Source organism: Anarhichas minor, unplaced genomic scaffold (genome assembly GCF_050575085.1).
Source record: "Anarhichas minor isolate MPS153535 unplaced genomic scaffold, ASM5057508v1 ptg000051l, whole genome shotgun sequence".
Classification (NCBI taxonomy): Eukaryota; Metazoa; Chordata; class Actinopteri; order Perciformes; family Anarhichadidae; genus Anarhichas; species Anarhichas minor.
Window position 1 is genome coordinate 627,533 of NW_027466497.1, and position 70,030 is coordinate 697,562.

The 70,030-nt window shown below is 43.4% G+C and overlaps 7 protein-coding genes across 8 annotated transcripts in view; 4 read left to right on the forward strand and 3 right to left on the reverse strand.

The window, feature by feature from the left end:
- The window catches only part of jazf1a (JAZF zinc finger 1a), a 10,358-nt gene extending 8,249 nt beyond the window's left edge, over positions 1-2,109 (reverse strand). The window contains exon 1 of the mRNA XM_076075366.1: positions 1,973-2,109. Coding sequence (XP_075931481.1) covers positions 1,973-2,087 — 115 coding nt within the window. The 5' untranslated portion in view covers positions 2,088-2,109. The remainder of the gene's footprint in view (positions 1-1,972) is intronic.
- A 5,607-nt stretch (positions 2,110-7,716) lies between these two features.
- Positions 7,717-22,094, forward strand: LOC142972125 (cyclic AMP-responsive element-binding protein 5-like). Its single transcript, XM_076112952.1, has 11 exons — positions 7,717-7,739; positions 9,859-9,925; positions 10,421-10,514; positions 12,396-12,505; positions 12,850-13,106; positions 16,115-16,241; positions 16,527-16,598; positions 19,985-20,305; positions 20,423-20,689; positions 20,769-20,877; positions 21,958-22,094. Exons 1-11 carry the CDS (start codon positions 7,717-7,719, stop codon positions 22,092-22,094), a joined length of 1,584 nt encoding a protein of 527 aa, XP_075969067.1.
- Positions 22,095-24,341: 2,247 nt separating this feature from the next.
- tril (TLR4 interactor with leucine-rich repeats) lies at positions 24,342-26,876 on the reverse strand. Its single transcript, XM_076112951.1, has one exon. It carries the CDS (start codon positions 26,847-26,849, stop codon positions 24,342-24,344), a length of 2,508 nt encoding a protein of 835 aa, XP_075969066.1. The 5' UTR covers positions 26,850-26,876.
- A 9,428-nt stretch (positions 26,877-36,304) lies between these two features.
- On the forward strand, positions 36,305-54,180 carry LOC142931444 (oxysterol-binding protein-related protein 3-like). The gene is made up of 22 exons (XM_076075354.1): positions 36,305-36,381; positions 41,685-41,877; positions 42,254-42,370; positions 43,252-43,305; positions 43,382-43,495; positions 43,655-43,801; positions 43,914-44,004; positions 44,183-44,286; positions 44,873-44,962; positions 45,083-45,242; positions 45,384-45,508; positions 45,596-45,727; positions 46,258-46,351; positions 46,796-47,031; positions 47,721-47,858; positions 49,117-49,180; positions 49,569-49,647; positions 49,836-49,980; positions 50,328-50,472; positions 50,570-50,696; positions 51,548-51,670; positions 52,356-54,180. The coding sequence occupies exons 2-22, from the start codon at positions 41,815-41,817 to the stop codon at positions 52,450-52,452; spliced, it is 2,445 nt and encodes an 814-aa protein (XP_075931469.1). The 5' UTR covers positions 36,305-36,381; positions 41,685-41,814; the 3' UTR covers positions 52,453-54,180.
- A 435-nt stretch (positions 54,181-54,615) lies between these two features.
- LOC142931445 (TOG array regulator of axonemal microtubules protein 1-like) lies at positions 54,616-56,942 on the reverse strand. Its single transcript, XM_076075355.1, has 6 exons — positions 56,297-56,942; positions 55,810-56,176; positions 55,616-55,721; positions 55,266-55,504; positions 54,988-55,146; positions 54,616-54,846 (listed from the first exon to the last, which is right to left on the reverse strand). Exons 1-6 carry the CDS (start codon positions 56,490-56,492, stop codon positions 54,741-54,743), a joined length of 1,173 nt encoding a protein of 390 aa, XP_075931470.1. The 5' UTR covers positions 56,493-56,942; the 3' UTR covers positions 54,616-54,740.
- Positions 56,943-59,225: 2,283 nt separating this feature from the next.
- On the forward strand, positions 59,226-66,302 carry LOC142972076 (gasdermin-E-like). 2 transcript variants are annotated; one of them, XM_076112870.1, is made up of 10 exons: positions 59,227-59,497; positions 60,942-61,170; positions 61,290-61,482; positions 61,794-61,971; positions 62,360-62,474; positions 62,887-63,033; positions 63,949-64,070; positions 64,330-64,477; positions 64,604-64,674; positions 64,865-66,302. In XM_076112870.1, exons 2-10 carry the CDS (start codon positions 60,960-60,962, stop codon positions 65,096-65,098), a joined length of 1,419 nt encoding a protein of 472 aa, XP_075968985.1. In that variant the 5' UTR covers positions 59,227-59,497; positions 60,942-60,959; the 3' UTR covers positions 65,099-66,302. The 2 variants fall into 2 exon arrangements, with proteins under 2 accessions (XP_075968986.1, XP_075968985.1); XM_076112871.1 differs by lacking the exon at positions 62,887-63,033 and having other exon boundaries at positions 59,226-59,497.
- Positions 66,303-67,343: 1,041 nt separating this feature from the next.
- Positions 67,344-70,030, forward strand: part of nup42 (nucleoporin 42) — a 3,216-nt gene continuing 529 nt past the window's right edge. The window contains exons 1-8 of the mRNA XM_076112698.1: positions 67,344-67,669; positions 68,029-68,267; positions 68,364-68,551; positions 68,650-68,738; positions 68,828-68,904; positions 68,998-69,084; positions 69,186-69,282; positions 69,570-70,030. The exon at positions 69,570-70,030 is cut by the window's right edge and continues 529 nt beyond it. Coding sequence (XP_075968813.1) covers positions 67,450-67,669; positions 68,029-68,267; positions 68,364-68,551; positions 68,650-68,738; positions 68,828-68,904; positions 68,998-69,084; positions 69,186-69,282; positions 69,570-70,030 — 1,458 coding nt within the window. The 5' untranslated portion in view covers positions 67,344-67,449. The remainder of the gene's footprint in view (positions 67,670-68,028; positions 68,268-68,363; positions 68,552-68,649; positions 68,739-68,827; positions 68,905-68,997; positions 69,085-69,185; positions 69,283-69,569) is intronic.

Here is a 70,030-nt window from a genome sequence, read left to right on the forward strand (position 1 = left end):
TTACCTCAATCCCTTCCATTTGTCACACTTATCCATGTGGTAACTGATCTGCGAGGAGTATTGATTAGACCGTGTGTGTGATCTCGGTGCCGCGGGACGAGTCGGCAGAGGGGGAACTCATTAATCCGAGCTATCTAACCGGTAAACTGACATCCTGCTCGGTTGAAGGCTGGGGTCAAATGTCAAGCTAAGAGCCAGATGGGGCGTATATCAGTGTAGGCCACGGCTCTGTGACTGAAAGCACCATATCTGTTCTTGCATTTATGTCACAATATCCTTTAATTTGTTTTTCTGATTGGTTTGGAGTCTTTGTCAGAAGATATATACTGTTAAAAATAAAACGGTCATTCACAGCGTTTGTTTATCCCCTCTATTTGGATAATTTGCAAGTGATCCACGGAGCATATGTTGGGATGAAGACCAGCATCACCCACGCTCACTCTCTCCTCACGCACACAAAACTTGACCCCTTTATTTAAACATCAACACATCAGTCCTGTGACAACATCACACGTCGGGTGTCCTCGCTACAGCTAGCTGCTCGGTAGCGCTCTTTGTTGGCGAGACAGCAGGTGTGCAATAACTCAGCCAATATACTGCCCTCAACCAACCCCTTTGGAGACGGCCAGTTGCCATGGAGACTGGCTCAATGAAGCATCCATTCTACCCTCCCCCCCCCCCCCTCACCCCCGCCACCTCACACCCGCTTCAAACAGCCTCCCGAGGATGGATACCCACCACAAATAATGATTAGAGCACGTCAACTTTGTTACAGATTAGCGTGTGGTTGTTTTTCACCAAATCCTTCCACGCTGTAATTTGCTTTTGGTGGATTAAAGGTGAATCTATTCGTGTTAAAACAGAAGCAAGCATTAGAACTGTGCTGCAAAATGTGTTAAAATACTGAACAATAATTACATTGCATGGTACTAATTAGGCTACATTTTAATGATTTAGATAAGGTGAACAGCAAAGGGAGAACTCACTCGTTAAAAAAAAACTATTAATATTGTATTTGCAACTGCATCTAAGAGAGGAACAGCAATTATTTAACAATTAAAATATGTCTATTCTGTTTTCTTTGATAGGCCACATTTGTCACATGCATTTGAAGGGGAAAAATAAAAGGTAATAAATGTATCACCAATACAGACAATTGTTTTATACTAAAGCACTACCTGCGTCCTTATTACCTAGTAATAACTTAAATAACTTGCATGAATGTCATACTAGTCCACACTGAGGTGTTTACACAGTAACTGTCTATGTGTCAACGTGTGGGTAAACTGAGTGTGGGTCTATACATGCAGTTATCAGAGTGATTACCGTTAGATGGAAATCTAATACGCGGTGCAACAAGTTGACGCTTGTGCATGTGCAAGAAAATATATGCAATTTCCTTGCATGTCTTTCCGCAATACGGGGTCAATGGTAATTAAGTGACACAAACATGATCGGATAGCAATGCAAAAAAAAGGTGACGTCTCGATGCGTAAAGACACCTGAGGCGACAGAAAAGCGACGCGGGCAAGCTCAACACACAAGCGGTGTGAGACTGCACCGCATCAGGCCTGGGAAACGTAAACACACACACACACAGAGACTTCTCAGCGACGTTAGCTGTGAAAACCGCTGCCTGGTCGGAATGCTAGTTACACCTATGAGACCTTACGCGGCCCTCGACGTCGAGTCACCGCTGCGAGAGGTACCTATCGTGGCGAAAGCACAAATACAAATCGAGCCGGTCACGTATTTCACAGAGTAGCAGTGTTGTCTTTCAAAATGAATTAAAGTCTCGTGTTGCTGAATAACTCGCTCGCCGACGAGCGTCGACCGAGAGCGAGCAGCAGGAATAGCGGAATGCACGCCTATTTGCAGTCAGCTAACTAGCTATGGATGCTAGCGGCAGCTAGCTGCCTAGCTCCGTCTCTCTCTCTCTCTCCCCGCCCCCCCTTCCTCTGGCCTGACTCACCGATGTGATTGTCCTCGATGTGGACGATGAGCTCGGCGAGAGTCTCGAACTGCAGACCGCAGCCCCCGAACCTGCAGGAATTGGAGAAGAAAGAAGCGGCGGCGATGCCCGTCATGTTTATCGGCGCTGGTGCATTCACCGGGTTGGGAAGGGGACCGGGGAGGGGAGGACCGGGGAGCCGGGGGAGGTGAGCTACGAGGAAGGTTGAGATTTTGGGATTCGGGGTGGGAGCGCCGCAGAGCGCGGAGCAGCAGACACCGGGTCGGCCAGACAGGACAGCGGCGAACGCAACTGGGAGGGCAGGCGGGACGGTGCCAAGGTGGGGGTGGGGATGGGGGGGGTGGAGGGGAGGAGGGGGAGGCTGGCCTACGTCACGACCTGCCTACCTGTTGGGATCTGTGCCCCCGAAGCCTCCGTGTCATTATTATTATTAGGGCTATTGATGACACACTGAAATAAATCAAAGTTAAATCTTTTACATGCGTTATAAAGACACCAAACACGTCTAACACATATAGCTATGCATATATGTTGGCCTTTCTTTTTTACATAATCTAATTAATCAGTTTATTTCATATTTTGCCTTTTGTTTTATGAACACCCGTGTTGGTATATGTTTTGGTTATATCTCACATTTAAAATGATTGTAAATGCCCCGATAATGTAAATGTAAGGAATAGATATCAGTGAATGCTATATATATATATATATATATATATATATATATATATATATATATATATATATATATATAAACAATATTTGATAGAAACGGCTTAGCTACTGATTAACAATAGAGGGTAATATACTATATATTTGTAATATATAGTATATTACCCTCGTACAGGGTAATATACACATCGTACAGGGTAATTAAAGAAGTACAGTGTAATTTACACTGTACGTTTTTTAGACATATTGACATATTGCCTTTCACAATGCTACAGACTTTAAAAACATGATCAAATTGGCCTGGATTTGAGTCCCTGATGGAACGCTGTACACAGAGAAAGTAGTCATCCAAAAAATGTATGAAAGAGTAAACTTGATACAATATCAATTTATTTGATATATTATATTCATTGTAGATGGAGTAATGAAATATATAAGTATAAGGAATCAGTATAAATGTCTGTAAAATCTTCTTTGACTGTAAACCACCTGTTTGAGCGCCAGCGTGTAATAAAACATTAAAATAAGACTCCCATGGATCTTATCGAGCCCGCCAATGAAAAGGCCTGAGCAGTCATCCCGATACTGTGTGGATATGATCCGGGGGAGGAACCATGAACTGCTGACCAGAGTCACCTCGTGGCAACATCATAGTCCCAGAATAACAACTTGTAATCTGGACATGCGCTGACAATCTAAATTCTTGTCTTTATAGTCATCATGGTGAATAGCTGGCCTGCATTTCTTTCCCCCAAACATTCATTTGCAGTGTGTTCAGAAAAAAAGGTCTTCTGCTGAAATTCCTTGTCAATGTCTTTCAATCACTTTGAATTGCTTACGAAATGTGCAATACAAATACTTTCTTGTATGGTTTTGTTGTTTTAATAATTACCATGAAATGGGCTGGAGTGAGTATTTTACATGTTTATAAAACAAATTAGCTTTAACTTCAAAACTGACAGAAATGTAATTTGGGCGCAAAAAAATCAATCATTGTTATCATTTTAAATGATTGTTGTATATTTTTTCATCCGGCGATAACTCTGTGTGTTAAAGCATATAGCTGCACACGTTGGTGTGTGTCAATATTTAAGATATAGCAGTTGCATAACCCATTGACAACAGCATCCATCACATCCATAAAGTTTCAGGATTAATGTTGCCCCGTAATGGCTCAGCGGTGAGGAGAGGACTTTGCAATGTGTGTGTGACTCCCAGAGAGAGGAGAATGTCCTTAAATCACTGGGGTTGGCTAACAGGGGCCGGCTGGCCTGTGTTGGACCTGTTAATGGAGCGTTAACATGGCCTGTCATAAACCACTGGCCAGTGACTTCAGCAAACAACCTGAAGACCTGCGAGCACACTCACGATTTTATTTCTGACTGCCCTCTATACCCAAACCCTTTTTGAAACACATATGCATACATATAAAAATGAAATAAACTCACAGCTGCAAAGGAGTGCTAACCACTACAAACACAAACATTCACAGAAAAACAACATGACATCACCTGGCGTCCACAGATGTACAGATGTCCACAGATGTTCTCTCTTACACACATGTAGACAAACACTCAACATAAACACACTCATTGCACACACGTGGTGTATCAGAGCTGTGACAGTGAAGCAGCTCCCAACACCATTACGGAAATGAGAAGTGCTAGCATGTGTTGTGAAATGCAAGAGAGAAAGGGAGAGACTCGAGGCGAGTTTACGGTGCATGACATCATCTGATCTGAGGCCTGTGGGTGGCGCACAATGCAACAGTACGGGACAGATTTCAAACAAACTAGCATGTAGTTTCTGTTCGTCAGCTTCTTTTTCTCTGAATATCAAACCGTCCGACTAGTGTGATGGACAACACACAGCTCGCAGTGTACATGTGCAGTGCGGGCCACACTAAATCTTAACACACACACACACAAGTAGTCTGCTCTTGAGTGGATCTGCATGTGAGGGCAGAGGTGGATGTAAATTTAACACCAACCAACGCATTACAAAATCAGATGACTGCAACTCACTTGGATGTATCTGTTTCCAGTTACTTTTTTAAGTCCCACATTAGTCTTCACTGCACTTCACTGATAAAAATAGTCAGAAACCACCATGTGTCCAATCAAAACAGCTTGACAGCTGATGGCTGACTAGCAGATGTGTGATGTAGCTACAGTGAGGGTAATACTACATGGGGTTTGAGGTAAGTAAGTTTGTTTGACCTGTGACCTGAAAGGCTATATTCTTGCAGACAGGGTGACACCAGGCTCTGAGCCAGCAGCTCTCTAAAGCTCCCAGTCTGGCTGTTAAGAGCCACGCGGAGGTGAATAGGATGCCAGATGATAATGGCTGGTTCAGCCACTGAGTTATGGAGATAGTTGCAAATCTCAGCGGCGTTGTCTGCTCCAGGGCACCAGCCAGAGACTTCCTGGCTGCCGTCATACACTTTTTAGTGTGACTGCGCACCCTTCACGGGCACGCACACGTGCCGTAAAAACATCCCATATCTTCACTGAAAACAAAGCTCAGTGATTCACATCCACACATGGGGGAAGAGCTTAAAACACAGAGTGACATCATCACAACTTCCTGTTTCTTCTTGTTGCCGTGGCTGCCAGCATTTGCACACTTTATGCGATTGGTGGATGATGAGTCAGTAGGGTTTGGTCCCATTTTGCTCTTCAACCAACCACAACAAAACCATATCCCTCTGTTCAGCTCAAGCTCGGCCATAGCACCGGAAAGCCTGACCAAACATGGCAGAGATATTACTCCATGGCTCAGCTCAGTGGAGAGGTGAATGACCAAAGTCCCTCCTGTTATTTTGTATGACCGGTGGTATTTCATGGCATCATATGAATGATTTTGATCAAATTACAAAACAGTGAGCATTTATTTATTTTTGTAAACACAATTGAAATCAGTGTAACTTAAGTGAAAACCATTAAAAAGGCTGCATATGCCTGAATACTTCAAATCTCATGTCTCTTTCATCTCTATTAAAACTGCCAAACCACCAAAGGTCTTCCTTTAGTGAAAAAACACACTAGTAGCAGCTTGTTTTACCGTCCTTCTTTGTCACTTCTTGCAGGATGTAAAGGCTTCTGACTCTTTTAGTGACTAAAACCCACTAAAAGGAGTCAACCAAAAATTATCCAAAATCAGGACAGACTAATGGAGCTTTCATCTTAATAGGACAAAAACACACAGCAAAGCACAGTTTGCAACATGACCAATTACCTTAATTCTGTATGGTAAACATTTTAAAGGGCATAACACATATTACTTTTGCAATAAAAAATAAAACTATAAACAATATAACATGGCTCTTACACAGTAAATAACAATCTTTTGTTCCTGTATAAAATATGTGTCCCCTATACACAAACTTGTCTCAGAACTGGTGTGAGTCTTTGCCCTGTTCATGCCTTATGACATCATATTGAACACACAATGGCTACCAGTGTGTAGTGACTGTGTATGTATTGATGGTGACAACTAACGCAGTCTATCAGAATGTGTTACATTTTATCAATAACATTGTAATACTATATATATATATATATATATATATATATATATATATATATATATATATATATATATATATATATATATATATATATATATATATATATGTGTGTGTGTGTGTGTGTGTTTATTATATTAATTTGGGTTGTCACTTGATTGTTGGTTGTCTGACTTTAGATTTGTTTTACACATTCATGTCTGATTATAAATGTTTTATGATTATTATTATTATTATTATTATTATTATTATTATTATTATCAGACTTGAAAAATAGATGTTGATCTCATTGTGACTACCTCATTAGATAAATATTTAGGGGTAAAGAGGCAATACAACTTTTTGGGTCATCAGAGATTAAAACAGGATGTGTTGGTAATGGACCAACCAAGTAATATACATTTAGAATTATAATATCAATAATAAGATTCTTATTATATTAGTATTATTATTCTGCAAGCATTAGTTGTATAGCCTATGTTAGTAGCCTATTAGCACTGTCATAGGCTAATATACTAATCATATGGTTATCATGCTCTCCGTGTTGTTTATAGGAATCAGTGCGGGACAAAGCACTCGATAATTTCTCCTCACATGAAGACCATGGTATGTTTCATAATAATAATTTGGTTCTCTAAAATAAATAGAAGCCATAACCATCGGAAAAGTAAAAAAAAAAAACCGCATAAACTCGATGTAGACGCTGGGACATCCCATTTCAGAAAGACTGAAAGTGGGGTGAGAAAAAAAAACTGGGTCTCATCCGCCCACCCAGTCTGCCCCGTGTCCCGTCACGTTGCCGGTGGTGCGTGAGACTCGGGTTTGTCCGTCGGTCCAGGTCCACCATGCATGCTGTCCCGTCCGTCCCCCTACCGACCGGTGTCTTAACCCCGCCCCCCACCCGCTCTACCCCTCTCTTCGTACGGGACCGCAATGATTTAGAAGTTCAGGAATCCCACGTGACGTCACCGGGAGAATGATGTAATGCTTCTGTAAATAGAATGTATTGTAATCTCGCTCCAGTCCAACGTGGTTCCTCTCTGGAGCGCCGCTTGTCCCTCTCGACTTGTAGGTAAGCCTCCGCAATTTACTTTCATTCACAAAACTTTAAACTCCACAGGAAGCGCTCGCCTGACGCCGACACACAATGCTGAATTTATCTTTAATCGTGAATTTTATTTTCTGCTTTAAAAAAAAAAAAAAAAAATGTTACGCTGTAGCTACTGGAAAGTTCAGAGGGAAGTTTTTGGCTAGCGGTCCCGGTGAAGTCTCATCACCAAGCGGACGAGGTTGAGCGCGAGTGTCTATTTGGGGGGTGTGACAGCACTCTCTTTACAGCTGTGCCGGGCTTGTTTATGAGGCGAGCAGGTTGCGCACACGGAGCGGTACGAAAGGAAACACAACCGGCATGTTCTTGAGACACATACAGGCACTGACCGCCCGGCTGCCGGACGGTTCGCTGGTCAGAACCGCCGCCTAATTTGAGCGGAATGAGCTCCAAGCCGGGGGCGAGCGGTTCGATGTTATTGACGTTCGTCCACCAAACATGGCAACTTTAAGAAGTAGTAAGTAAAGTTGGCTCATTTTTAAAGCTGGATGTTGTAGATGAATCAAAAGCAGGTGGTTTTAAAAGTTGTGACTGCATTATGTCATCCATCACGTGTGTAACAAGAGGAGGAAGCGCGGAAAAAGTCTTATGATTCAGTTGCCCCAAAGTTAAGCAAAGTAAAAAAGAAAAAGAAAAATCAACACAGAAACATTAATCCGTTTAAATTGGCAACATGCTGTCCGATCTGTTGTGGGATTTGGGGTTATTAAGGATGACGTCATTCTGCGTTGATGTAATCGCTCTGACAGAAGGTTTTGCTGTAAATGTGCTGAGTCTGCTCATCTTGTACTAAGTGCTGCTGAAAGGAGGACAAAGAAGTAAAAAAAAAGATGTTGAAGATAATTGTGAATATCATTGTCTAGGCTATCTGTGTATGTATCTCTAAAATATCACATTATGGAGCCTAAGCATTGCACAAAAGACACGTTTAAAGTGCACTTACATAAAACCTGCAAAACTGTGAAAGCTTCTATCTTTTTCAAGTGATTTTTCAAAATTATCTATCTATCTATCAACAGTTGTGGTGTTGTGGACACCTTGTTTGTTCATTCCATATTGTAATACACACACAAACACTCACACACAAACACTCACACACAAACACACACACTCACACACACACACCCATGAAGTCATCTCTACTCGCGGGGGTTGGAAAATGGGGGCTGAGGCAGGTTCAAACCTGTCAGGAGTATAGGCCTACAGTGCAGCTCTCCCTCTGCCTCCTCCCACCCTCATTCCTTCTCTCTTCCATTCATTGTGTCCTCCTCCTTCTCTCTCTCTCTCTCTCTCTCTCTCTCTCTCTCTCACTCTCTCTCTCTCACTGCCATTTGCCCTTTCCATTCCTCTCTCCATCACCCTAATGTCACTCTCCAAACCCCCCCCCCCCCCCCTCCCGACACACACACTTTCCATTTCTTATGGAAGCATGTACTTTTGCCCTCTTTCTCTTCTCTCACTCTTTCCCATAACATCAGGTCCCACTTTACCGTCTCCTCCGCGCTTTCTGCTCACGCGAACCCAAAGGTTGCTTGAGGGGAAAGCATGTGTGTACCTGTGAATTAGTGTCCCACGCACGTCTCATCGCCGCCATCGGCACCTTTAACATTTCTCGATCCCTTCTCCCCCCCACCAGCAGTTATTAGTAAACATAGGGGGATGAAACGTCTAGCGAGGGTCACCCTGTTGACCTCTCTACAAAGTGTATGGATCTTGTTTGGTGACACACAGCCCAGAGCGATGCCTGAGGGCCAGGGAGATGAACACTTCTTCCTTTGCTCTCAGTGGAAAATGAGGGGTCAGCAGCAGTCGCACTTCAAATAAGTCATAATTACCTCCCGTCACTGGCTTAATATCTCCACTGAAGACCTGAGTGGGTCAAGCCTGGGTTAGCGCTGCATGTGGGTTCATCATTGTGCTCTATTCAGTGTTTGCGTTGATGTTTTTAACCTACGATGACTTTATTTTTATGTTATGCATGGCAAGCATCCTGTCATCACACTCGTATTATTAACTGAAGCCCAGATGAAAGCTTACTTGCACTACACTATAATAACCATGAAAAGTAAAGATCATGGCTCTGATCTTTACTTTAAGGCTCTGATTCCCTTCTGGTGCGTACGTGTTATTAGTCATGAGTAATGAATAGTTAGGAAAAGCACAATCAGATTGTATTTATTACAGTACTTGTCCTAATAAGAATGACTACCTGCAGTATACAGCAATGCTGCTGCTCTCTCCGCCGGCACCAAAGCGATCATTTCCCCCCCCCCCCCGAGACAATGTTGTGTCTCTGAGTGAAGCATCCGTCATCTGTGGCATCTACCTCATTACACAACACTTCCACAATGAAGACGTGATAATGGGAGGAGAACTGTTTCATACAAGCTCAGTGTGTGATTTATCTAAGGCCACTCTCTCTCTCTCTGTAATTCAAAATACAGCACCACAAGCTGCCTGCTAAATCAAATCATCATACAGCAACTGTGATCCGAGAGGGATACAGCAGCGCCCTACATACTGTACAGTAATGATGAGAATGCAGGTTAAATTGTTGTTCTTGCTTCTTCTGTTTTGTAGGCTTGTGTATGACATGAATGACAAACAGGACAGGACTTATGTGTGCGGCGCCCCGGGCTGCTCTCAGGTCAGTTGGATACGGAGCGTGTGTGTTACACCTGCCTGCAGCTGTAATGACTCTTAGTTTTGCAGGAAATATATATGATTATTATTATCACATTATATTATTAATTCTGGCAAAGTAAAGTCATTTATTGGAGGTGAAATAAAATGCTTTAATATTGCAGAACGTCATGTGATTTTTCATTGTGGACACAATGTATTTCCAGGTTGATAATAATAGGATTGCAATGTGGCATACACTCAAGCCTGTGCTAAAAAGGCCAGTGTGCAATAAAGACCTATAATAAGAGTAAAAATAAATAAATAAACATTACAAATACATTTTTCATTTGTTTTATCATGTGGAGTGATACATATTCCCAGATAGTCAACTGACTTCCGACCATTACAACTGATTACTCAGCTACAAGAGGCGTTGGCTGATTTAACGGAGGGTCCCATGTGTCACGTCAGCACGCATCTCTTCATATCTTTCTCACTCTGTCGGTGTGTGCTGCAGCGCTTCCAGTTAGAGGAGCATCTGGTCAGCCACAGACGCAAGCACGAGATGTCCCTCAAGTTCTCCTCCATCAAGGCGGACACGGCTTTCACAGGTGAGAGAGCACAAAAGAAACCGTGCACGTAAAAAGAAAAGAAAACATTTGGCCTGTCCTCTCTCCCACATCCACCAAGAGCTGATATCTGAGTTTGTGTATCCCCTTATCTCCCCATAACCATAAATAATCTTCCTCATTTCTTCCCGATGCTGTATGTCACTCAGTTCAGCAGTTGTCTGTCTGCATGTGTGTGTGTTTGGTGACCTCTTTTCAGGATCAGTGCTTGATGAAAAAATGATGACGCTAGTTATACAGTATGAAAGCAGATAAGCTCGATACAGGCTTCTTTCCCTCAGATAGTCTGTGTTGTGAAACAGAGCGTCTCATGTTGCAACATGCACAGTATACTCCATCAGATTAGACCGAACATGCTGATAACGCCATGAGTGAAAACCAACTTTGATTGTGGAGGTGTAGAGGGGTTAGCACAAACCTTCTTAAAGATCCTACTCTTTTATGTTTCATATATTTTACTCTTTTATATATATTTATATATATTTATATATATATATATATTGGGTAAAGTAAAGGGGACAGGAGATAATCTTAAAATTGGGATGTGAGCAAATGCTTGTGGATACCTCAGTTTTTTAATGTGTGAACCTGGGTTTGCCAATAACACTAGTTTGCTGAGAAATTGCACAAATATCAGATGGACCGATTTTTTAAACCAAGTTTAATTTATGACCACAGCAGTGGCTTACGTACAGTAAATATACCACAGTGGAGCATATTATTTTTCTTAATTAATCACACTATTGTTTTGTCAGTTAAATGTCACAAAATAGCAAAAGTAGTAAAAAGTAGTAAAAAGTAGTAAAAAGTAAATCACAAATGTCCAGAGCCAAAGGTGACGTCTTCAAATAGCTTTTTTTTAACATTCCAAAACCCAAAGATACTAAGTTCACTGTCCTAAAATACAGAAAAGGCAGCAAATACTCCCATTTGAAGAGCTGGAACCAGAAAAAAAAAAATCAAATAATAATGATTTTTATTAATAATTCTTATTTTGTAAATTCTTCATCTTCTTCCTCTTCTAATTCTAAAAGCGATCATTCAGTTTCTAATGAGCTGCTTATTGAATTATCATGGGGTTTAATGGGGAGAGGTTTTGCCCTATGATAGTCTAAATGCTGTTTTAGACGCTTTTTTAAAATTGCAAATTCTCCAGAACCACAGTGAAACTATATGTGTGCGCCGCACGCTGCAACAAATTATTATTGCTGTGCTTTTTACTCCACTGAGACATTAAATGAAACAGATATTTAAAGGCAAAAAATACACGTTTTTTGTTCAATCTACCGCTCCTGTTGTAAGTCACAGCTTTAGAAGCTCCTACAATGCAGTGCATGACGAGTAGCTTCACTCGGCAAACATTTTTTCTACTGCACCACCGCGGTCCAGACTCATGATCATAACACTGTCACGTGACAATGTCTGTAGCCATAGAAACAGCTGTCCATCTGGAAATAAACATGAGCTTGGCATCTAACCTCTGCAGACCCTCCCTCTGCAGCTCTCTCTCTCTCTCTCTCTCTCTCTCTCTCTCTCTCTCTCTCTCTCTCTCTCTCTCTCTCTCTCTCTGTCCTGCAGCCTGTCACGCCTCCTGCAGGAAATCTCATGTCAAAACAAAGAGCCCAGCTGACCTGTGACCCCTGCATGTTTAGACGGCTCAAAGAGACAGACACAGACTGATGTTATCACAGAGAGACACAGAGAGCACGGCTGAGAGGAGACTTGGTTCTCCTCTCAGCTTGGACGACAGTCGATGTTAGAAAGCAAATAAGCTAAAACAGAGCAGACTCAGCGATATATAGACGTCTACACATTTTTTTAAACCTGTCCTTTTGTTTATGTGTTTGTCTGTCATGCTTCCAGACCAGACTCCGACGCCAACCCGATTTTTGCAGAACTGTGAAGAGGTCGGTCTGTTCAAGGAGATAGAGGAAGAGTTTCTTCAAGCACAAGAAGAAGAGAAGAGCAAACAGGTACATAAAAAAAATAAAAATACAAACCAAAATTAAGCAGAATTTTAAATATTTTGGCTATTTCTGGCTCAGTTCAGCGTTTTGAGTGACACTTGAGCGTGAGGGAGATAAAAGCAGTCGGACCCAATTAGGCGACTGCAGATATCTGACCTGCTGCGAGGAAAGACACACCAGGCGATCACATTCTCCCCTGTAAATTAAACAGCCAGACATCAAACCCACAACGAACACGCAGACGCACACATCAACATCACTTCAGATCACAAAACACACACTAACTCAAAGTAGATACCGCAAGCTCAAAAAAGGTCCCAGCTGACTGTCGCTCCCACTTCTCCCCACAGAGGCTTTCTCATAATGGGCCGCCCTGTATGAACCAGCAGCAGCTCAAACCCCAGCTTCAGCTCCAGCACCCACCCCAACCTCAGCACTCACAGCCGCAGCCACCGCTGCACCATCCTCAGACCCATCCCCTGCAGCACCCTCACTCTCATGGCCCCATGATGGGCCCCAGCTGCAGCCTGGCAGCCCAGCAAGCTCTGTCCTCCTCGCAGTCTGGATCAGTCATCACCCAGGCTTCTTCCACCCTCACACACTCAGGGTGAGTACGGCTGCACACATACACACGCATACAGTAGAGATTTCACTGTGCATCCATGCAGCTACACTCAGTCCTTCATCACATACACATATTTCCTTTTAATATTGCCTTTTCGCACTCTTTCTTCCTCTCCTGTACCCTGTCTCGCCCATCCTGTTTTGGACGTATTATAACTCATTCTGTCTGGCACAGACTGGCATTTCTCCCTGGATAATTTATCACTGCACTAATGAACTGAGAGAACAAAAAAAATCAAACATCAATTTACTGAGAGAACAAAGTCCTAGCAAAAGAGATGGAGAACCGCTGCACACCACCCACTCAAACCCACTGACACCATCCACCCTGCCACCCAAATACTGCCTCTGTTATGTCTGTTAAGACTCAGAACCAGACTGGAGTCTCTCAGCGCCTGAGCAGCTTCCATGGCTCCCTGGTTATCAGCCCGTCCAACAGACAGATTAGAGGAGTTCCTGTCTTTCATCTGACCAGCTCCCACCAACTGCTTTCCCTCCTCCTGACATTTCAACTTTGGATTTTGGATTTATTGTCATACATAGACTGTTGCTTTGATGAAAAATGTCACACCAGTTTTAATTGGAGCGTTCTGTTTGATGTGAAAAATAGTAGCGTAATGTGTTAGGTGGGTCAAATTTAAACTTATTCAATTATTCACAGATTTAAATGACTTCAGGCAATAAAAATGGTAACATTGTAGTTGATGATACAAGCAGCTCTTTGATGAAGACAACATAATATGTAACATTTATACATTCTAGTTTTACACTAACGTGAACATTTTGTAACAGGTAACATTTTTAGTAAGAGTATGAATGACAACATGTCTGTCTGCATTCAATTAATCTAATTATAGTATGTATAAGTTATGCTTATTTAAAAAACAAAAACAAAACACAAACAGAAAAAAACTTTTATTGCTTAAGCCTCAACTTTAACTTCCCTCAGCACCTCCATTTCCACTGCCACATTTATTCGCTAAAAGTCATTCTATATAGTTAGTTTTGTTATTGCTTTGTCTACTAGTCATAGTTATCAACTAATGAATTAAAAGGGGCAGTTTCATTATTGCATTTGTGACACTTTAGCAAATGTTTGTTGGACATTTAACGTCTTTTTCGTAGAGTAGACAGGACAGGACTGGGCAGTGAGCTGTTGATTATGGTACATAATCGGTGCCAGCTGAATCCAGACAGCATGTTAGTCAGTGAAACCAGCTAAGTGTTGCTATATGAAACATGGATCGAGTGTCTGACTGTTTCCCCTCGTGTTTACGACCCGTTTCCATACCGACCTGGTCTCTGAGAGTCTGGCTGTTGGCCCGGTAGAGCTGTTGTGGTTACGTTAGGAAATGCTGTTTTGGTTCGTCCGTACTTTGTTGTATGTTAAACGGGCCGCTTACCCCGGATTCAGTGATGACATCATTGCCGATGACCTCAGCACGGCCACGGAGGCCCACGCTGTCCGATTGGCTGAGAGCCAGACCGGTTAGGTCAGCACATGGCACCCCGGGTCTCTACATCTCCCGCTGTGATACCTGAGCGTCTCCTCCCTCTCAAGCTGTCACCTTTTTTTTTTTTTTTTTCATATTTCTGTTTTCTTTCATGTTTTTCACCTCATAATAGTTTCCATTGACGTTGCCTCACCTCAAACCTCTGCTTACGCCTTTTTGCTCGCATACAATAACATTTAGATTTTTTCTTTCCTTCAGCGGATGCTTTTGTCCAGATTTTAAGTGTTGGTTCACCCAAATTACGAAACAGCATATCTTCTCATTTACTCCTAGTGGTCTGTAGCTATGTAGATAGTTCAGGTTTTCAGTGCCCACATTTCCACCCCTGAGATTTCTTCCTCCACTCGGTGTTGCCAGATTTGACTGACACCAAATTGCCCAATAAGAAACCAGAACCCACCTTTCTTCCCTTTCTCGTCTATTTTCTCAAATGGGGTGTGATGACATTTTGTTAAAATAACACAGACAAAGACAGACAAAGGTTGCAAATGTACCTGCAACTCTAGACAACATTAAACACTTAACTTCAGACCATCCCCGTTAAATTCTGTGGCAGAGTGTAAGAAGAAAAATGAAGCAGTCATACGACATACCTCATAAGATATATGTTGTTCTAATAGTATAAGTTTAGGCACACTCAAAACCACCAGTTACAATAATGAGAAAAGATATGCTTTATATCTTTTGTTACAATAAACAGATATAACAGACATGAACAGATGAAAATGATTTTACAAGCACTTTATCACATGTGGTATGAAGGAATAATTATTTGTACAACAAAAAGAAAACTGCCCACATGATACAAAAAGTAATCCCCACATTTTCTCAAAATGCTCAAAACCAAATAAAATAAAAAGTAGCTCATTTGGGCCAAATTAAGCATTTCAGTACAGTGGAGGTGAATAGAATTAAGAGTGTGGTGCTCACAGTGAAAACGGAAACAACCCTTTCCAGTCACAGATGTCCCTATTATTCTGGATAATCCACAGAACAATAGTTTTCACAGGGACTCATTTTTCAGCAGGAAGTAGTTCCAATGAAAAATGTCCACAGTGACGTCTGTGGATTATTTAGAATAACTGCAACATTGTTTCTGAAAAGACACACAGCAAAAAAAAATTATTTCTCAATTTTTTGAGCACCACAAGTAGAATTCCAGTCACCTCCATTGTGTTGGGGTGGAGGCAGAAAAGATATTAAATAGATATTTCAATGGATACCTCATACGGTAAGTCAGCTCAAATCTGTGACAGATCAAGTCCTTTCATATTAGATTTGATCATAATTCCTCTTCTATGACCATCTATGTCAGTCTCACCTCCATCTGCCATTAAAGCTATAAATGTTTCAACTCGAAGCCTCTCTCTGAACTTGATTAGTGAAACTTTAGCTGTGGATAGCTCTCTGGCTTGACTCGCCCCTCTCTCTCTCTCTCTCTCTCTCTCTCTCTCTCTCTTTCTGTGGCTGACCACAGGCCAGTTCCCGGGTCACTGTCGTCCCTCCTCCACATGCGGAACAGACAAAGACAACCGCTGCCAGCCTCCTTACCTGGCACCCTGCCAGACCCCGCCATGCAAGGAGCATCTGCTCAGCACATGCCTGTAAGTATACGGGAGACTGGTTACTCACACATTTGCATTCAGACGTGCGTGCATTATGATTTATAGATGCAGGGATAGTGGCCAAAGTGGTCAAGATCCCCGAGTTAGAAATATTCATGGCTGACAGAAAAAGTCACTTCACTCTTGTGAATTAAACAAGTGTCAAACTCCAAATGGATATGGACCTTGTGGGGAACGCTTTATACTTGAGGTTATGTATGTGCTATAGCTTTTCCTTGTCACAGTTGAAAGGTTATTTTTGTGTCAATTTCTTTCCTTCTTCAGATAGAGAAGCAGATGTCGTGTATAATGGGTATACCAGGCCCAGGACACAACCCCTCCTGTTCCTCGCCCCAGGTACTGACCACATTCTTACTCTATGCCATTGTTTATTGAGTATTAAAGGAATAGTTTGACATTTTGGGAAACACAATTATTCACTTTCTGAAAGAGATGTGGATGAAGATGTCATATTTGTATGGTAAGTATGAAGCTACCACCAGCAGCTGGTTAGCTTAGCTTAGCATAAAGACTGGAAACAGCTAGCATGGCTCTGTCCAACAGCAACAAAGCCCCCCTACTAGCACCTCTAAATCTCACTAGTTTCACTAACTGAAGTGTAAAAATTACAATTTGCCATTATAGGGGCCAGGCTATTTCTTGGTTGGGAGCAGTCATTTCCTGCAATCTCCGCTGATTGCCTGGCAACTGCTCAGAGCCAATAAATAGTAAAACATGAAATTGACGTTTTCACTCTTTTGTCCAGATTACACATGCTAATTAGAGTTCTTCAGAGGTGCTGGTAGGTCATTTTTGTTACCTTTGAACAGAACCAGACTAGCCGTTTCCTTCTGTTTCCAGTCTTTATGCTAAACTAAGATTACCGTCTGCTGGCTTTAGCTTCATATTTTCCTCATATTGAACAGACGAGAGTGGTAGCAATCAACGAGCTATACCTTTAAGTTGTTAATGATTTCACTATTCTCATCTCTACTCTAGAATTAAAGCCATAAAACACACTCATATTCTGCCTTTGGCTTATTTTTTCCTAATCAGTATAGACAGGAAACAGTATAATTCTACACTTTAACAGACTCACACACACGCACACACACACAGGTCCGCACCACAGGAAGTCACAATCTACATGCTCTCCCCGGATTTCTTGGTTGTTTTATTTCCCTTGTGTCAACATGCTCTCAATCCCTCCTCTTGTCAATTTTACATTTCCTCTTTCTAGGTGCATGTAGTATGAATTATTAAATATGTGTGCTATCAAAAGCAACTTCAAAAGGAAAACTGTGAAATCGCCCTGCATCCATACACACACACACACACACACACACACACACACACACACAGGTTATGACTTCATGTGCAGAGCTTGTATATAGAGTGGCAAACTAAAAGTGGTTTTAGGTTTCAGAGCTGCTCAGGTCGCAGGTTCATATCTGAAAATCTCTTCTTTGAGCACACACACTTCTTCTCCAGAACAATTCAATTTAATTCTATTGTGATTTAGTCTTGCCAGGTGTTGTGTTTTGCATTCCGAGGGTGTGAAACAGCACTCCTTTGTAAAACCACAGAGGGTGTATCAATATGCCTCCGTTGTACAGTAACTCCACACTCAGCTGAAGTGGAAAAGTAAACGTTTAACAAGTGGATCAGTGTTTCATGTACAGTTCTGTGTCTTCATTCACTGATCCCTCCAGACAGAAATATCAACGTGGTGTGTCATCCAGGCCAAGGAGACCCATGATGTAACCACAGGCCCCAGTGTCAGGGTGTTTCTATGTAGTAAACAGAGCTGAACCACTCGTGTCCCGTCCTGTTCAGTGTGTGTGGCTGTGCGTGTGTGTTTGACTGGCAGCCTGGCAAAGCTGGCACAGACAGCTCGGTGACCTCATCCTTGGCACCCGCTAAATGTGCTCCCTTTTTTCGTTGTTGAATGGTTGAAGAGGGGGGAAAAAAAATCAGCTTCTTCTCTTAAAGAATTATTGTGTAACAGGGAACAGATAGCAATTTGGCCAGGGAGGGGAGGGTGGGGGGGGGGGGGGGGGGGGGGTGATGTCATGCTCTAAACATGACCTCTCCCTCTCTGCGTCTCCTCTGCTTAGTGTAGGAGAAAGGTGAGATGAGGTTTAATTTAGCTCTTACAGTGTGTTTAGTCAGTTGATACGTGGGAATGATAAAGTGTGAAGGTATCAAGCTGCAGACTGCAGCATTTATTGGAACACATTATCCCTCTTATCTACAGTTGTTTTCACGGTTGTGGATAATTAGGAGAAAAGGCGATGATGGGCTAAGTGGGAGTTGGTGGCTAACAGCAGTTGTAGTTTTTATTTTGAGACATTTTGCTCCGTAGAGTAAGGATACTGTGGCCTGCAATGTAGGTTACGTGGCTTATCTGCTGTTACCAATTTAGCCGGTGTTGGGGGTCAAACAAACCACACCCAGTATGAGAGAGACGGAAAATGTTTATGTATATCGTCAAGCTCTTCATATACAGTGTTTAGTTTCACACATATCAACTCAAAGGTGGTTTAATATCCCTGGGTACAAAGTGTTCAGACATACTGTATGTGGAAATATACGTTCATGGTTCTCAATTGACTCTCTTTAAAGTATTTGAAAGTTACTAATGTGATGAATTTTATAACCTATACTTTTTGTGAAATAATAAAGCTGGCTTAAATATGGCATATATTTCCAGGGGAGTTGTAAAATGGCTGATTGTCCAGAAGTTTTTAACTAACACAGAGCCAATTGATGTAAGGAGGTCTCCAGTTGCCCGGGCTTCAGGTGTAATGTTGAAGAGTGTGAGTATAGAGTAGGGTATGGGCCATGAGGAGTGGAGGTTTGTAATGAAAACGCATCTTGATCCAGGCTTAAGATGTTGCCAAATCTTCTCAGTGCTTCAAAAAGATAAGTCCATTCTATACGTTTGTTGGCCTTTTTGGGGTTTTCGATTACGTAATGGCCACGTCAGAGGCCCTTTCATGCTCAGAATGCAAATAGTCATAATACGACACACATAAGACAATGATTCAACCGGGAGATAGAACTGTAGTTAGCAGGATCTGTGGCATCTTTGCCCTTCTTTAATAACTTTGTATATCTTTGTACATAGATTCCTCAATTATTTTCAGTAGGATTGGTGTAAAAATCTCACATGTCCAATAGAACTCAACCTCAAATCCATCTTGGCCCAAGTGAACTTAATTTCATTGGTACTCAAAAGGCTTCCACTAATGTTTAGCAACTAAATTCCCCTTGCCTTAAATAGTAGTTAAGAAATGACTTGCAATAACCAGCTCCTACCCAGTGTCACTGGGGCTTGGCCCTACAAGTCCCAGCGTGCAATTAGTTCACCAGCCTGGTTAGAAAGCGGTTGTGAGTAACGTTCCGAGAGGCCATAATAAACTCAGAATGAATCTGAGAGGATGTGAAAATACACAAGTTCTAATGAGGATGTCAATTACTGAGGCTCCACTGTGTATATCTTCTTCTCTGTCTGTCGGAACTGAACGTGTACATTGGTTTAGGAGATTACCCTGATGGATGCACATGTGGTGATCAAATCTGTCAACAAACAGCACTGTACATCGACTGGACAGTCTACATAAAGGCTGTCACTGTGGTTGTTTCTTTCTAGTATTTCATGTTTTATGCAACTTGAAATGCTTTGTACAGTGCATCACATGTACACTAATATTACATCTCATCTTTTAATCTCCTCTCAGAGATCCAAACAGGCTCTGGGCCACAATTTCCAACAGCACCACCCAGCAATGGTCGCCGTCAACAACCCCGTGACATCCATGGGTCACATGATGGAGATGATGTCACAGCGTCATCAGGCACCTCCACTACAACACCACCACCATCATTCTCATCATCCACAGCTTCAAGCTCCACCCCTCACCTTCCAGCAGCGATGCCATGCTTCACCTCCGGAGCACATGGGAAGCAGCCACAGCCACCATGCTCAGGCTCACCAAGCCCCGCCTCCACATCTGCACCAGGGCTCGCCTCCTGCACCTCCCCTGTCTGTTCCAGCACAGGTACATTTGCTTTATGTTTATCGATCAGCTCAGTGACGATACACCTATGACTTCATACTTTTTGCATTCAGGCACAGTGAGGTGACTTTCAAGATGTTTTTTTTTTTTTGCTTGTAGTTATCACCAGTTGCACAGCAGATGCAGTCCTCCCATCCACCCCACTCCCAGCATGCAGTGCAGGGAGGTGGTAGCTGCAGCGGTGAAGGAGGCGGCGGCAGCAACCGTCGCAGGAGGACGTCGGAGCAAGACCCTGACGAGCGCAGGCAGAAGTTTCTGCAGCGGAACCGGGCTGCAGCCACCCGCTGCCGACAGAAGAGGAAAGTGTGGGTGTCGTCGCTGGAGAAGAAAGCTGAAGAGTTGACGCACACAAACCTGCAGCTACAGGTGGGACACGCTCTGAACACACACAAGCGCACACAATCTTAACTTCAAGGATACTTAGTATTTCTCTGCCTGTTCCCAGAACGAGGTGACGTCATTGAGGTCAGAGGTGGGTCAACTGAAGCAGATTCTGCTCACCCACAAGGACTGTCCCGTCACCGCCCGGCAGAGAGAGGCACAGGGGTACCCCAGTGAGTAAAACCCCCTACCCTGCACTTCCTCTCTAGAACTCTCACCAGCTTTTCCAGACGCCTGACACCAATCATCTCCATCCACCACAGAGGGTATAATTCAGATACCTTATGCCTTGTATGTGCACATAAGGGGATACTCCACGGTTACATTTTGTCGTGTTATGGTGCTCCACCCCTGGGCAGACATAGGGACCTTGAACTGTATCTCACAGAGTGCAACTAAACAGCACTTAAGACTCTGCTTTTCACCCCATTCTCCAAAAATTGGTACATGCACTTTTATTCCTATATGGAGAGGCAATCAGGGGAAAGCACTGCACTCTTAACTCTCCATTTAAAGGAATGCATTTTTCATTTCCATTTTCATACTCATTCAATGAACCATGACGGTATTTGAAATACTCTAGAGCAGTGGTTCTCAACCTGGGGGTCGGGACGCATCGAGTCGTAAGATCATTTCCCGGGGTTCCCAGACATTGTTTTTATTACATACTAAATATAAAGATTAAATTAAAAAAAATGTTAAACTGGGGAATGTTTTTTACACTACATCGCCTGTACCAGTGATATCATTTTCCTCACAATAGATTTTATTGAGTGTGGGGCGACTCGGAAACATTGAGAACCGCTGCTCTAGAGTGCAATGCAATATTCTGTCATTTTGCCTTGCATGAAGTTGCTTGGAACACAATGCAGACGATGCCCATCTTGCACTCAAGGCAGGCTAAAGTTAATGTTCAACAATAATTGAACCTGTATACGACCTTAAAGGAAAGAAACAAATACTGCACCTTGTGGCTTAAATGAAAGCAGCCATTGTGTTCTCAGTGTTGAGCTTCAGAGAACAAAAGTGGATGCAATATTGGCATGTGTTACTTTCGTATATATTTCTATTGTTGTCTTTTTACCTGTATGTACAGTATTCATTTGTTGAAAATAAAAAGAGATATTTTCCTTTAATCTGAGCTGTAGTGAGTTTTTCATTCATTTGCATGCACATGCTCACAAACCCCGCACACAGAACAGACAATCCACACAGGATCTGTGACTTTGATTGACAGCTGTCTTTGTGTCCAGCTGCAGGGGTGAGCCCAGGCGGAAGTCCCACCCCTGTAGGTCCTGGGTCTCATCTGCAGGCCATCCAACACAACAGCATCTCCACGTCCTCGACGGCTGGAGGCGACACTGGGCACGACCCCAGGCCTGGACGTTAGCCCTCACCACACAGAGGAGGGGATGGGACTGGATGGCTGCCAGACTGAATTATCTTTCTGTCAAAACTACACTAAAGTCTCACTCAGCTGCGGATCCGTGTGTCTTTACATTGTAGATGAAATACTGAACTGGATAGGTGAATTTAGAAATCCATGTGAACACTGAGGTATTTTTCTTTTCTGGTTGGAGAGAAGACCAGAACCACATACGGATACATTTCCATAACCGGTGCAAAAATGACCTTTTCTGAAAGCCTTGTTAAAACCTGTGATGGTTACATGGCAACTGGATCCTGTGTTTATTCAGAAAGTGTTTCCGTTCACAGCAATCTAACCATTGCCTGCTACCCACTGACTATGCACAGACACAACCATACACATCGTTTCAGTATGTTTTCCTCTTATACCTTGCACTTTAGTTTTATATTTCAAACAGAGCATCTGCGAGCGCACACCTTCTGCCTTGTCTTATCAAAACTATGTATTTTTCATGCTAAGGCAAAAAAATAAATATTTTAAATTTTAGAATCAAACCCACAGCTGTTTTGGAAAGCCATTTAGAACAGGATTGTACAGTATTTCCTTTCACACACTTTTATAAACTGCCCAAAGACACGAAATAACTACAAACTGCACCCTAATTCCCAATCCCTGTCAGTCAATAATAAAAACTCTTATTCTGGTATTTCCTTGTGTTTTTTTATATCCTTTTCCTATGATATAAAATCTGTCGCATTTCTTTTACACTATAAACCTGTGGTTTTGAGCAATGAGATTATAGTTATCAATTTGTTTCATACAGTATGGTCTAGTCTGCCATCTAGTGACTGCTTTTGTCAGTGATAGTTGACCGTAATAACTGGAATGGTCAGCAAAGCAGATCACAGCCTATTTTATGTTTGACCAATACAAAGATATAAGTGTGTCTGAAACACAAAGAAAGTTAAAATAGCCATTTGTCTTTTATTTAAACAATGAATTTGTCTGGCAGCAAATGAAAGTGTCCCAAACTTAAGGACTTGATTTTGGTACCAGCTGCAGACTCTTCAGTTTGGTTAATTACAATATTTTTTGTGTTTTTTGTCAAAAGCTTTCCGTTCTGACATCTTGAGCGTCCGCCTGGTGATATGAATATAATTTGCATGCGTGCAATTGTGCATCCATATGTGTGTGTACATATGTGCTTGATTTGGACAAAGTGTGGGAGGCACTCCACCCTGTCTACTCCAACAAAGGGACTGCTTAACTATTGCCAGACCTCAACTTGATGCACATGGATGCATGTGCTCACACACACACACACACACACACACACACACACACACACACACACACACACACACACACACACACACACTCTTCGGGTCTGCCTCTTAAGCACTAAATATCAGTTGCAGATGAAAGAATCATTAATTGCTTCATATTTGAAAACACAAGAAATGTATTAATATACTGCTAAAATTACCAGTGACACATTTTGACTTTTAAAAACAGCATCCTAAAACTATAGTATCATTTTGAGCAGTCTGAAAATAATCTGGCATGCATTTTTCTGAATGTATATATGAAATACTCTTCATAACCCCCCCTAGAAATATAATCCCTTTGTTCTTTACATAATCAGTGATTTACATAATAGATATTTGAAAGCGACAGATATAGTAACATCTGTTATAAAGGTAAATCATGCATAAAGACTCAAATGACAAATCAATCACATTGTTGGGGATTTTACTGCTTCATGTAATGCAGGTTTATATATAAAAGTACAAAACACGATAGATGTGATACAAAACAAGTGTTGTTTTCCCTGCCAACCAGCAGCCATCATTCCATACTGTACAAATATGAGACAACAGGATGTCTACGAACTCAACAATAGCACCATAGTTGAAATCAGTGAGCAATCATTCGTGCGTATACACACAACGAGTCGCACATTTAGGAACACTTGCAGGTGCAAGGAAATGAAAGAGGAAAGGCACAAAGCAGGAAGAGGAAGTCAGAGGGATTGGACTTCCTCTGGTGTCTGAAAAGGTACTGATGAGCTCAGCTGTTCTATTGTCACTTTAAAAGCTTTCTTTTGGTCAAATGAGAAACCAAGACACAAAATGGCGGGACTGATGCCTTGGTTTGTTCACAGCCACAAACATTCATGTTTTTAATATGATACCGAGGTCTGGGGACAAGACCAAAGATTGCACCAAAAGCCAATTCACATGTCTCTCTGTTGGAAGTGTTATGGCTCTAGTCAGAGAATCTCTGCATGTCGCCGTCTCTGCGAACACTGTTGCTGTCCAGAAAGCGGTCACAAGGGAACTCAATGAGGTCCCCTTCCTCTAGTGGTGAAAGACGTGCTGGACGGCTGCTTTGGTAGCTGGTGAAGTCAGCGGACACAGAGGCGTTCGTCACGGCGGGACGATACGGTCGCCGGGTGGAGTACATGTGCCGCACGTGCACCGCCGTCTTCCTCCTCTGCAGCCTCCTCTTCAGGCTCCGCCCCAGCCAGACCCCGCCAATGACAAGCAGCAGCACGGCGTTCCCGGCCAGTGTGGCCACCGTCACCAGCTGGAGGTCAGAGGTCAGCATGCCTCCATGGCTGAAACCCTCAGGGAGAGTGACCAGCCCTGCACAGTGGTCACGGGGTGCAACTTGACACACAGACCCTCCGACTACTCCTTCCACACAGACCATGTAGGTCACATCAGAGCCGAGTTCTCGAAGGGTTACGGAGCGAGCTGTGCCACGGGCGTAGACATAGCGGGGGAAACGGTCCTGAGTGCCAAAGCGGTCAAACAGAATCCGGTATTGGACTTCATCTAGGCCTGGCCCAAGTGCTGCTGTGTAGCGGTGATGATCCCTGGTGGTCCAGTAGATGGTGACAGTACTAGATGTCACTTGATCCACTGAAACATTAGTGATGAAATGGCGGTTGAACACACAAGGATCTGTGATTACAGGCTGAGCCTCCTCCTGATCGGACCTCAGAAGGTCAAACTTTTCTCCTGGCTGGACCGGAGAAGTGGTGGTGAGCCCTGTGTTTGGATCAGTGGAGTTTCTATCTTGGTTTCCAGCATGACTTGGTGTAGAAATAGCTGGTGGATCGGTTCTGGAAATGGTATTTGACCTTCGTCTACCTTTGGCACGTTTCCCAGCAGCCTCTGCAGCAGGTCGTGACCTCGGGCTGAGTGGCTCTTTCTTTAATTTCTTTCTTTCCAGTGAAGAGGAGGGTTCTGCCTCTGCTAGACCCCCTTGGTCTCCCTGGATTCCCAGGACACCCTCCTCCTGTCCTTCTTTCTTCCTTTTCTCTCGCTCTTTCCTCATTATAACTCCGTCCGTATACCCCTGTCTCAAAGCAACACCTTCTGTCTCCTCTGCCAGGATTTCTTCACCTCTCCCCTCCTGCTTCATTGTATCCACCATCCCTACCTCTTTTCCCTCCACCTTTACCAACACACCCCCTCCCTGGCTCTCCTCAGGCTCATCTTGGCTCCTACACAAGTGGGTCCAGTTCCCGAGGGGCTGCAGCTGGGAGCTGTTCAAATAGTCCAGATATTTCCCCCTCAGTGTTGCTGGGTGGTGACATTGCACAAAAACAGTCAATAATTTGCCCTGAGAATGCGCAACAGTCATCCATCTTTTCAGCTCCTCCAGCCGACAGTCGCACGTCCAGTTGTTGCCATGGAGGTCCAGGTTGTAAAGCACGTTGTTGAGGGCAAAAATGTCCCCGGACAGGCTGGAGAGCATGTTGTTCTTCAGCTTCAGCACTCTCAGGTGTTTAAGTTGTGAAAAAGCCAAAGAGTCCACGCTGGAAATCCGGTTGCGACTGAAGTCCAGCTCCTCGATGCGCTCCAGAGAGTCCAGGAGACCGGCGGGGATTTCCTCCAGCTCGTTGCCGTCAATCAGAAGCTCTCTGAGGCTCGACAGCCCCTTCAGAGCCCCGCTGTCCAGGCGAGAGATTCTGTTGTTGCTGAGGGACAGTTTGGACAGCTTTTTTAGGTTTTGGAAGACGTGGTTTGCGACGTACTGGATTTCATTTTCAGACAGCAGCAGAGTGGTCAGAGCTGTGAGTTGGGAGAAAGTGAGTGCATTGCGCACGGCTGACTGCTTGTTGTGGGCCAGGTTTAGAAAGCGCAGGTTGGTGAGTTTAGAGAAAGCGTTTCTGTGAATATGCTGCAGTTTGTTGGATTCCAGGTGGAGATAATGTAGGCTGGTCAAACTTTTAAAAACAGAGTCTTGCAGAACGTCTATTGAGTTGCCATCCAGACGCAATTTAACAAGATGATCCAAATCGGTAAAGAGCTCCGGTGTGATTTTCTTAATGTCATTATTATTTCCACAAAGAATAGTTAATTGCTTCAGGGATTGTAAAGTCCCAGCGGGTATATTTGATAAACGATTATGTCCCAAGTACAGCTCCTCCAACTTGGAGAGTTTCTCGAATGCTTTTGGGTGAATAGTTTGTATCTGATTGTACTGTAAATTCAACCGTACGAGGTTACTGTACCGTGTGAAGTCGAAGGCAGAGATGTTACTAATGAAGTTACCACCAAGGCTGTAGATTAGCACTTCTTCGGGCACCCGTGCGGTAGGTTTGGGCACAGTGCGCAACCCTCGATTGGTGCACATGAGATGCTGCGGGTGCTGACAGTCACAGCTGTCGGGACAAAAGCTCGTCGCCTGGGAGGAAAAGATGAACCCGTTGAGCGACAGCAGGAAAAAGCAAGACCTCACCAGGAAATAGCCGGTGTCCATTCCCACTGTGCGGCTGGCACAGCCAGAAACTGATGCGGCATTCGCTTTACGTTGTTCAGGTGCAGTCGCCCCTCTGCTCGCTCACGCGCAAAATCGAGTCGTCCATAATGCACTTGTTGCTCTTAAAACGTGGAGAGAACAGCGCTGCGCACATCAAGCACGTGGCTCTATCACTTTTCAGCATCTTCTATAGACCAAATTAATTTGTGCAGTGTGCTCTGATGCTATCTGAGGGAGCGCTCACCACCCCAATAAAGCCTCCATCCCCCCAAGTGGTCATCTGCTGCGAATTACAGAGTTCATGCGCAAAGCGTGCTCACACACAGACACACACACACACACAGAGGGAAATGGTCCCTCCCCCGCAACTCTGCGACCCTGGCAAAACCAGATGTGCACAAGTCTTGACACACGAGATCCAGAGTTTTGCGCGTGCACGCAGGTAATTAAGCACACACAAACTTGCCTGCACAGTGAGAGAGGGAGGGAGAGAGAGAGAGACATTGAGAAACCCTTTGACCGAGTTTTCCCCCGCAGCCACCGGGGGTCTGAGATCTGGATCGGATCCCTGATATGGACAAAGCAGACGAGAAGATTTCCTTCCCACGGAATCCCAAGAGGAACCCAAAGTCTTAGATTCCCCTGCAGATAGAGCAAACTCACTCATGAAACAAGTTTAACAAAACGCTTGAATTCATGTTATCATGTTTTTGATAAGCTATGAAAAATGATAATTCATAAAACAGCTGTATAGCCGAATGAACAGCTATGTGGTGTATTCTGCTAGCTGAGCTGTCTGAGGACAGACATTGCATACAGTGAGCTACAATCAACACATCAACAGCCCAGTCTGCACTCTGTAGCCTACGGTAAGAACGCCATCATCATGCAGCTGAACTGTAATTTACCATTCTCTCATTAACGCGCCTTGTATTGCTGGGGCCACAAGGAGCACAGATGGTTCACATTTGCGGATGAGGAATTCAGGACGTTAAGTGTGTGTTAAGACTGAGGAGGAGAGGTGCCAAATCTGAGTGAAAGATCTTCCAACTTGAAAGTATAGGGGAATAAATGCAAGGCGTGTGGAGCATGTGCAGATTTTGCTCAGAATTTTTTGCAGATTGAGGAACGATTCTCAGTGTAGCCGAGCCTACATGAAGGTTTATGTTCCAGTCCTGTCTGAAAAACATGCGATGTTACTGCCAAGACATCTGCACATTTATTGCACATGAGGTAAAGCGCTTACTACGGTACAAATAGATCAGTGTTTCCCGGCCTTTCCTGTCCGATACACAGCCCTGTTGGATGAGCTCAAGCTCTTCTCTATCTACACCACATCCCATCATTTCTAACTGGATGATATTTGAACGATTATATATAAAATTGGATATTGTTACATTATATGTTCATGCTTAAATCATCTATATTAGAGTTGATTTGGTCACGTTTGCATTCACAGCCTACTACTTGGAGAGGCAAGTGGTTTCAACCGTTTATTCTTTTAGAAAACTATTTAAACTTTATACTTTACTTTTAGCAAACTGCTTTAACTTCTGTGCTGACATGCTGATACGTTTTCACACACTCTCAATAGCAACATGTGAGGTAAAGGTCTGTGAACAGAGAATAAGCAGTCCTAACTTACATACTCATGCACACAGAGTCACACATTTACGTGCACACACATGCAACTTCCCCCGAGAAGCAAGTGATGCAATGGTTTCCAGAGCCGAGCTAATGGATGACTGTTGTATAGCTCCATGCATTTCCAGCACGCATGCAGAAGCCTCAAAGACACCCTGATTGGCCTTTTCGTTCTCATGCATATCTGTTGGTAGACATCATAGACATTATAGCTGTGTGTGTGTGTGTGTGAGAGACAGAAAGAAACACAACCCTTGGGGAAGCCCTCTCTGTGGGAGGTCATTTCCTGTCTGGCCATTTCTCCATAGTATTTCTGCATCCCTGCAGCCCCCCCTATCCCTTTCTGTCTCTCTGAGGAACACACACATTGAGAAAACACTCAGAGATTTGGCCTCAGACACAGTGGGACCAGTCCAGTTAGTTTTATGGCTGTCGCCTGGTCTCTATCAGAGTTGAAAGGAATACAACAAAAGATTTCATCAGCATGGATTGGCTTACACCGTAGCATCAAAAACAATTTGATCTTAACTTTAATGTAGTAACATTTGGAGGAGGATAAGGGTGAAGGATCATTCCCAAGAGAGCTCAGTGTGTAAAGGAGATGGACAGATAGCATGAAAGATGGAAACAGGTGAAGAACAAAATAAAAACAATCTGAGGAAGTAAATGAGAGCATGGGATCGGGGGAGGAGTGGGTGCAATGTAAGACTGATGTAGACAGAGATTGTTGTGAGGGAAAAAGTGTTCTAGTTGACCCAGATTCATGAAGACTCTGGCACAATAGGCAGCATTGAGGACCCGTACAGAGCTGTCTGCCACTGTGCCTGCACACAATGGCGGCTGCAGACCGGTTTTACCATCCCCTCCTTTCATGACCTCCCTCTCCTCCCTCCGGGCCTCTCACAGTCCAATCAACCGACCATATGACATTTGAGTCTCTCAGCAGAGAGAGAGAGAGAGAGAGTGCGTATGTGGAAGAGAAACCTAATTCCATCAGGGGGAGAAAGACAGAGAGAAGGGCTTGTATATCCGTCTGTACCTGAGCGTGCCTGTTTCACGGCACTGACTAATTCTGTGTTTTTGCCAAAGTATGTCTGCATGTAACAAAGAATATCCAGGTCATTGCAGGTAAGCTTGTGTGTGCATGTCAATGAGCTGATGCTGCAGCGTATGTAGGTCACTCAGGAGTGTTACATCTCTCCAGCACAGTCTTTAGGTGTTCAAACAGCTTTTCTGTGAATGAGGGAAAGGGACAGAGAAGAAGTGTGTGTTTGGAGGTGAGGAATAAAGTCAGTTTGTCAGTCTGCATGATGTGTGATTATACCTGGTTTTATTATATGTATCCTCTGAGGTGGAAGTAACTAAATAGAGTATTCATATTTTGTGACTTCTCATATTTTTACTCCACTATTTTTTTAAATGAGATGTTGTGCTTTCTATTCTTCTGAATAAGCTCTTTTTACAGCAGACATTTCCACTTGTCATAATAAGAAATGCACAGGTGTTATTAATGATGTTAACGAGGGCTCCATTATGTTCAAATGGCCCAGCATGTACAATGCCGGGGCTACATTCAAAATCACTACCTATTTACGACATAGTGAGCACCACATTTACAGCCCGCCATTTCATTTGAGTGTCAGAAATTAGAGTTAAAGTAGTGCCCTTCCACACCGAAACGAAAAGAGTGTTCATGGTGTGTTCACTGCTTTCTGCTAACAATCCCACAATACAATGCTCAACCTTTTATAAAGTTGTAATATTACATTTGCTCGACCCAACACCTGTCAGTCATGACGCAAAAATAAACTACTGACTTTCCATTGTGGTGAATGAGCGAACAAGGGAGCGATTTCAAACACAGCCCTGGACCCTGAAACTAAATCAGTTATGGGATTCAGTCATCATTATTTCTATCATTTCCACCTGTGCTTTTCTGTGTGAAAATGTCTGAAAACTTTATGAGTCAGTGGACCTTGAAGGGAAACTGTTTTGTCAACTGACATTTAAGACATTTCAACTGACATTTAAGGTCGAGAATAAAGTTTGAAGTTCAACCTTTGAGTCAGCGTGAAGATGATGTCCTAAAAGTGCTTAGGATAGTGGAAAGTTTTAACGCCACGGCTCAATGTTCAATTTGACTTCAAACTAACACGAAGCAGTTCAAAAATATACAACCGTACAGTGTTAAAATTCAGCTTAGATTGGTGCATTAATAATTAAATACTCCAAAGAGAACACTTCTCTAGAATGAAACCCTTTTTCATCACAGACTTTTCCTTTTTCAATTTTTTTTAATTCAAGACATTAACTTTACTACACATTTTGTACAAAGGTATTGCCTTTAAAAGGAATTTTCCAAAATGTTAAGAAAAACAATTTCTTGACAAGAGTTAGAAGACAATATTGATACCACGTAGTAAATATAAAGACTGGAATCGGGCAAACAGTCTGGCTCTGTCAAAAGGTCACAAAATCTGCCCTCACAACCGCTAAAGCTTTTTAATTAACACTTTATCTTCAGGCCAGGCTAACTGTTGGCCTCTGTTTGTTGTCTTTATGCTAAGCTAAGCTAACCATCTCCTGGTTGTTATTTCATATTCACTACATGAGAGTGGTATCCATCTTCTCACCTAACTCCCAAATATTTAATGAATTAAGTACATTTAAAAGTCCCACACATTGCAGCAAGGCTAAAATGTCCAAAGAGGTCAAATGCTGTATCTTACCATGCTGTGACAGAGAATGCACACAAGTAGAGATGTAGTACTAAAACACATATACACGCAAGACTATACAAATCACATTAAACACTGTTAGTGATACTCTTGAAGTGATCGTTTATCATGTAAAACATTCCCAGAGACATGCCAAAATGTGCACCAATGACGGACAATGTAAGGGACTAATGAGCCTCACACAAAGCCACAAACTTGCGGGAAGTTGTGCTAATGGAAACATGAGAGTCCTATTGTGTGTCAGAATGCAGGGATCTCGGCGGCTCACTCTCCCCTGAGGGCCCAACAGAGATAATCCGTATGGGACACGTCCTGGTAACATAACACTGCATGAAACTAGCACATGGGGCTTATCATAGTAATCAGTGTAAAGGATGCGGCCGCAGTAAAGATGAACCACATGCTTTGTTCCCCAGATAAGCCCTCCAACGTGGCGCCATAGAAAACTGTCCAAACAAATAACAAATGGTCCCTCTGTATGGCAGAGTTGAAAATCAAGTGTAGGTCCATTTGTGCGTGAATGTGTGTGTGCACTTTTGTTTATGAGCATGTTTTTGTGTGATGTCTATGTTTGAAGAGTTCCTTAGTTTCTGGAAATAATCAATCTGCAAGGATAAAGAAGGCAGAGCGAAGCAGAGGGAAGGAAAAGAGGTGACGAGGAAGTGGGATTGTGTGTGTGTGTGTGTGTCTTTATGTGTGTGAGGAGAGTTTACACGAGCAGCAGCTGCTGGGATCGTTAAGTGCTTTAGCTAGAGCAGGGAATCAGATCTAGTCCATGCTCACACGCATTAACGGTGTGTGTGTGTGTGTGTGTGTGTCTGTATGTTTGGATGAGTGTGTTTATACACTTAGAGGGAGATGGTGAAAGAGAGTCCATCCTCTCCGTGCAACATGTGTCTGCGACTCCACTCACACGTCGCTGTGAGCAGAGATTGAAGACGCTGTATGTTATACAGAATGCAGACACATTTTAGGTGCACCTACATGAATATAAATGATAGAAGAAGAGTGGAGGGAACACCTGGACCCCATGCCCCTAACATTCACACTGCTCCCCTGCACAACTACCCCAGTTGGTTCCCATCACAGGAAGTAGAAAAAGGAGGGGGGGAAAATGGAGGAGACAGAGAGTCTAGTTCCAGTAACTTGAAGAAACTTCTGTAGTGCGCAGAAAATACCAACAATCTAATCGAAAAATCAGAGCTTTTCACAAACAGCTGGCGCTGAAAATGTGCCGTGGACCGAACGGCTGATTGCAATGTGGGAAACGCGTTTGCCTTAGCATTCCTTTCTGCTTTGGGAGAGCGCCATGCCTCTCCTGCTTGACCTCCTAGGGTCATGTTTTGTCGTTGAGCGCAACATGTTGAACGAGCCGGGGTAGGGGAGAGAGAAAGAGGGGAGGAGGAGAAGAGAGAGGGAGCGAGGGAGGGAGGGCAAAAATTTCCAGGTTTCAGTCAACCCTGTGAGACTTAAAAATGGAGGGAATAGAGGAGGGAAAGGGAGGAAGGGAGGTACTTTACATCTGGAAAAAATTAAAGAGCATGCTATTGCCCTGTCGAAGAGAGAGGAAGGGGAGGTAGAGGAATAAGGAGGGCAGTGTAAAGGATAGACTGTGTGTGTGTGTGTACTGGGAGGGCAACCCTTTGATCTACCGAGTTTGATAGGAACTGTCTGCATGCACATAATGAGCCTCAATCACATAATAACACGGAGACAACGTAATGCCTTAGAATCTTTAGATCACTGAGCTGTACAGAAGATAACTCTCAGGCACTCAAGCCCCCTGATAGGCTGCAGAAGGCCGCATGAGCACACCGAAACAGGAAAGCGAGCACACAAACGCTCATATATGCACATAAAGACTGGATGAGCATCACTCAAGCAAACACAATGCAAAACAAGTCACAAACTAGAGTGCAAGAAACGTGGGCTTTACGAGTCACTAAAACAAAGTCGTCAGTCAGTAATTCAGAGAGCTGAGACATCTGATCTGCAGCTGTTGATTCTCTCTGTGGAGTCCCCACAGTGGGTGCTTCTGTGCAACATCGCCCTCTGCAGACATGGAACATTATAGCACGAGGAGGGGCCGGTACGGCGATATCATTGAGTGCTGATCCCTTCTGAGAAACTTTATTTGTGCCTTATTCCAAATAAGGAGACTCCAGGCTGATCTTGTCACAATCGGTTTTATTTAATTAATTGCAGATGTGTTTTTTAATACGTACGCAGCACTACATCACAATATAAATGTCTCATGTCTGTATGGAAAAGCTAAGATAACAAAAGCCACATAGCGGCACCTCTAAAAGCTCACCAAGTTATATTTAGTTTGTTTAAACCATACAAAAACTGATCCCTGGTCAAGAAATAGTACAGCACATAACCCCGACATACAACTGTAACATTTTAACACTTTGTTTTTTGTAGGGATTAGACAAACAAGGCATAATGTGTTAATAAGAGTTGCCGGTAGTTTGTATTTTACATTGAAATATCTGGATTTAACAGCTGTTTCCTGTCTTTGTACTGAACTAACCGCTGATGGATGTAGCTTCATGTTTACAGTACAAATGTGTATTATATCAATATTGTGCTTTCATGTTGCATTTTACGAAGTAGAAATGTGTTTAATCAAGTTAAATGAGTTACACTAACATCACTGTCTAAGTGTCCTTGAATCCCAAGCTGCTCCTAAAAAGCTTAGGGTTGGTTAAATGCAGAGTAATGGCTGTTTATGTCTGTGACAATCATTTTTTTGTTTTATGTTTTTTTATAAACAATAAACAGAGTGGGAGAAAGAGGGGGTTAATAGGGCCCACATCTCCGGCCCCCTCGTGGGTTAATAGGATCACAGGTCATGTTCAGATATAGAACAGGGACCCTGTCAGTGTCCTGCTCAAGAGCACTTAAACTTCTAAGACAGAGGCTCTCTAGTTGAAGGGTGTTGTGTCTCTTCATTTACCCGCCTTTAGACTTCAGGTCAAATTGCACAGGGCACGGAGCTCAGTAAATGACAGACCTTCTTGTGCAGTTAAAACAGCATTAGGGACCTCCCTTTGAACCCTCTTTGTTAACATGAGCCCGCTGACGACCAGCAGCACTCAGTGCAGCAAAGGCGTCTCAATGCATGAATGCAAGCAGCTCTCTGTGCAGTAACCATATCTGACCTATAGATGCCACTGTCATAAATAATCTGCTCGTGTAATACTGTACTGTCTGTGTTCGTACTGTAAGTGACAGCGATGTGATAATATTAGCTTACAAGTATCATGTATCAGCCTCATTCTTATTTATGAGGGTCTCGCTGTCATTGTTCCCTTAGATATGTAAATTGTGCTATTAGTGGAAAATGTTTGAACATCATTATTAATGGATGTCTGGTACATTTTCAGGTTTTCTACGTCACCGTATGTGTGTGTGTGTGTGTGTTTGTGTGTGTAGGCAGGTGTGGCTCAGAGTCTGTCTCTTGACAGGTATGCCATGGGGCATTTGTGGCAGCAACTGTGCACCGCTTAAAGCACGAGGGAATCCAGCTGGGTTGTTCAATGGAAAGATCTGATAACACTGATAACCGTTTCTTTCCTCATGTTCCACTTCCAACATCACACTACTGCACTACCAACATTCCTTTAAACTCCCGAAAACAACATTAGTTTTGTCAGTTTCTAAGTTTCTGGGCACACCCAGCTCTAACTCCCCCTTTCAAAGAAGTCTGCCCCCCCCCCCCCCCCCCCCCCCTTTATGTTTTCCCAGCCCTCTGTTGCCATAGAAATAAGCCCAGACAGGAAGTGACAGCCTCATGCCCATGCAAAGGAGGACATTCGTTTTGTATAGTAAACAAATCCAATGCATGAAGGTTCAGGGAGCTATAAAGACAAAAAGAGGACGACTGAAGGCTCTCAGAAGAAGACATAAGGAGCAGAACTTGAGACGGACATTAAACAGAGACACACAAACACATGCTCATTCACACACACACACACACACTCATTCCGTCTGGGTGCAATCACACAACTTCTCTCACTTACTCATCGTTTCAGCAAACAGTCAGCACTTGTGGGTAAAGCCATCTTTTCCAACCAGAATGTCTGAAGAAAAGCACCAAACAATCTGTCATTGGACTGTTTACTGTGATATGAAGCAATGACACCAGACAGATTATTATTAACACATATCTCACCACACCCTCTGGCTCTTATTCATGGACTAACTGCGTGCTACAATCCACAACAGGTAATAATATTAAAGGAACTAAGTTGATTAACAGTAAAATGATCGAGTAATCTCTTGAGTCATTTCCCAAGCAAAGATACCAAACATTCCCTTGTTCCAGCTAACAATTACTTACTGTATTTACTGATAATAAACTGAATATATTTAGATGTTGGAGAGATATTCAGACAAGATGAGCAATTCAATGACATAACTTGTGCTTTTAATGGGCCATTTTCACTTCACTTTTTGACAATTAATCAATAAAACAATTGGCACATTACTAAACAGTTTATTTGCTGTTATGGGATGGAGTATGACTTCATCTGACATCTGAAGCTGCTTATTTTGCTCTTGAAACATTGTTCCTGGTAATGTACTACACAACTAGTGTCATGGTCTGAGATTAAGCAGAGAAAAAGCCTTGTTTTTTAAGCATAATAATACACATTTTAAATCAATCAGCATATGTTAGCTTTGACTACAAGGCAGAAACAAACTGATGTGATTGATGTGAACATGGCTGAAACCAAATATGGGAGTTGGGGTTTCAAACAGAAACCATGACCCATTATCACACAAAGGTCAGATTAACCACGTGCGATTAACATAACTTCACCTGCAGCTATTACCTCTCACTCCATTGTCTGACGCGAATCGTTCACCTTTGGTTGCATTTTCCCGTCTTTCAAGTTGTCTTAGCGTCACTCTATGGCGCGTTCAAAAAAAGGTGTCCGCCCAGCCCTTGTTCCCGCCCATCGGGGTTATCCTCCACTGTGATTGGCTCGAGCAGCGCGTCAGTCACTCCCGGGCTCACTGAGCAGACCCCGCCTCCTCCACATAGCTCCGGCGTTGTAACGAGCAGCAGGAGCCCTGAAGCCAGGTACCGAATGTCTCTACCTTCGGGATAGGATGCTGTAGCTTTCGCCACAGAACACGTAAGCATTCATCATTTATCCTCATAACTCGTGTGATAAGTATGTCGGCGTCTCTGCTGTTATTGCCTCGCTTCCGTTTGAACTAAGCGGCGGAGTTGATCGCGCGCCCTGACGTGGCTTCAGCTGAATATCGCTTTCGATAGAATTATTAATGGGCTTCCTCGTGACATTTGGTGCTGAATTTGGTGCCTCCGCGTGCCAGTTGGATGTGGTGTTTTTAACATATTTGTATTGTTTGTATCGAGGCTGTGTGCGCGCAGGGTTTCACGAGCACATGGGGGTATATTGGACATTTTGTCTGCGCTGACAACTTTGAATTGCTGTGTTGGCAGCAGGAACTGAGCTGTGGATTACGCACGGGACACCTGTGGTTCGTCCCCGTGGAGTTTGTCCCCAATAATGGTTGCCGTGCTGACATCATCCCCCGAGCACGAGCAACACACATTATTCTTTTACATTTTATTCAACGTGTTCATTGTAGATATTGGGATCATAGATTTATTCATTGTGTGAAGTTACAGCATGGCAGTGTTTTCTATTTTAGATGGGACAGTATGTTTCTCACGGCCTGTGTTACAGGACTATGCTTTTCAAAGAGGCCATTAGAGCTGACATGATTAATCAATCAACAGAAATTTAATTGGCAGTAATTCTGATGATCAACTTATAGTTTAAGTAATTTCTCAAATATGCCACACAAATAAGTCTGTTTCCAGCTTCTCAAATGCTGTTTGCTAGTTTTCCTGTTTAATTCAGTTTATTTAGTATAACCCAAAATCAGAAATTTACAATCTGTGCACATCCTCTGTCCCGGGACCCTCACATCGGTACAGGACTATTTGTTGAACAATACATTATTTAAAGATGTCACTTCAGAGGTTTCCACTATTTTCAGAACGGAACAGATTTTTTTGAGTTGCATCCCTACGCACCATTAAATGGCCGCGCGCCATTCAGCACTTTCACATCAGGCGTTTCGCTGGAGTGACTTTGTGTTTGTAATCATACCGTTAATCAACACAGACTGGATCATTTCAGGCACGAGTGTTGATGGCATCACTGTCACTGACGCCAGCCAAGTAGCCTACCTAAGATAACTGTAGTTTATTGTTAAAATATCTAAACTGAAGCTGTTTCACAAAACTGTAAGCATGTTGTAGAATATGTGTAGATTTGTACTTAATAGAAAATAAAGGAGAAGGATGCAAAATGGGTTCAGTTACAACACCTAAACCTAAAAGCTCTTCTCTTTATAATCTGGCATCTGAAACAAAAATGAACCTGCAACTATTTTGATTATCGATTAATCATGGAAGTAATTTGTTAAGTAAGAATGCCAGAAAATCTCTCTCTCTCTCTCTCTCTCTCTCGCTCTATATAGTATTATTGCCTTTAGATTTCGGATTGTTGGCCAGTCAACATAAAACTTAACTGCCAGATTAATTGGCAATGCAGATAATCATTAGTTGCAACCCTAGGACGAGTATAAGTAGTGAGAGGCTGCCCTGCCACCCATGTGTTGGCCTGTTGAAGAGCCCTTGAGCAATCAACGCAGTCCACCAGTCAGCCGATTACAGTCCGGGGCCCCAAGTGTTTTATTCTTGCTGCAACGTTTCTGGGCGTAAACATCCAGCGTGGCCGACGTGACTCACCGAGTTCTATCTCTGTGTCACTCTCCCTCCTTTTTACACAACACCCACTTAAAAGCTGGTAAACACGGAGCATCGCTGCCTTCGCTGATGCACCGAGTGGCCGCCGTGAGAGAAGCCTGTGATCTCTGCTGGTTTCATAAGGTGATAGAATGTCGTGTCCTACTTCAGCCGACGGTCACGTGAAATCATGTCTGCTGGTAAACGGCACGGGGGCTATAAATAGCTCCGTGTTTTATGCCCTCAGATGTCTTCTATAAAGAACAAACACACTGGATATAGTCTTTGCTTTTTGCCATAGCAACCCGTGATTGAGCAGTAACACAAAGTGTCTCTTGTCTCAGCAGGAAAGAGAGAGAGAGAGAGAGAGAGACAGAGACAGACAGACACACACAGACAGAGAGAGAGAGACATCTTTTGTGATGCGGCTTTTCATAAAAGACGTCGGTCAATAATCTACGGGCATGCCGGCTCTCATGATTGTTCTCTTTCTGTCTCTCATGGCCGCTGAATGGCATATTGAAGCTGCTTTCTTTACCTCTTTGATCTCTCGGTTTCCTCTGCACTGCATTACATTCACATTGAACAACACTGTTTAAAAAACAATCGGTCATCATGAAATAAAGCAATGAATAGCTCACACGCTGCGGCGCTCCAATGTCGACTTATTCATCACAACATGCTCTTCATCGAGACTCCGATAAACGCACTCGCTCGGACGTGGTGTCACAGGTCAGACGAGCTGAGTGCTGCTGCCACGCTGCCACACATCCGTGTCCCTACTTTGGTGTAAACATTTTGGGTGTCGATGTGTGAAGTAGCCGGCTGATATCGCCAGATGCGAGTCTATTTAAAGCCGGCTCTCACTTCTTAATAATCGGCGGATCATGCACAGCTTAAACTCAGTGAACCTGTGAAGAAGCTTTATATGATGACTCTTTATCAGAGGTATAGAGTCACAGATGGGCCATCTGTGAGGACCTTTTTTTTTTCTTTCGCAGTCCCAATAACTGTCGGGTTGATGGCATTCCTGCTGTTACAAGAATGTGTACGGGCAGAAAGCGGATGGATCGGCTGCTCAGTCGATTCCTCAGGATTCTATGCCTGCAGCTATGGCGCACATAATGACTTGTTGAGGAATTGTTAGAGTCTGAGTTGAACAATGCCTTCTCAAAAAGCGGCATTCCTGAAGTGCGTTTCTTCCCGGTGCACAAGGTTCGCCACGAAGAAGGCTTTCAAGGAGCACCAGTTGGTCAGCATGGTGGTGACCATTTTAGGAGGCCGGAGATCGGACGAGTAGAAAGGGGGAAAAAAAAGTTCCGCTCTTGTATTTGCATCTCTGCTGTTGTCTCCTGGCGTTCAGCAGTGCTCACCCTTTTAGACACGAGGACCACACGGCACATACAGAACGTTACCTTACGGTGTCCCGTGCAAGACCCACTGCTACCACACGTCCACCTACCTCGTGTTAAAAAGAGAGAGAGAAACGCACACAACCTTCCATCACCTTTAAACCTTTTATTCCCTCGTTTGGGCCTTGTGACTCTGTGGCCCTCGCCGTGAGAATGACCCTCTTTTCCATCTTAACGGATCCTTTACAAGGTGTTTGTGCCATTAATGATTTACTCCCATTACGTAAGAACTCAGGCAAAAAACGCCCCAGCACTTCTAGTCTTCCAGTGCAGGAGGCTCGGTGGCGTACAACACTCCAGTAATCACTCAGTGGAGGTAAGTAGGGCACTCGGAGGGATGTTCATGTCCCGGCTTCATTTACAGATTTCACAGTTCATCTGTGGCGGTTCGTATTCTCCACTAATACACAGCTTTCTGCACAAGCCTTTAAGCTTTTAAAGTGAGGAAAAGCATCTGACACTTCAGACTAAATCTGTGAACAGATGCAGTGGCACATTTTCTGTTTTTTTATTTGCTGATGTTTTGCTCAAAGGAAGTGTTTTTGTTGCAAACTTTGCAGCTGAGTTGTGTGAACGTGGGGAAAAGGGATGAGGCCGAGTGTGTTATGCAAAGAGGTGCTCGATGCTGCGGCCCCTTACTCGCCACTTCTAGTGTTTACACTCGTGATTGTATTACATAATGCTTTACGGTGGTTGAACGCACCTTTTTCTTGCCGTTGAAAGTCTAGACTCCAGGTGTAGATGTGCAGAAGTTGTGTGTGTGAATTGCTGAACCTCAGTAAACATTCGTAAAAGCTTCAGACGCGGCCGAAAGACGCCCGACACGTCGCAGCCTGATAAGTGCGAAAACACGAAAGGACTCGATGAGCTAATTGGAGCTCATTTTGAAGCCGACTCAAATCCGCTGTCTGTCCTTTTTAGTCTGCGCTCCAGAAGCCGTGAAAGCAAGTGGGCCGCCCGTGTGTTTCAGGCTGCTTTTAGCCCAGTGTTGACTGTAGCTAGCTGTGTGTCGGGGGGTATCGAAGCACTGAGCACATTCTTTCCTGTCGATGACTCACGTACTGACTGTAAGAGAGGCCTCGGGGGAACTACAGCACACACGCACACACGCACTCTATGGTTTTTACAGAGGATGCAGCACACTTCAAATCCAAAGAGTTTTAAATTTGCATGTGAGCACATCTCACCGTGTTAATCCACCAGACGGGGATGTGCCCAGCTCGTATGTACACTGCACAGGTCCACGTCAACACGCCTGAGGTACAAAGGGAGTGGCACACATGGAGGTATAGCACACACAGCCAGATCGGGGCATGCCATTGAGGAATGAATGCGACACGTCGGTGAGAATAGCGGCGTTCCCTTACTCGCCCCCGTGCCACCACTTTGTAATAATGTAGAGAACCAACGCAAAACTCTTCAACCGAAACAAGACGGCAGAATTTTGCAAAAATGATAACGGCAAATTGTAGAACAGAGCAGAGCAGGTCTGACTTGGACCGTCGGTGACCTCACAAGCAAGCCTTCTGTCAAAAAAGCTTCAGATACACGGCATTAGATCAACGCGTGAAGGAAGCGTTCACGTTCGTATTTAACATGCTGGAGGAGGAGGAGGAGGAGGAGGAGGAAGAAGGTACATGAAACCAGCCCGTGGTGAAGCAGCAACGGCCCAGTTCTCAGTTTTGCAGCATGCAGATGGAGCGAGCTCTGGGTGTAGTTTCACATTAACATGGTAACAGAAGTTAGTCTCTGGAGTCATAACTTTAATTTATTCTCTTTTTAATGATGGTCTTTGTGTGTACGATGCTCTGCACACTCCATCGGGATTCCTTTTGTTGTTTTCCTGTCTTCCTCACATGCTTGTTTACAAGTGGACCCTTTTTAAATCTTCATAAAACTTGGGTGGTACCACATATACTGACTTTTAACATTGGTTTTGTGTACTTGGCTGTAGAAGTATCAAAGTCCACACAAAGCCAGACTTGCATCTGAAAACACAAGTTGAACCCTGAACTGTGAGAGCTCACGATAAAGACTTATTCGCCTCTCGTGTGTTGTTTTTCCTGGATATCCGTGTCCAGCTTCCTTAATAAAACAAAGACACTTTGGACTTTTTCATCAACAGTTAGTCAGACCCAGAGTGACTCAGTGATTCCTCTCTGTTTTTATCCGTCTGGTCCCACAAAAATAACCTTTTGTGCTGCTCTGACATCAGCTCGTTGTTTGAAACTTTTCTCCACAGCTCTGACTGTTGTGCCGTGGCCTTCAAAGGTCAGAGCGATGCTCCCGGCGGCTCCGCTGTGATCTCTGTCGCGGCGGTTTCCACACAAACGAGACGACGGTGGGGCAGAAAGCGCTCGAGTCGCAGAACGATGACGACGACGTCGCCCACTCACAGCGACAGCAGCGGCTCCTCTAAGCACGACAGTAACCAGGTGTGTGTGTGTGTGTGTGTGTGTGTGTGTGTGTGCTGCTTTAATGTACAGCGTGAGACAAAAAGAGCTCATAGCCACTGTTAGCATTCAGCATTATGCTTCTTTTCCTATCGAAGTAGCATCATATCAAACTTGTTGAAACTCAATTATGAAGCGTCGCTCTCTCTGACTGAACATTAAAGTGTTCCTAGAAATGCATGAAGCACAACCGTGCTGTTTTTACAACAAGCGCTGTTGCTGTCACAACAGTGTTGCACTTAAATGGTGTCTGCGATGAGTCTATGTTTACTGTTAACATGTTTGAGATCGTGCTATTTCAAGTCACATGTCTGTCTAAACTCGTATGCGGTTGTCGCGCCCGTGTCTCCCTCTCCAGGACAGCTGGGAGATCGTGGAGGGGCTCAAGGGGGCTCCTGCCAGCATGCAGGAGCCTGACAGACAGGAGGGCTTCCTGCTCAAGAGGAGGAAGTGGCCCATGAAGGGCTGGCATAAGGTGAGCGCCTCACAAAGCCACCCTCTTTCTAAAGCCCCAAAAACAGCAACAGCATCGCAGCACTTCTTAATTATAGAACACCGCTGCTGCCTTTTGTTCAACCAAAGAGCTATTTTCACCCTGAACTTGAGGGTGTCGGATAGTGAGCCATAATGGTTTTGCTTTTTAAACATTCTGCACTGTATTCATCACATGTAGTTCTTTTAAAAGCACAGATGGTGTTGTCAAACAAGGCCCCATATCCATTTTGGTGAAGAAATAAAGCAATAATGCGTTCTAAGTGCATACTGTACATGGGTGTAGGTGTGATTTCTCTCCTGATGATGCCATGTTTGAACCAGCAGTCCTCCCTAAATGTCCAACTAAAAGCTCTGACCTGGTGTCTTTTAATACCTCGGAGCTATTTCCACGTTTCCTCCTCTTCACCATTATAGTTCTCCTGTATTTCCTTCTTTCCATTGTTTTTATTCACAGCCGATTGCACTGTAACCCTGACTCATCTTCCTCCCCCTCTTCCGTGTGCTCATGCATACCTGGAAAGTTCTGCCTTGCAACGTGATTTGAATAGCCACTTAAATAGACAATATTTTGACCAACAAGGAGGTGTTTTATTTTACTGTAAAACTAAAAAGAGCAAAGTATGCTTGTAAGCTGTTGCTATGTCGATACATGGTCACTTATTTTACTGCTGCCGTTGTGAAACTTGAAATGCAGGGTCATGGGAATGAGGTGTTATTGGTTCACAACGGTACAATGTCTGCCCACCTTTTTGTTTATTGGTGTTTTTACTATTGTGTGAACTAAGAGTGCAAAACTAAATGTAAAAAACGGACTAATGTTGTGAATAAATATTGATTTGAGTTTGATTTCGTCCCACTTAGAGGTTCTTTGTGTTGGAGAAAGGCATCCTGAAGTATGCAAAGCGTGGATCTGATGTAGGTATTACCCCGAGCGTCATTCTTGCACTTCAACACATCCGAAATGCACGCTGACAAAGTGTTACGTTCACAGCTGCAGAAGGGAAAGCTTCACGGCTGCATTGATGTCGGCCTCTCCGTCATGTCGATCAAGAAGAAAGCCATGTGCGTCGACCTGGACACGGAGGATAACATCTATCACTTGAAGGTAACCCCTGAATATGAATGTTTTGCATTACGGGTTTGTGTGCAAATGCATCAACGCCTCTATGCTGCGTCTCTCGTTTCCTTCTTTCTGTTTCATACAAAGACGCTCCCAGCGGCCGTGTCCCAGTTACTGCCCCTAATTTGACTTTATGGCACCCAGGTTAAGTCTCCGGAGCTGTTTGACGAGTGGGTGTCAAAGCTGCGGCGTCACCGCGTGTTTCGGCAGAACGAGATTGCCATGTATCCCCACGAGAGGCACCTCTTCAACCCCCACGCCTCGCCCGCCCTCAACGACTCCCTGAGAAAAGTGAGTTGTTTCCTTTCAGGTTTGACACAGTAGGGATGTAGTTATGTGAGGGGATGTGAGGGGATGTAGTTATGTGAGGTATGCCTGACGCTCCCTCTTTCTCTTAAAACAGAGGGCGACTCTTACGAAGCAGGCGTCGGTCCACAAAGCAAAGGTCAGCTCTTGGCTCCATTCTTCAGAGGACATGGACAAGTGCTGCAAAGGTTGGTTGTCGTTTTGTCTTATTTCTCTTTTGCGTACTTGCCTCACTAATTGTCTCTCCTGGCTTGCTCGTCTCCCTTGTCCTCGTTAACGGTTCCCTTTCAAATGTGTCTCACTGCAGTTCATTCCATCACTGCGTGCACCCAAACTTCCATCTCATAATAAATGTCTTTCTCTCAGACTTGGAGGAATGTGAATCGTACCTGCTGGAACTCAACCTGCTGCTGAAGAGCATGGAGGTCCTCCACCGCACGTACTCGGCCCCGGCCATTAGTGCACTACAAGTAAGCACGGGACCACGGATTAAGTTAGCCATGATGATTCTTTGTCTTCATTTAAGCAATGTGCAATATATCTAATACAAATGCATTAGTTAGCTCTGTGGGTCTAACAGAGAAGTTCTCAAGGAGTAATGGCCGATCCCCACTGGAAGCATTTTAGAAGTGTTTTTGACGCCCGTCACTCGTAACAGACGCTCTTCCATTGTATTCCATCAACACTGACTCTGTGAGATGCGCGTCTGACGGAGACCCCTGCCTTTTTTTTTTTTTACACTTCAAGTCTATTTTTGTTGCGTTCTGTGAAGCTACATAAGCAGCCGACACAAGTATCTCACTGTGTATGTGTTTTGATCTTATTAACCGTATCTACATTGATCGATCAAGGCTCCCAGTCTGTCTGTTGGTTAGCTGGTCTGTTTCACTAGAGGCAGATTCCCCTCACTGGTTACGCTGGGCGGGGAAATGCATTCAATGAATCAATACAAACATTGATTTCTTCCTATTAAGCCGACGGGAAAACTATTTTGGTTCAGTGAAAAAAAGTATTTTTGTTTGCTATCCTTTTTAAAGTCTTCTTGTGGCACCACAGGCGTCTAATTATGACATGCCCAAAAAAGAGAAGAGGCCGAGGAGATGGCTATCCAAAAACAATGGCAAAGAAACCAAAGCCACACTACAGGTAAATGCGCAGCTTTTCTTTTGATAATTATTTAGAAACGCACTTCATTCAGCGGTGTGAATGACGGGGAAATAATGGCTTATCCTTTCTCTGTTTTTTTTTTTTTTTTTTGTCCACCAGGTCCCAAGCTGCCTCTCCTCTCAATCCCCTCGTCTCCACGCCTCCAACCCCAACCTCTCCACCACGGACTCAAACGCCCAGGAGGTCTGTCCCGAATCCCCAGACTCGCCTACAGACGGGTCCCGTCTGCAGGAGGACTTCTGCACGCTGGCCAACAACAGTGAGTCCCTGCTGGTGGGGGGGCGTCTGCTGGTTAGCTCGGGAGACGCATTCACTTTAGATTGAAAAAGAAAATATGCTCGTTTATATGGTAAGATAGTTTCCATGACAACTCTCTTGTCTTGCATTTGCTTCTCTCCAGTCCACACCACGCTGAAATCGGCCTTTAGTTCCCTCGTAGCGGAGAGAGACCGACTGAGGCACACCATCGACAGGCAGGCCCCCCAGCCAGCGCAGGTCATTGGCTTGAAGACCGCCTATGCCTCAGTGAGTGGGACTCAAAAGATCACAATATGTCCACCGACTGTCGCCTCAGGTCCAGTTTCCCTCAACCTGACTTCTTCTTATCATCAGGAATGTACCAGAGGGTCTCACTCCTTGGTCCACCAGGTGTCCAATGAGAGCAAAGCATCAATCCCAGAGTCCATATCGGAGTTCTTTGATGCTCAGGAGTACCTCCTCTCCTCTTCCTCTTCTGAGAATGAGGTGAGACACCGTCTACTACCTCACTCTCGGTGTTTGAAGCCAAATGTTTCGGCCTATTAATCGACTAATTGTTTTGTCTGCAAACTGTCAGAAATTGGTAAAAAGGTCCTTAACAATTCACATTCAGGTCGCATGTTGAAAACGTCTTGTTTTGAAATAATGTAAAGCAGAGAAAAGTGGCAGATGTTAACATTTGAGAAGCTGGAACCGTGAAATTCTTTGCTTTATAAATGACATTTACAATCTGTTCTCAAGATTGTTGACTATAATTTACTACGTGTTTCAGCACGACAGTGGTCAAACAAATCAAGTTCAAGTCTTATAAAGGGTTAGTTGTGCAGTAAAAGTAGTGAGTCTTGTTACTCCTACTGTCCCAACACGGCCACGTTTAAGTTTAACACAACTAATACTTCACAACAACCTCTCTGTACACTGGGTTTCTGTTCTGATGATGGAAGACTTTTGGTTTGTTTGTTATTGTCCTTTTGATTATGTGTTCTGACCTTTCAGCATTGACTTTCTGTCTCCAGGTCTCTGACGATGACTCGTACATCAGTGATGTCAGTGACAGCATCTCCGTGGACACCTACAGCAACGAGGGAGGCAGTGAGAGACACAACTCTGGTACATGATACAGTAACACTGTGTGTGTGTGTGTGTGTGTGTGTGTGTGTGTGTGTGTGTGTGTGTGTGTGTGTGTGTGTGTGTGTGAAAGAAAGACGGAGCAACCGGATCTTATTCTGTCAAAAAGAGGCGGAGCTTGTCTGTCCTAGTGCACTTGAGTGACTGACTAAGCCTCTGTGTGAGAGAGAATGTGTTGAATATGACAACTGCCAACTTCCAGAAGTGTTTACAAACTCCGTACGATGTTTCCTCACACAGTATGTGAACAAGCGTTAAACAGGTCTGCTGCAGCTTGTTCACATTTGGCTAAAACAAGTTTTGATGCTGGCTTTAAGAGCCACCTCTGAAACTACAACATCCTCGTCACACGCTGTGCACATTCAATGTGCACCGCCTCTTGTCACCATACTAGTCTTATTCTAATCTCCCACTATTCCCCTCTAGTTAGCAGCGTGGTGACCCGGGCCCGTCGGCGCGCCGCGCTGCCCTCTCCCAGCCCCACCAGCACCGTGAGCCTGTGGAACATCCTGAAGAACAACATCGGTAAGGACCTGTCCAAGGTGGCCATGCCGGTACAGCTCAACGAGCCGCTCAACACCCTGCAGAGGCTGTGTGAGGAGCTGGAGTACAGCGAGCTGCTGGACACCGCCAACCGCACCCAAGACCCTTACCAGCGCATGGTGAGAGGAAGGAAAACACACACGTTAGCATGCACAACTTCTAACGTAACAGTTGAGAGAGGATCTCATGTCTACACAGTTAATCAAAGACATGCACAACTAAAGCACACGAACGGATGAACAGATGGAAACAAGATCATCTCAGTAGGCGTAGCAAAATGTTGACAGGGAATGTGTATCGAGCTCAGTGCTCTTCCTCAGGACGATTTTTTTTTAAAGCTACACTGATGTTCGTCTTTTGCTCTGTGTACAATTTTTACAAGCAAGAAGCTTTCAATTGTCTTTTTCTTCCTGGGTCTGTTTGGAAGACTTTTTATCTGAGTTTTACGCACATTTTTAGTCAAATAAACACAGAGTAGTTACAAAGTGCCATGTGGTAAGTCTCACACCTATGCATACTGTAGAACATACATCATCCAGTATTAACATGTAGTTATAAATAATACATGCTTTACCTCTACCTAATGTGACGTTCCAATACCACTACTACCATAGGCCATCAAAATGTCCCAATTGAAAGCATATCAAATGCAGCTACGTCCGTGCAATAGTCTCATGTAAACAAAGTTGGTGGTGTCCCACACGTACATGTACACACAGTCATGTTGACAACATCATGTAGACAAACCAATACTTTGAATACACGCATGTAACACATGTCATTCACCCCCGTCTGATTTTCTGTGCAGGTGTATGTCGCTACATTTGCAATATCTGCATACGCATCCACCTACCATCGAGCAGGAAGTAAACCCTTCAACCCGGTCCTTGGAGAGACGTACGAGTGTGACAGACCCGATAAAAGCTTCAGGTTTATAGCTGAACAGGTAGAGGTCACACTGATTACAACACACACACACACACACACACACACACACACACACACACACACACACACACACACACAGGCGCATGATTCAATACATGGGATATACACTCGTAGGATAGGCTACTTTTCAGTTTACTTCACAACTTGAAACACAAAAAATACACAACATTTTGAATCTAATCTGTAAAGGAACTGAAATTAAATGTGATGCAAAGTTTATATCTCTGTAATTACAACACAAAATGACCATTTGTGTAACAATTACTCACTGGGTGTTGCCTTAAATTCTGGAAGAAAACAGTTTTTCTCGCATGACTCCACAGTGAACAAAGAGTCCAAAGACGGAGACAATTCTTGATGAACTTAAGTAAATGGGGACCACGTTTAACAACAGCAAAACTATATCAAAACATCTGTTGAAAAAACTCTCACACAACTCGTGCCTCATTTATCCAGTCGTATGCTGACTACTGCCAAACACGTGCGTCTTAGCTAAAGCCTTACTGTTTAAAACACTTCTGATGGATACAGCGTACCAAGCTCGAGGCTGTTTATGCGGATGTGTTTTGCACCGTACGGTTTTAGTGTAGATGCATGTATTTAGGAAGTGGTGAGCATACGACTGGACAAGCGAGACTTGGATTGAACTGCACAAGTTGTTTGGGAAAGGATTTTTGATGAGGTTTTGCCGTTGTTGAATGCGGCCCCCGTTCACTTCAATTCATCGAGGTGTTTCGTGATTCTTCGTTCATCGTGGAGGCACGCGAGGAAAACCCCGTTTTCCTCAAGAATTCAAGGTAACATGCGAGTCATCGACATGCAAATGGTCATTTTGTGGGTGAAGTCTGCCTTTTAAGGTAAATGTCCTTCGCTTTGTGTTTTATGTATCGATATGTAATTGTCAAATGAATTGTCGCCGTGGTCAGGTTGTCTCATGTCAGAGGTATCAGTGAAGGTAGAACAGCACCCACTTCCTGTTTCACTCTGTAAAGCAAATTACAATCTAATCTAGTAGCAAACGATGTAAAGCAGAGAAGTCGTGCACTGACCTGCCGTTGATGTCTGTGGCGGTCTAGTTTGTTTAAAGCAATTATACTAATCTCTAAAAATAAATGTCATGGTTTAAAGCAGGCATAAAAGGCTCTAGGTCCTTTTTGTTTTCACTGATTCATTGCAGAGCGACAGCGTCCACTGTGTAAAGCTCTTGATAGAGTTTCTTTTATTTCATCGTGTATCTCTTCTCTCCGGTTTCCCAGGTGAGTCATCACCCACCTGTGTCTGCATGTCACTCTGATTCAAGGAACTTCGCCTTTTGGCAAGGTGAGCAGGAGAGGACATGTTTGTAGTAGTTGAGTGTTTCACATACAGGCTGTAGGTTTCTATTTAAGGTGGAAATTGGTGTTGTGGAAGATTAAGTGACCTCATTTTCACCCTGTACCTTTCCATTGAATGAGTGTTTGACACTTTATGTACATACTCTAACAGATTAATGTGCAGATTATACTAACGTGACATCATTTTAAAACTCTGGTATGTTGTTCAAGAACAAAGACGCTGCTGCCTCTGTTTGCATTTCCCTCTGTGCATAAGAATAGAGAATTTGATTTATGAAGAGACGCTGCTGTTTTCTGAAGAGACCAGATGAAGCCTTGAAGATTTAAATTAAGAACAAGCACTCACCTGTTATTTTGCAATCTCTTTCTTTTAGATGTTCGATGGAAAAATAAATTCTGGGGCAAATCCATGGAAATTGTTCCTATGGGAACCACACATGTCACACTACCTGCGTAAGCCCTTGACTCCTTAACTCATTGTGTGTGTGTGTGTGTGTGTGTGTGTGCGCGCATTAGTGTTCGCACTCTTGCATGTTTGATGCGAGTGTCCACGTCATCGTGAACATGATAGAATGTAAATGTGAGTGTTAGGAATGAAACAACATGCATATTGAGGACAGTACGTGTGTGTTTCTCTCCAGGTTCGGGGACCACTACGAATGGAACAAAGTGACGTCGTGCATCCACAACATCCTGAGCGGTCAGCGCTGGATCGAGCACTACGGAGAGATGTCCATCAAAAATATAAACAGTGACGCCTGCCAGTGTAAAGTCACATTTGTCAAGGTTGGTCAACGCTGATATTTAATTACCCGGTTTGTTGTGAATGACAGAAACTGATCTTTATTCTACAGTTGATTTTTAGGGGAAAGACGTTTGGTAAAACATGTTTTTCTTGGCTCAACAAAGCCGAAAGAATTATACACTCCCTGTGTGAAGTCGCTTGCTCCTCCAGCGGATATCAAGGCAAACGGCACCATCTCCTGGACAGAGATAGGAACTGAATATTCAACCCATGAGCATGGAAAATTGAATTAAATGTGATACTTGGGATGTCTGCTCTGTTTGTCTAAGATATATTTCTTCCATCTCACACATACAAACTATTCCCTCTTTTATTTATTTTTTTGCAGGCGAGATCATGGAGCTCCACAGTGAACGAGATAGAGGGCGTGGTGACCGATTCAAATGGAAAAGTTGTCCACTCCATCTTTGGAAAATGGCACGAGTCAGTTTTTCAAGGAGACCCGCCTTCTGCCACGTGTATCTGGAGAGCAAGTGAGTGATCGGTCCCTGGGAATGTCAGATAACGTTTTTACAACCGGGCACACAACTTAATTTGTTAATTTGTGTGTGTGTATGTGTCTGTGTGTAGACCCCATGCCAGTGGACCAAGACCAGTTCTACGGCTTCACCCAGTTTGCGGTGGAGTTAAATGAGCTGGACTCCGCCCTGAGACCTCTTCTTCCCCCCACAGACACGCGCTTCAGGCCGGACCAGAGGTTGTCACTCTTGTCTTGTCTGTGATGTTGTGGTAGCCCGCGTGCACCGACATCACCCGACCCGTTTTACAAACGTTATTCCTTATTACTGCCGTTACTGCTCAACCTTATATTCTAGTCTAATGGGTTGTACAGTCTTAATGGACTGTAGTCTTAATGGAGGTAAAGCTGCCTAATAATTTAGCCAATAACATTTTTTTACAAACATGATTTTGTTGCCCATGTGAAAAAGTAACCATGGCAACAGACTATGAGAGGGAATAAAATCACAAGAATAATTGTCCACTCATGTAGAGATTTTATTTTGTACAATTCTGAACCCCAACATTGTTGTATGCATGAGGGTGGATTATTAACGGCAATATAAAAGGTAATTAAATATCAACAAGTTAGTTAGACCAGAAAAAGTGGGGGAAAAAAAACATTATTCTTGTTGTCGTGCTAATAGAAAATGTTTTTACGAAGTAAAAACCACAGGTGTAACTAAGACTTGGCTTCATGCTCCGGGTGTAGTGCATGCCGGCTCACTGTCATAGATCACTGAGGCACTCGAGTAGAACGAAGCCATTTAAGGAGTTCTCACTGCAGGGACTTTCCCATGAGACCAAACACCTGATTGAGGAACGAAGGGATTAAACCTGAATCTAAATCCAGTTCCTGTAGGATTCATTGCATCCAACTCAAAGATCAAAGTCAAGCTACAGTAAATACAAACGACAACAGGATGTGACTCGGTGTTGTTGCTTTTCAAACACATTTTTCCAATCGGTGACGGGTCTATTTGCCTAATCTTTATGGTTCTTCAGATAAGACGAAAATCTGACTCACTCTCCCTTGTGTTCTTTGTCCAGGCTGTTGGAGGAGGGGAACACAGAAGGAGCCGAGGAGCAGAAACAGAGGATCGAGCAGCTCCAGAGGGAGAGGAGGAAAGTGCTGCAGGACAACACCATGACGCACCAGCCACGCTTTTTCAAGTATGCCGCTGATTTCACGTCTGTGTGCGTCTTTGTGTGCGATCAGACACGGTGTGTCAGGCATGTGTTGTTCCACAAAACTGGCTTGTCGCATATGAACGCAGATCGACTCCGTGGCAGCCACAGTGTCATTGGAATATATATATAGATCATGGCCCTGAGCCACGGAATACGTTAAATATATGTCAGTCTGCAGACTTTTGATAAACAAACTGGGTTGTTAGGATATACTGTTGGGCTCATCATGACAAAAAAAATGGAATTCTTTCTTACGTCATTGTGCATTACATCAGAGGTAACATTATGTGACTCATCACTCCTCATATCCTCTATTTTATCAACCCAGAACATTCTGAATACAATCCTCCCTTACACTCCTAGATATTTTCACTTATTGAACACATAGTTCAATAAGCTAAAATAAGTTACATAGTAACACATATTGAATACACGTAGTTAAGAAAGTTTTCAGACACAAACCAACAGAATATTATATTATAAAGACACAAAAACTTAGTTTCATGATGCAATTTTTAGAGGATTCAAGTTAAAGTCTTGTCGTCGTATGTTACACTAACTGATGAGGTAATTTCATAGGCTGTACGTTTGACAGGTATCGCGTAGTTTAAATATGATAATCATTCAAGATGCATCCATCATTAAGTGATTTGTGCTGTGTTGACAGGAAGTCAAACAACGACACGTGGGTGAGCAACAACTCGTACTGGGAGCAGCGCAGAGACCCTGGCTACAGTAAAATGGACTTTCCTGTGTTGTGGTGACCTCTGGATTTCACCAAACCGCATCACGACAACTTGTAAAGAGGGAAGTATAAAACTGAACTGAGACCAGCCTCAAAGTGTCCTGACCTGCTTAGAATGAATTGCCCCGTGTCGCGGAAACCCAAACCTATATGGACTTCCTCTTTCAGGACTGAGCAGTCTGTAGAACTTCTGTTGCTTTTCTTTCTCCTTATGGATACATTCTCTCCTCTTATTGTCATAACTGTAATTGACTCAGTGTAAAGATTCATATCCTGTTCTGTTGCATCTCAGCATTTACCAAAGTGCCTTTTTTACTGCAGTGCCTCACTCAGTCGACTGCTGTAGCAGTTATGCAAAAACACTTTTATTCTTGAGATGTGTTGACTTCACTGGAGAGAAAATGATCCGTGTTGGAATTTAATTTGTTGTAAAGGTCAAAACATGCTCAAGTTTTCCTCCATCCAGTCAGCATCGTGACCCGAGGGTTTTGATCAGATCTTCTAATTATAGAAGAGGGACTTTTGCCTTTTTCAGTATGATGCCTTGTTATGAGTCATGATGTCATAGGGCTGTGGATAATGTTTATCAATGAGGAAAACGACAATAATACTCAATGTTCAACGAAGATAATAAACTGTATAATGAATGGAGAAGTTATGGTGTGTCACACTTTGTTTTTAGCAAAAAGGGATTAGCCACAGTTTAGTTTGCCACAAACGAGTCTCTCCCAAAGTAACGATCGTCAAGAAGTGTCCCTCTTTTAAGACGATTCTAAGTGAAAGATACCGTAACATTAGTGGCATAAGGAATTTAGTTTAAGCAACACAGAAAACCAGCAAAGCAAACCATCCCAAAACTGTTTGCTGTTGAAATACAGTTTGTGATGTATAATATGTTGGACACCAATCAAGACAATTAAAAGCACATGTGACATTCATTATTATTTATTCTTATTTGTAATGTTATTTTATTTCCCTATTATTATAATTACTGTTATCGTTTCACGACTGGCGACTTGTCCAGGCTGCAACTGGTGGACGCTAGTCTATTACAGACTGAAAGCGACTCACAATATGGGCAATTTAGGGTCTATTAACCTGTATGTGTGTATGTCTTTGGGACTGTGGGAGGAAACACTGTGAATAAACCGGCATGGGGAGAACATACCCAACTCCACACAGGCCCAACAAGTCACCAAGGTGTTCCCCAAAAGCTGCTTCCGTCAACGGAAAGATGATTAAAAACTAAGATGTGACGATAACAACGATGACAAAATCTCAACTCATAAACTGCTGTCAGGACCTCGAGGTCACGGAGTGGTTGGACTCTAAATTTGACAGAATTAAATTGACTCAGTTAACAAGTATTACTTTTGTAAAAGGAAGTTCAACTAAAAAAAACCTGCAGCACCTTTCTCAAGAAGATGAAAGCCGGTGGTGAAGGAGAGGTACCGCAGCAGGAAGGGCCTTCCTTCCTGCCGCTGTCAGGCTGCACAACCAGCTGCACAACCAGCTGTGCTGCCAGTAGACCACACAACACGAAACATCTGCGCTATATACATACACCGTGCAATAAACAATTCTGTCTGTAATATATTCAGTTATATTTAAGTTATTGTGGATTTTATTGTGGTTTATTACTTATTTATAATACTTGTTTTGATCTTGTTTGCACTATCCACTATGCTGCTGTAATCCTGTAAATTTCCCCGCTGCGGGACTAATAAAGGATTATCTTATCTTAAGAAGACAAGTTTTGTCCGTCTGCATGCTTGAAGGCCCACCGTGAGCCGAGACATCTTCACAGGCTGAGAGGACATCCAGCTGACATGAGAAGCAAGAACCTGAAGGAGCCTCTTCTTTTTTCGGGTTCTATTGTACCACAAATATCATTTAGATCTTTGAGTCTTGTAACTGTGCCGGTTCTGCCTCTTGCTCTGGCCTGGTGTTCCCGACTCGTCCTGTAGCCCCAACTTACGACGCACCAACGTGCTGAAGATTTGTTCCAGCAACTATTTATAGAAAGCGTCTTAAAGAAATACAAGAATGATATGAAAGACATTTTGAAACTGGCAAAACATGCCGTAGTGATCCCTGCAACTACAAAGGGGGTGGTGACCAGATGATTCAGCACCTCGCTGAGAGAGAAAGATGGAGACGAAGAAAAATGGTTCAAGCCGAACCTCCACGAATAAAACGATTCATAACTGAGTGATTAATATTCATTACATATTTTGGCATTAATTATTTATTACAACTGCCACAAGCTATAACACCATGCCAGCCTAAGGTTGATGTTATGTCCTGTTATTGCCTCGCCTTCTGAAAGATCTTCTGCACAGGACGCAGGTATTTCTCTGGGATGAGCTTCCTCTGCTGGTCAATTCCCTGGATCATCATCTGTCCATGGCGCCTGTGCAGAAAACATTTCCCATTTAGCAATTTAGTGTACAAGCACAATGCCAAGAAGGTTAGACAATTATGTCTGAGATTGAACAAACAAATATTAACAGGAGCTACGTACTCTAAGACTATGCAAGATTTGCTAACCCACCTGACTTCCGGTGCAGCATCCACTGCCATCTCACTGACGGCAGTAAGGAAACGCTCTGTGAAGATCTTTCCGGATGTTAAGATCTGATCCTCTCCAACTACGTCCACCAGCTGTTGGAGGTGCTGTGCTGTGCTCTCCCTCACTGCAATGCAAGTGTGACTGAAGAAAGACAAACACGAGAGAATGTAAGACAAATCCTGTGACTTTCACTTCATTTATTTGTAATGCTGCTGCTACCACACTTCCTGCTGAATTCTGATCAAATCCTCTCGTCTCACCTTAGCCCTGTGTTGAATAGGATGCTCATGACTCTTCCAGGGCAGCAGCCCTTCACCAGCGCATCCAGGGCAAGGTTAGCCCGCTGGCGAACGAAGACATTTGTTGTCTTAGACAACTTCAGCAGCAGAGCACGGCCCGTCCACTCTGCCTCGGCGTCCATGGCTCTCCCCAAGTGAACATGGAGCTCTCCCACTGTGTCCAATGCAAAACTGGCTACAGAAGAGCGCAGGTTATTCACCTAGATGGAAAATAAGAACATCAGTCAATACGTCAGTACATGGTACATGCACAAGTAGGCAAATGAGAACATCATGCAACGCAGAAACAAAGAGGAAAAGGTTTACAATACCACTTTAATTAGGATCAGGCAGACTTCATGAAGCTTGCTCTGCAGTAGTGCTGGATGGTGTCGTGCCAGAGCTCGAACAGATTTCAATCCATCAAGGTTTTTCTCCCTATGTTTAGATGACAGAATGATTGAACTCTGTTGGTCACTACTTTAGGAAAAACAGACTGTTGTGTCCCTGTGTGTTGATGTCTTACCAGTCATCTGAGGTCAGCTGCTTGAAGCAGAGGGACAGACTCTTTGTAGGGTTGACCAAAGGCTGGAGGTCTTCCTGACCTGTGTCAGCTTTTTCAGAGCAGGGTTGTGGCCCACGGTGAGGTCTTATTTTGTTGGGTGGGACAGGAGGTGCTGGAACCGTGGGATTGACCGCACAGTGAGGTTGACTTCTGTTGGGCGGGGCGGGAGGTAATCGAACCTTGGCTGTCACCGCCTTGGTCCTTCTTGGGGCTGCTGGTGGTTGAGGTGAAGGATGGTGGAGCAGCTGGAACTTATCCAGTCTTTCCATCAATTTCTCCACCTTACTTTGAGCTGTCTGGAGCTTGCATCCATCAGCTACATCCTTTTCTGTTCAGATTAACAGCAAAATAGCCATGCTTACACAAAACCTCTTAACTGTATTCCCATGTCCACCAATAACCATTCAAGTTCCCACAGAGAAAATCATTATCATTCAACGGTACATACCTGCTTGTCCAGGTTTTACAATCATCACAGGGAGACGAGTCGGTCTTCTGGTTGCTGCTGTTGGAGGAGGAGTCGGGGTGAGTTGGCTGATGGCCCTCAGCTCAGTTTGCATGTCCACTGAGCTGAGGGAGAAATCTGGGCTTGGGCTCCTGTCTTCTTCTGTAATCTTAGCCAATTTACAGGATGGCATTTCCATCCGACTGCCCAGACACAGCTTCTTCTTTAAGAAGGGGTTCTCTTCTTGCAAAGTCCGGTTGGTCCTGGACGTCCGGCCCCTTTTGTCGTCCTCTGAAATGGGCTTGATCCTCCTTCCTCGCAGAGAGGATTCAGGGCTCCTTCTGGAAGCTTGGGGCTGAGGTGAAGGTAGAGTGTCATGTGGGACGGAGAATCCCAGTCTCTTCAGAACAGCGTCGGTTTGGGCTTGCTGGGTAGCACAGAGCCTCTCTGTGTGTTGGATCTGTGCAGCCCTTTTAGCACTTTCAGCTCTCTTGATGTCCCGGATCCTGGACTGACTCCTGGAGCCACTGTGGCTCTCTGTTGGCTGTAACAAAGAAAGATTTTTTAGTTCTTAGTTGTTATTTGTATTTATATTTTTGGACTTCATGTAGTATGATGGCTGGGGCTGGACGATATTGTGAAAATCAAATATCACGAAATGTTTGACCAAATCCCTCGATTTCGTTGTTGCAACAATATTGTAGGTTTGACCATTGGTGGCTTCACAAAATATTTACAAAATGAGATTATCGATAAAAAATAATAATCATTGATGTGGATTTAATGACCGAGTGCATGCAAATAATACAACAGCTTGAACAGTCTGGTAAGTTCAGAAAATGATAACTTGTAATGCAACCTTTAAATCAAAGAAAAGTCAACACTCTCGCCATATTACGATTTGAAGACGACATATTCTAACATCAAAAATTCAATATATTATCTATTTATAGCCCAGCCCTAATTTGGAAATGTTTTTGCTTATATCCAACAGTAGTAGCTAGGTTGATAGAGTTAGTTACTTACATCACTTTCTTTGTTGAAGTTCGTCTTTTGCCGTTTCAGGAAGTTTTTTAATACCTCGCAAATAGACATGACTAAAAGAAATATTCAACTAAATCATCACAAAATTGCTGAGCCAAAACTGAGTAGCTTCTCTCAACAGGATCAATATTAGTCTGACTGGATCTGAACTCTCCACTGCATAGAACATGAGCATGTTCTAAGGGATGCCATGGAACATGCTTATGGAATCCAATATGCAAATGAGATGTTCTGTGAAATCTATTCTTTGTCTTCTCATTGTTGATGATAAAGAAATACCTCAACTTGAAAATCATGACACCTTTTAGGGTTTGGACTTTATTTCCCTCACATTTCCAATTTTCCTCATGCGATTACGTATCAGTGTCCTTTTTAGGCGTAGGTGAGCCAGGCCGTTGACCTTACAGTTCAGCCATTCACCATCATCCTACAGATGGATCATGAATGAATGACTGTAGGCTACTTCAATTCCATACAAACGTCATCATAATATCATCCTAAATGTGTGGATGGAAAGCCGGGGTATAGATATACTGTTGGGTAGATGAGTCGACGTAAGGCAGCTGCAGGTAGAGTGGACAGGAGAGGTGAAGGAGTAGTATTCAGGAGGGAGTAGGGAGGAGACCAGGTAGGAGCCACGCCCACAACACACACACACACACACGCACACACAGGGGGGCATGGCCTGGCCGTGACAAGAGGACTCTTGACTGGAAAACTAGTGTGCAGGTTCAATGTGTTGTTGTATACATTTGGAAAAGAATAACTCACAGCATTAAAGTAAATATTGTGCTGAGACCCCTTCGGGGTGAAACAATTATAATTTGATACAATACAATGCATTGTTATAGATGTAACAATCCCACCTTACATAAAGTAGTTAGTCATTCATTCCACTTAACCAGCTACAACATTAAATAATTGAATAATAATTCAGTAATGGTATCTCTTTGATAGGGGCCATAGACTAATGAGTATTTTATACGCATTTAATATGATAATTTCATTATATAGTTTAACCATTACATTGGTAAAAGATCTGATTAGTTTTTCCTGCTGGTGGTGGCCATGTACCTAAAGCAGCCTGTTACATGCTGTTAGTGCACGTGTGCTCCATACGTCAGAGTAACACATGACCATTTTATCTACATCTGAGAGACAACACCCCACAGCCAAAGTTACTACTTACTGGGCACAAACCTAACAACACCTACCCACTCACACATACACACATTATTCCAAACACAGTCATTACATCATTTTACTTTAAATCTGAACCGCCACATGTTTTTTTCTGGGCACTGACAACAACTACGCAAAATATAGTTTAATTTACTGTAAAGGGGATTACCATCCATTTGACTCATATGTTTTTGACAGAAAGGTCAACACCTGCCACTCATTCAGCATGATCTTAACATCTGACACTGCTCCAGGGACGATGGGTAAAGGGATTTAGATGCCTTGAGAGCTAAATGTGTGATTGAAAGTTAAATGATTTTTATTTTCCCCGTGACAAAGTTACAAATGCAGGAGTTTTCTTATTAATAACCATACAAGAACGTTTAAATATTTCACTTAACTGCACAGGAGGTGTTTGTCATTCCAGGATGTGGTCTAGCTGGTGGCAATGTGGCCTACTTACGATTTACAATCAGAATGGCAGTGAAATGCAAAATGGCAGGAATGAATAATAATAAGACTTGCAGGAATTTCCCCTCTTTATTCATTTCGAAAATCAAAGAGGCAAGTCTGCTCATGTCCCCCTGAAACACACATACACACAGACACACACAAATACCAGAGTTCATATGATCATAATTAACTGTCCAGTGAGAGTGGGAGGAGGAAGCGGTCTGTGTTCTCCTCCGTGAAGTGGATAACTGTTCAGTTAATCTCTCTCCCACCATTCAGCCACAGCTCTGACCGATCACCACCGCTATCAGGGATTACTTTTACCCGTTGTCCTGTACTAACTTTATAGTAACACGGAGAGGGAAGTGTCACTGTTACATCAACAGGACTATTTTGGTCCCTGTTTGGACTACTTGGTTTACTTTTGCGCGTAACATTCCAGGACTGATAAACGGGACGGACCTGAGCTCTGAACCGACGACGCGTAATCTTAAACCTGAAGAGTTGTTTAAGAAGTAATTTGAGGTAAGCGACAACTTCATTTACAAATGAGTCATTTATCACTGTTTGTGGGAGACACAAAAACCAACTAAGGGACTCTAGTCTGACTCTAGTCCGCTTGAGATAACCAAAGTGGTCTGTTTTTTATGCTCTATGTTGGATTTTTCGGTAAAAACGTACTTTTTCCGTGATCTCCACTTTAATTCTTTAATTTCACACTCATAATCCGAGTCATGCGTCTTTAGGGTTCGTCCGCAGCTGACCTCACTGTGGAAGCACGCGCAGCTCTCAGTTACAGCAGCCTGGTTGCGTTTGAAAAAGTGGGCTGCCGGGAAACACACACGCGCGCTCTGGCACACTTGCAAGTATGTGTGTGGTTGTGTTTCATTTGTACACACGCGGCAGGGATGTTATGGGGACATTACCAACTGTTTATACAGGCAAATATTTTAATGGAAATGTGTACTTTCTTCTACTTTATATGTACCTTTCATAGATAAGCATAGAAAACACTTTTCTAAAATAATAAAAAGTATGGATTTGGGTCAGTTGTTTGCTTTATGGTGATTAGCCACTGAAGGTTTTTAAGGAACCATTATATTTACCTTTACATTACTGCTATATATTTCCTTATAGCATGGCATGTTAACTTAACCACGTGTGTTTTTAGTTCGAAATGTCCTCATGTTAAAATGTTTTTCCTATTATCTTGTCTCTTTTCTCTGTAGTTTCCTTGGTCCAGATCACACTAAACAAAAGAAATATAAACTATTTAGAAACAGCATATTTGAGCTTTTGGAATTCGAGTTTGGGGTTAGGTAAAGGTCCCCGCTGATGTTACGACAACTCTTTAATAATTCAGAGCAAATGACTCAACACACTGAAAACAGGTCAAGTCAACTGGAGTTTGTGTTGTTGACACGTGTGGGGAGGTGGGTGGAGCTCTTGTTTCCATTCTGGGGGATGCTTTCGATTTATCTCCCTAACTGGCCTCTTTCTCTGTCCTCCAGCCAACGTTGCGTTCTTTCTGTTAGCTCAATCTTTCTTCCATTCTTTCACTCTCTCTTCCCTCTCAGCACAAATCCCCCATCATGCCTGATTACATAAAATGTTTCAACTATGAAAGCTGAACCAACGGAATTAGCCAGCCAGTGTCTGTGCGTTTGTGGTCACACTATTAACAATATCCGGGGGACTCTCTTGTAAATCACTGCCAGCTGTTGACTGCAGGGTCGTGTGGGGATACGTGGTCCACCACACACGGTCTGATTTGCTTCATTTGGACTTCTCAAACTTGCATAAGTTATCTAGAGGGGGAAATTGGGGAGAATACCAACTGGAAATCACCCTTTGTGGTTTAGTAGTTGGGCACCAGCACACCAGGGCCCTGTTTGTTCTCATTGCCTTCCAGTGGAAAAAATGAAAAATAAGCTAAAACTGATGCTCTCAATTGGATCTCTGTCTGCAGTCCTCGTCAACCGAAGACATGTTTTCCAAAGCCACTGCCAACTTCCTCCGTCAGATTGACCCTGAAGGAAGCCTCATCCACGTGTCCCGAGTAAATGACTCAAAGAAACTGGTTCCCATGGCACTGGTCGTCAAACGCAACCGCATCTGGTTCTGGAAGAGGCCCAAGTACCAACCGACAGACTTCACCCTCAGCGACTTGTTGCAAGGCGACACGGTGCTCAGCCCTTGTATGTGTGCACATACATACTGCCGTAAATAGAAATGGCTCAAGCTATATGAATGTTATATTTTATTTCACATGTTTCACTAAGTAGATATTTCCCCCACACACCACTTGTGTTGTCAGATGTGACCGAGACAGAATTCGTGACCTACAGGGGGACGTTTCGAGGCAATCTCTCTGGGACGCTGGAGACAGAGGCTGGCTCTGCCAGCATCACACTGGAGGGGCGGGGCTCTTCCAAGCTCCAGTCATGTTTTGGCAACCTGAAGAAAGAGGAACTGGATGTGAAGAAGCTGTTACGAGACTCCAGCAGCAGGTGCTAAATAATTCCTTTCTTGATTATTAGCACATTGTGACATAAGAATGACTTCATTATTAATGTGATGAGTACTCTATAAATGTAATTAGACATCAGGCATTTGACACCTGAGACCAGTAACATGCAAACCACAGAGATCAGCCGTGTCATCTTACTTAAATATACTGCACTGGATCTGTCCTGGTTCTTTGTGTTGTTTCTCAATGTGAACACACTCATAGCTGTCTGATAATGACACCACCTTAATGTTACACACATACACTACATTGCCATTGTGGATTCATACAAACAGTCTCTCTTCTCATCAGGCTGGTGGACATGCAGAAGCCGCTGGTGCAGCAGCTGGAGAAGCGAGCTGACGTGCTGGCGGTGGTGAAGGAGAGGATTCTGACCACCGACTCCTGCTCCATCACCCAGACGAAAAGTGAGCAGTGCATCTTTCAAGGGATTCTCGGGCCGCTGGGCATGCTGGGGAACTCTGTTAAGGTGGGTGTGTGTGGGGGGGGGGGGGGGGTTTGAGTGGGTGTGTTTTTAGGAAATTCAGAAAACATGCAAAATAGCTTGCTAGAGTTCCAGTTTGATGTCAATTTATGATTTACTGTTTTTTTATGGGAATTTCTTTATGATATCTGAAGTAACAGATAGTTATTATTATTATTAAAATTGTTATTGGTGTCATATTCTGGGGGAAAGATTGAATATTTGTGTTTGTCGCGTTAAGCCGTTCAAATATTTTCAATCCAAAAATATTTCTGTCTGATTTTAAATCACCAGATTTAAAAATCATACTTCTGATTCTGATTCTTTGTGTGTGTGTGTGTGTGTGTGTGTGTGTGTGTGTGTGTGTGTGTATATTGTATATGTGTATTATCAGGTGAAGGACAGCAACAACATTGAGGCGGAAAGCGATGTTTCCTTGGAGATCCCCTCTGGTACAGTCATTGCTTACAGCGTCCTGGAACTGGAGATTAAAAAGAATGGGCACTATGGTGAGTTTGTGCATGTGCACGCTTGGGTGTGTGAGTGTGTGTGTCAAAGCGTGTGTGAGCTTACCGAGAGGCGGACTGACGGAAACGGCAACGTATGAATTACAATGTCACTTCTCCATCCTCTCCAATTCCACCGAATCTTTGTCACGCTGTTATTCTGTAGCTTTGCATCTTAAATATTGTGCAAATAGCAGTTACATTAAATATGGCAAAGAATAGGGAAGCCGAGCAGATGGTTATTAAGCAAACATCACCACTTAATAGGAATAGCCATAGTTCCTCATTTGTAGCATCCCACAGGCTGATGTTCATTGATGTGTTTTGATTGTGTCTTTATATGTTTGTGCACCTGTGGGCACATGCATCCATTTGACCCTATGTGTGATATCTATGAGGTTGTGTGTATTTTCAGATATTTGTCTACAACCTGGCACAATAGGAGGCATTGAGGCCGACTCGCCTGTGTCCTGGCCATCCCTTGATTCCTTTGATATGGTGGACGGAGTGTGCAATGGGAAGATGGTTCCAGAGAAAGTAGCTTTGAGTGAACTGCCAAATGGTTTGTGTCCATTCATTCACACGTTTAGCCACTTACTCATTAAATAACTAACTAAATAACTCTTTTTGTTTGTGAGGAAGTGAAGCACATTAGAGGAATGATGGAAATCAAATAGCTTCCCTTTTTTTCTAACAGATGGAATTGTGGATTGAAGGAATTGTTTAGATTGGTTATTTGTTGTGAAATATATTGACCAGCCTCAGTAGCAAAGCCTGTAACTTAAACTACCTATAATAAATATGAGCATGGAATTATTGCAACTTTAAAGACAGTACTAATGTGTTTTTATTAGTCTGTCATTGACAGTAATGTACACCTCTTTATACAGTGATAGAAATGGGATCTTATAATTTTGCCAAATAGTCAGTTTTCCACTCTCAGATTTCCAAATTCAGGATGGTACAACCCCGTCCAACTCACCCATTCGGCTGTAGTATGACATATCAGTTGTAACCAACCCAAAAATAAAAAACGAGAACAAAGTCAAAGATGGCACACCCCTGCCAAGGTTACACAATCCTCTAAATTTGCTGTGAATCTGCAGTTAATGTGCTCCTGCATTTCAGTCTGCATCAAAATCTTCATGGTGATAAAAAGCATCATGCTTGTTTTTGGAGAATAAGAAGAGTCTTGGGAGAAGCCGGACTTTTTACAGCAATAAAAGAGTGCGACCTTTTGAGTTAGGTCACATAATGTGTTCAAGAATTATGGTAATAGGTTGAGCCGACAACAACTCTGCAACTGTTTGTAAGAAAACAGTGTAATATCAAAACAAGGAATTGGTTGTATTAGTATTTATATGCCAAGTTTGGTGATTGAATACTATGAAAAATGTGTATATGGAAGGATGGATGTGCAGCATGTTGGTGTAGCGTCAGTTTCAAATCTGATGCAGTGTCTCCCGGTGTCCTACAGGATCAGAGGAGATGGACCTCTCTCCTCTAGCAGAGCTCCCCCAGTCACCTCGATGGGCCTTGTTCAACAGACTCCAAGAGACTCTGAGGGACAGAACTGCTCTGTCTTATATGGAGTGTTTGGTGAGTGACACACTAACATGACATGACACCAACACACCACAGGTCTGTTGTGCCCATGAGTCGGTTTTGGCTCATCTCTACAGGGGACATGTGGTACAACTAAACTTACCCCGATGGACAGTCACCCAAAACCTTTTTATTTTATTTAATGACAGTATATCGGCAAACATCTGTGACACTAGTTTGAACCACCATTCCTTTTTTCTTTTAAATTTTCTCCATTTTGCCTTCTCTCTGTGTCTCTCTCTCTCTCTGTTAGCTGGAAGAGTTGTGCAGTGGGGAAACACTCGATATCGCCAAGCACGAAGAACTGTCGGAGAGTCAGAGAAGATCCCTGTCAGCCCTACTGGACACTCTAAACCCTGCCCGCCTAAACGCAGCTCACCTGTTGGTCAGTGCCATGGAAGGTGAGGGTGAACTCTCGACTGAATAGGGCAACGTTTTCCCTCAGTGCTTTGAGCCAAACAAAGGTAGTACTCAAAAGTAGTTTTCTACAGGTTAACTAACCCTGTTGTGTTTTATTGTTTTTGTAGAGTTGCCTGATCAAACTCTGAGCCTCTTGAGCGAGAGCCGCCCTGATTTTCTGGAGGCCTTCGACGCACTGGTTAGTTCACTTGTTTAATTCACTGCACACTGTTGACTGCATGAGTTGAAAATAGTTAGAATAAGCGAATTTCTCAAAATGTCGGACTATTCCTTAAAAGCAAAGTAAGATTGAAGCCTTCATGACTTTGCAAAGAGCTAGAAATCTTTTTGTCAATCATCCATCCATGTATTAATATCTCTCTCACCAGATGTGCAGCTTACAGAAGAGCAGCGAGCCTCTCTCCATCCAGTGTCTTCCGGTCCCGCTGCAAGACAACCAGGCCTTCCAACTGGCCGAGCAGCTGCTCAGCTCCACCAATGTGACACTGAAGAGAGACAGCTACAGGCTGTGGTCGGAGACAGGAAATGAAGCAGGGTTTCTCCCATTGGTCCTCAGTCTCAGCATACAGGGATTGTCCCTGCTGTGCAAAGGGCTAAAGTAGTGGTAGTGTCTGCATGAGCACTTTTGTTGTGTATATGTCCTCCATTTCTTTGTTTATTGTGAAGTTTATTGGGATAAAATCTTATCCTATCATTATGGATGTTTTCATATTGTTTACAATTTTTTTATGTATCATATATATATATATATATATATTATTATATATTACTATATTATTATAATATATATATAATTCCTATATATTTTTACGACTTAAGCATATTTTTGTATGAAACATGAAATATATATATTGTATGTAATGAATTCTTACACTTTCATAGATGTGTCTCACTCTTTTATAGCTTGTAAACCATTAAGGAGGTTTTTATTTGATCAGGCACCTTACATAACTCTGTCCCAACAAACTATTTATATACAAGTAGTTTTGTATGAATCCAGTTTTACTGCTTTTATTTATGAATGTTTTCGCTCACTATGAAAATGTGTCTTGTTCATCAATGGGCTGTGGAAATTCAGTGATCCACTCTAAATGCATGGTGGTTAAACTAAAAAAAACATTCGTATATCTTAGCTCAAGAAATATTTAAATGTGGTCGATTTTAAGTTTTTCAAATATGTAAATTTTGATGCATGCCGACGATACACACAATGATAACATTCATACATTCATGCCTTATGCTGAAAACTGTGTTGCACGCATATTCTTGCTGGAATCTTTATTTTAAATGAAGCTGCTTTGTATTGCTGCAACAGATTTTCTGTTAGACAATTTTAATTATCATGAAATTTACATTCCCTAAAATACTGGTATTGAATACAAAAAGCTATATTGTATTCAAATGCAGTATTGATGTTGTAGATGAAGTGTATTTGTCGCTATAAAGTTTAATGAAGCTACCTGTGCCATGTCCTTACTGCCACTTTCCTATTTGTCCGTTAACATTCTAATTTATTGTTGATTGGAAAAAAAACACGTTTTACTATATACTGTGTTAATACATTGAGAAAAATATTGCATTTCAGTCTGTGTTATCACTCTATCGAAGTGTATCTCTTTTGTCTTACAGAAATGGCAAATAAAGCTTTTTATATTGCATGAGAAGTATAACCCAAAGATTAAGAAATGTGTTGCAAAATGACAAATTGCATTCATTTTTCTTGGAAATATTTAAGAAAAATGTTTACTTTTGAGGTTAAGCCCTCTGCTCTGTCAAAAAGCTGTAAACAATAAAACTTTCATTTTATTTGTATTGAAAGTCTTTGCTCATTTTAAGAGTGATATTGTTATGACTAAGATCACAAGCAGCATTTGTTTGATGTCAACATATTTGCTATCATACAAGTTGGATTCATTGTTAGAAATCTTACACATGTTTTACGCATCGAGTGTGTCACCTGAAAATGGTAATGCAGCACAAGCCTGAGCTGCAGTCTAAGCATTTCTGCTCGGTGCGCTGTAACATGAAACAACAAGAGAAAGCTGATCTCTTCTGTTTGGGCTCACTTATGCTCAGAATAAACACATCTGACCAGTTTGATGAACCTCTAGCGGAACATGTCGTGTATTAGGGGCCCAATAGTACAGTTTTGCCCTGGGGCCTCCAACAGCTTAATGTGGCCATGCTAGGGAGGTGTATCTGGAAACTTTGAGTTTAGAGAACTCAGGAAACTTCCTGCAAAGCTCTGCTCAATTCAAGAAGCCTAGTCAGCCAGAATAATTGCACACAACTGTATGGGCCTGCAGGTCATTTCATTAAGCTCAAAGCACACTATAGAACGAGGCCTATTTCAAGACTTTCCCCCCCTTCTTGATCAGTTAGAAAATATTTTTGGACTTACTGAAAACAGAAAATTAACTAATGTATAATAAAATATTCGCTGCCAGACAACGAAACAGATAAGCTAAGCTTGATAATCACATTTTGTAGTGAAGTGTGACCTTCTAACAATGTATGATCTGAAGAAACTAAATTCCTGCTCCTGAAAACATTCTGGTCAGTGGAAGAAATCCTGAACGGACGTGCAGTGTGTGTTTTCTAATAGTGAAACAGGAGTGACCTAAACTACCACGCGGGGTCGCTGTGGTTAATGTTACGCTTTTTAAAAATTATTTATTTGTATATACTTTATTTCAAATCAGTTAAAAATACAATAATCAGTAATAGTTCAAAAACAATGAGGTACATAGAATAATACTTAGATATATACAAAAGCAAATTAACGAATTAAACATAAACGTTTTCGCAGTTAGGCCGGATGTGCAGGATCGTGCCCGATGACGTCAATCTCCTGCGACAACAACCTGTGCCTCTTCGCGAGCTGATTAGCACGAAAACATTGGGAGCTCGGATAAGAAACGCTGCATTTGAAACGACCAAACGCGGTGTAGGAATGCCTGTGTGCAATTTCTTTCTTCAGGGCCGTTGTCGTTACGGCGACAAATGTTGGAATGAGCATCCGAGAGGAGGAGGAGGAGAAGGAGGCAGAGGAGGTGGTGGTGGTGGAGGAGGAGGTGGAGGATACAACAACAGCTACAACTCTCCTGCTCAGCAGCAGCAGCAGCAGCAGCCTAGAGGAGGAGGAGGAGGAGGAGGAGGAGGAGGAGGTGGAGGTAACGTCCAGGAGCTATAAGTACAGCTAAACCTAAACTTGTCAAAGTATTTACGTGACGTTAACTGATCTCCTTTTATGTAGCTTAACGTTTGTTGACATTGCTCCAGGACCCAGAAGCTAGGTTGTTTACTTAGGTTTGTGAGTCACTGTGGAAGACTAAGCGGTAACATTTCTAGCAAGTTAAGCATTTAGGTACTTAATCTCAAGCACTTTACATCAATAAGACACAATATTAGACCCTCTCAGTATAGTACAAATGAGCAGCACCTCAAACTATCGTCCAAAATGACCTGAGACTGTCGGTTCTGGGACACACACACAGTTATTGACTAGTTTTGGTGTGCATGTTGGTTTCAGGTTTTGGAAACAGAGTTTGGGTGAATCCTTCTCAGCAAAAAGGAGGCTATATCCAGCCTTCATCTTTCTCCTCTCATGGAACTGAGGAATGGGGTCGAGCAGGAAGTGGAGGAGCTGACTGGGGTCGAGAAGAAGGAGGAGGAGGAGGGAATGACTGGGGCCGAGGAGGAGGAGGAGGAGGTGGCGGGAATGACTGGGGCCGAGGAGGAGGAGGAGGAGGAGGAGGGAATGACTGGGGCCGAGGAGGAGGAGGAGGAGGAGGAAGAGGAGGAGGGAATGACTGGGGCCGAGGAGGAGGAGGAGGAGGAGGTGGTGGCGGGAATGACTGGGGCCAAAGAGGAGGAGGAGGAGGAGGAGGAGGAGGAGGAGGAGGAGGAGGAGGAGGGAGAAGAGATAACGTGAGCTTCTCTGCTCAAAACAGATTTTCAGCGCTTGCTCCTCCCAGTACCTTTGAAAGGGGGGGAGGGGGAGGAGGAGGAGGACAGCAGATGCCAGCCGGTGAGGAAGATGATGACAAAAAACTGTGAGTCTGTTTATATTTCTTATAGTTGTGCAGCACAAAAATATTGAATCTTGTCATCAGGAATTCATTCATGTGACGTCTGTCTCACGGTGACGCAGGGAGATCATCCAGATGGACATGGATATTTGGGAGAGCTCGGGGCAGTGGGGCTTTTCCTGTTATTCTAGCTTCAAGGCACCTTTATCTGGTCTGTATCAAACACACATTTGATTACATGATTCCTGTTGTTATTTGTAGACACTGGACCTGATTATGTTTGCTATTTCTTATCTACAGGTTTCACTGATCTCTCTCCAGAAGAGCTCCGGCTGGAGTATTACTCCACAAGAGCTTCAGGAGATCTGCAGGGCTACGTGAGTGCACCGTCACGCATTCATCACACTCCTGATATTGGTTTGTTTGTTTGTTTGTTGTTAGTCTAAGAATCTCCTGATTCATTTGTTCAGGTTAATGGTATAAATCAGCTGCTCACCCAGTGGAGAAGCAGAGTCCAGGAACTGAAGGTTATGAATCCAGCCACCCGCGCAGCTTTGGTGAGACGCAGACACACACAGTTACTGTCACAATGCTCCCATCTATTATTACGAAGGACAAAAATATAATAAACATGTTTTGATATTCACTTTTCTTGCAGCTCGCAGAGATAAACAACCCAGCACCTCAGGCAGCTTCGAGTGGCTTTGGTTCGGTGACCGGATTTGGATCGGCTACATCCAGCTTGGAAAGCAAAGGTGAAGATTAAGTGTTGCTTTATTGTGACAGTAGAGGAGTAAAGCAATAGTTTAGGAAACCTTTCCTTCTTGAAACGTATCAAAAGAGGCTCCTGCTCCCTGCCAAGACACAGTCAGTTGTTTTATTGCTTTGGCTTTTGTATGGATTGAAGAAAACAAAATGTATAGTATCCCCACCTCTCATGAAAGCAGGGCTTGAGCAGATGATATTCAACATGTGCTGCCTGAATATTCTGGTCAGGTAAATAAATTGCTAATGTGTAAAATGTTTCTTTCTGACCATCTAGGCTTTGGGGCTCCAGCACCAGCCGCGGCCAACACGTTCAGCTTTGCTGCTCCAAGCGGTGGATTTGGTTCCTCGGCGGCACCGCCGCCGCCCTCCTCCGCAGGTTTTGGCAGTGCCTCAGCGGCTCCTACACAGCCTCCCTCCGGGTTTGGTTCCTCCACTGCAGCCTCCTCGGCTCTCAATGCTGCTGCTTCTTTCTCCTTCGCTGCTCCGTCCGCCGACAAGCCGGCAGCCGCTTCGGGATTCGGCGCCGCCTCGGGGTTCAATTTCGCCTCGACGCCAAACACCGGGGGAGGATTTGGGAGCGGTTTCGCGGCCGAAGCGCCGGCCTCAGCCGGAAGCGGCAGTATTTTTGGACGGGCGAGTGAAGGGTCTGGGAAGACCGCTGCTCCCCCTGCAGCAGGAGCGGGGACTGCCGGCGGGGCGTCGGACAGTCTGTTTTCACACGAGAGCAATATGACC

Bases quoted from the DNA above. Each gene is read 5' to 3' on its own strand.
- LOC142972125 (XM_076112952.1), top strand. From the start codon at position 7,717: ATGGCAACTTTAAGAAGTAGTAA. The intron at 9,926-10,420 runs GTCAGTTGGATA...TGTGTGCTGCAG, and splicing joins GCGCCCCGGGCTGCTCTCAG to CGCTTCCAGTTAGAGGAGCA. The intron at 10,515-12,395 runs GTGAGAGAGCAC...TCATGCTTCCAG, and splicing joins GGCGGACACGGCTTTCACAG to ACCAGACTCCGACGCCAACC.
- tril (XM_076112951.1), bottom strand. From the start codon at position 26,849: ATGGACACCGGCTATTTCCTGGTGAGGTCTTGCTTTTTCCTGCTGTCG.
- LOC142931444 (XM_076075354.1), top strand. From the start codon at position 41,815: ATGACGACGACGTCGCCCACTCACAGCGACAGCAGCGGCTCCTCTAAG. The intron at 44,963-45,082 runs GTAAATGCGCAG...TTTGTCCACCAG, and splicing joins AAACCAAAGCCACACTACAG to GTCCCAAGCTGCCTCTCCTC. The intron at 45,509-45,595 runs GTGAGTGGGACT...TCTTATCATCAG, and splicing joins TGAAGACCGCCTATGCCTCA to GAATGTACCAGAGGGTCTCA.
- LOC142931445 (XM_076075355.1), bottom strand. From the start codon at position 56,492: ATGGAAATGCCATCCTGTAAATTGGCTAAGATTACAGAAGAAGACAGG. The intron at 56,177-56,296 runs GTATGTACCGTT...TAATCTGAACAG, and splicing joins TGTAAAACCTGGACAAGCAG to AAAAGGATGTAGCTGATGGA. The intron at 54,847-54,987 runs GTGGGTTAGCAA...TTTTCTGCACAG, and splicing joins GATGCTGCACCGGAAGTCAG to GCGCCATGGACAGATGATGA.
- LOC142972076 (XM_076112870.1), top strand. From the start codon at position 60,960: ATGTTTTCCAAAGCCACTGCCAACTTCCTCCGTCAGATTGACCCTGAA. The intron at 61,171-61,289 runs GTATGTGTGCAC...TTGTGTTGTCAG, and splicing joins CGACACGGTGCTCAGCCCTT to ATGTGACCGAGACAGAATTC. The intron at 64,478-64,603 runs GTGAGGGTGAAC...TTGTTTTTGTAG, and splicing joins GTTGGTCAGTGCCATGGAAG to AGTTGCCTGATCAAACTCTG.